Source organism: Jaculus jaculus, chromosome 1 (genome assembly GCF_020740685.1).
Source record: "Jaculus jaculus isolate mJacJac1 chromosome 1, mJacJac1.mat.Y.cur, whole genome shotgun sequence".
Lineage (NCBI taxonomy): Eukaryota > Metazoa > Chordata > Mammalia > Rodentia > Dipodidae > Jaculus > Jaculus jaculus.
The window spans coordinates 172,894,736-172,966,824 of record NC_059102.1 but is presented as its reverse complement, the minus strand read 5'-3'; the positions used below and the strand labels follow the sequence as shown (position 1 = coordinate 172,966,824).

Genomic DNA, 72,089 nt, shown 5'->3' with positions numbered 1-72,089 from the left:
AGAGGGAAAGGATGGTACCAATATGTACTGTTTACATATTACATATGTCCATATCTAATGAAAATACAGCAAAATAATAATCTCTGGTGATACAGAATCATAGCATAATAATAAATAACTATTTTTCTGAAATGTGTAAATATTAACTGTGCATCAATCAGGTCTCTGATAATTGTACCATGATCTATAAGGTATGTGAATAAATTCAAGGCACAGATGAATGAAATAAAAACTAAGGCATTTCTAATTGAACAAATAGTCAAATGAATTTACAAACAAACATCTTATAAGCTATGCTTTGTCAATTATATTTAAAAACATAATACCAATTTAATTGATCTTATAATCTGGATTCTTCATACCAATAGTACTAAGCAAATGAAACTCTGATGTGAATTTGAATTTAGAATGTTCATATCACCAGTTACACAAAGGCAGTCAACTTTTAGGGAACTGACAGCCCTACCTGAGACCTTACGCACCTCTTAGGTTTATGTGATTGCACTAAGTAGCACTACTTGGTTAAGCACTTAGAATATAATAGCAACCTCAAGCAGGTTTCCACCATCACAATGAATTAAAGCCACCAAAACCCCAGTGAATTTTCTATAGTGCTTTGTCAAAAACATTCATATATGTGATAGTGAACAAAACAGCTACTATCCTTGGATAGTTTTATAAGCATTTCCTAACTATTAACCAATGTAATACTCCTGGAAAATAAGTATGTCATATTATTTCCCCATCTTGAGCTAAAGTCCCAATAAAACACACTTTTTTTTTGCTTTTTTTTTCAAAATGCATTTGTACTAAATATTTGAACATGGATTAAGTGGTGTCAAAACCAGAAATGCCTTAAGAGAACATTCATTTGTTTGAGACAGGTTCTCACCACATTGGCCATGTTGACCTCAAAAATCAGTTGTCCTTTCCTCACAAGTGATAGGTTTATAGGTGTTTATCATCATATCCATAGGCAAACAGGAATCAAATGTATTGATTTTCCAAGATGTACTTGCATCCTCATAGAAAATATCAAAGTCTGCTAAAGTAGCAAGTACATTTTCAGATGACTGGGAAAGAATCATAAGAAAAGGTTTTACTTATTTCTTGGGTGTGTTTAATAAAACATTACACCATTATTTTCTTAATTTTAATATTTTTAATATCTCACAACCTTTATATACGGCTTTCTTCGATGCATCCTTCACCTCTTTGTTCCTTAGACTATAGATGAGGGGGTTCAACATGGGAATCACCACAGTGTAAAACACAGAAGCCATCTTGTCTGTGTCTAGGGAATGGTTTGATTTGGGTTGTAGATACATGAAGATCAGTGTGCCATAGAAAATAGTAACAGCCACCATATGGGACCCACAGGTGGAGATGGCCTTGCGTCGCCCCTGGGCAGAGCGGATCCTCAGGATGGCAGCAATAATAAAGAGGTAGGAGGTGAGGACAATGGAAGAGGAACAGATCATATCAAAGCCAGCAAAAGCAAAAATCAGAACTTCCTTTACGTGTGTGTCTGAACAGGACAGAGCAAGGAGGGGAAGGTCATCACAATAGAAATGGTTAATGACATTGGGGCCACAGTAAGTCAGGCGGAAAGTGATGATGGTATGGAAGAGGGCAACCAGAAAACTGTAGATATAAGGAACTGCCACTAATTGAATGCAGACTCTCTTTGACATCAGTGTTGAATAATGCAAGGGGATGCAGATGGCAACATAGCGATCATAGGCCATGGAGGCTAACAGGAAGCATTCAGTGATCATGAAGGTGAGAAAGCAACCCAGCTGCGTAGCACAAGCATGGAAGGGAATTGTGTTACACTCCAGCACAAAGTTCGCCATCATCTTTGGTGTAATTGCGGAGGAGTAACACAAGTCAACGAAGGCTAGGTGACTGAGGAAGAAGTACATAGGTGTGTGAAGTCGGGAATCAATCCTGATTAAAGCAATCAACCCAAGATTGCCCAGCACCGTTACTAGGTAGATAACCAAAAATATCACAAAGCAAGGGGCTTGGAGCTCTGGCCGGTCTGTAATACCCTTGAGGATGAATTCAGTGACATAGCTGACATTTACTTCAGCCATTTATTCTTGAAGATGTGGGTTGTCCTGCATTTGAAGTGTAAAACAGCATTTCTCATATCCTTTTTTATTCTAATAAAAGTTTCTCAGTGCCTTCTTGAACTGAGCATGTCACGTTGTTGGAAAAACACTCAGGTTAAATCTCTTTCAGGTAATGTTTTCCTTCTTCCTCTGGGGGAAAAGACTTTACTTACAGAATAATATTTCTAAATGTAGAAAATAAAGAGAATAATATTGATCAGAAATGATATAGTGTGAACTATATCAAACATTTTGAATCAATATTTTGATTATAGCTTCAAAATAATATGTCAAGATAATTATGTATGTTAACATGTATGAAATAATGTTGTATGTCTCGTAAAGATTTATTTTCCTGTACCTTCTCTACCATCTAGAGAGCATTTTATTCTTTAGAAAGTAAAAGAAAATTCCTCAAGAATTTATGAAAACATACAATTTTATTATGTACGTAGAAATTTGAAAGACATAATTTTATTATAATTCAAAATTCCCTGCTTTTTCAATTTTGCACCCAAAGGATGTACAGATTTCAAACAGGTCATTAAATAACTTATTGTCATAAACTACATATATCTAGTTTATAAATTTGTGCCAATATATTTCTGTGGCTTAAAATATCTAAAACATTTACTCTTAAGTAAGCTTTTAAACAATATGCTGAAGAAATATTCCATTATAAAATGTTTATGGAAACATATAGGTATTGGTGACCTTTTGATGCATATTACAAAATAATTGCAATAATGCTTATTTCCAAAAGACTGCAAATAATACACCAGTATCATTGAATCAGCCCAACCTTAACCTGTTTAAATTTTATATTTGTGTTGCAATTATCATTCAGAGTAAGTACAACCATGTAATGTTAACAGGAAAAGGGTTTTATTTTATTTTATTTATTTGAGAGAGTGAATGAGTCAGGGAGAAACAGAGAGAGAGAGAGAGAGAGAGAGAGAGAGAGACAGAGAGACAGAGAAAGAGACAGAGAGAGAATGGGAGTGCCAGGGCTTCCAGCCACTGTAAACAAATTACAGATGCATGTGCCACCTTGTGCATCTGGCTTACATGGGTCCTGGGGAATCAAACTGAGGTCCTTTGACTTTGTAGGTAAGCACCTTAACCACTAAGCCATCTCTTCAGCCCAGGGAAAGGGTTTTGAGAGATGATCTTATCTAAACTCTTCATGATTTAATTTTAATATGCTAATACTACTATTATTTTATCTATTGGGATTGTGTACTATTTTATCATAGACTCCACTTTGTACCTTACTTTAATTCACCTAAGATGGCCCCTTATTTTTACTGAGCTGAAGGATTCAATAAACTTAAAATCTAAAAAACAGGGCTAGAAAGATGGCACAGCAGTTAAGATGCTTGCATGCAAAACTTAATGACTCAAGTTTGATTCCTCAGCACCCATGTAAAGCCAGATGCACCTGGTGCATGCATTTGGAGTTCGTTTGCAGTGGCAAGAGGCCCTGATGTGCCCATTCTCTCTCTGTCCCTCTCTTCTTGAAATAAGTAAATAAAATATTTTTTTAAATAATCTAAAGACAAGGGGCTGGAGAGATTGCTTAGCAGTTAGTGCACTTGCCTGCAAAATCTAATGACTCAGGTTCAATTCCCTGGTACTCAAGTAAATCCAGATACATAAAGTAAAGCTCATTTGCAGTGGTTGGAGGCTGTTGCACACCCATTCTCATTCTCATTCTCTCTCTCCCTCTCTCTCTCTCTCTCTGTCTTTGTCCTTGCAGATAAATAAATAAAAATATTTTTAAAATGCAGAGACTAAAGTTCATATGAAAATCTGAAACTGCTCCTAAATACATTACTTATATTATACAAGTACCTTACCACTCTATTTAATCAATTCTTATGATTTTTATTTATTTTATTTCTAATTTTATTAGTTGGCATACAGAGATTCATTATGTATTTTATTATGTATTTTCAAGCACAATTTATTTTTGTTGATTCTTGTCACCCCTTTGGATTCCCAACCATCCTCTCTGCACTGAATCCTTCCTTCCCTAGTATATTCCCCCATTCCTGTGATTTTTAAAAAGTAATTCATCTCTAATTTTTAAGTTGAAACAATTACAATTTTTAATCTCTATTTCTTAAAACATTTCAACCTCTCTAACAATTTTACAAAACGTCACTGACTTATTTTGAGCAGAAATTTTGTTCATCATAACGGATTTGTCTTATCTCATTTCATCTTCCTAAAGCACTTTTGTTTTGCCCAAACTTTTCTGCATATTAGCGTCAACTATGGCCTTTCAAACATATCAGTACAATTTAACCACTATGCCTAGGTATATGTACATCCGTGTTTGAAAACTAGAAACCAGAAGTCTAAAAAATTAGACTTCTAATTCTAGACAAGTTTCAGAAAACTAATTACTTGCTGCTTCCTAATATACATACCTATTCCTTTATAAAAATGATTTGCCTGAGAAGATAGCTGTGTTCTGATTTTTGCTTCCATTTTAAAATCTACCCTTCTCTGTTTTTACAAAAAGTAAGTCCCATGTTGCATCCATCTTTAACCTATCTACAAACCTTGGCTTTTGTCTGTGTCTATAAAAATTATTTGAGAGAGAGGAAGAGATAATGAATGTGGCCACACCAGGACCTCTTGCTACTACAAAAGAACCCTAGACACATATACCACATTATACATTTGGCTTTATTGGATTACTGGGGATGGATTGATTGAGGCAGGCAGGCATTGCATTTCCCCAGATCTTATTTGTGTCTGATCTCAAACTGCCTGCCTCAGCCCAAGGAATACTAGAAATATTAGCATGTGCTACTACAATTCCTTCACCTAGTGTACACAATTGACTGATTGAACATTGATGCATTTGAAACATTCTTTTTATCAGCCTGCCTTAAATACGATATATTTATCATTAATATGAAAATTCAAGTACAAAGTAAGTTTATCTTTGTCTTTCCTAAAAGTGGACAATGAGATGATTTTAATCATTTTATATGAAGACATATTTGACAATACTTAGTCTCTTTTCTGAAATAATTATACATATATATATATGAATGAATGAAATATATACATATATATATTCATATATATGAATGAATATCTAAAACATGCAAAATAGATTTTGTACCTATTTAAAGTATTAGTAGAGAACATAAAAATTACTTACCTTTATAATTTGAGGAAACCATTTGCTCTTCTCAGTTTTTTACTATGAATAAAATTCCTCAATAATCAAAACTTTTAGTCCTTTCTTGTAGTAGACTAATTTTAACACTAAGGAGTTTCATTTATAGTTCTCTCTCTCTCTCTTTGCTGGTCTCTTTAGATTCTATCTTGCCCATTTAGTATCTAAAGTGCAGTTGCAGGATGAACTGAATCTCTGTCTTACACTGCTTGTTCAATGGCTCTGATTGTTAGGACCCAGGGTCATCCCAAAAGTGTCTCTCGTACTCTGGAATCCGACAGGACAGCAGTACTTTGCGGGCGCTGAAAACATTCTATACCATGAAACCTCCTCCTCCTGCCCATTGCTCAGGTAGTCATGCAATTCCTGATTTACTCACTGTTTAGAATTACAAGGCTGAACTGGAACATTATCAGCATCTTCAGAGATTTGCCAGTCTAAACATCTTTCATTTCAAAGCTGTAATAAGCTTCTTTTCCTTTCTTTTCTTTTTTTCTTTTCTTCCCTAGATGGTGCTGAACTTTTATTTGACATCAGGAACAGTGTCAGAGACTCTGTGAAATCATCATTCCCAGCTTGTTTTCTTCACCCAAACTTAGCAACTAGGCAGAACAATATGCACTGGGAACTAAAGATGTCCAGCCTCACTGACGTCTTCAGCCATCAGACGATTCTTGTATGTAAGCAAAACACTTCGAAACTGTAGAGCACAGCATGAAAACAAGTTGGAAAACCCTGAATTGAGACTGATTCTTTTGTAGTCTTGATTACAGTCAAACACTTCTGATAAGCAATATTATGGAAATGATATATCAACTATTTCATTTCAAGATTGGAAAATTATAACCTGAATTTAGGAAACTTTTTTTTTTTTTTTGGGTTTTCTGAGGCAGGGTCTCACTGTAGTCCAGACAGACCTAGAATTTACTATGTAATCTCAGTATAGCCTCTAACTCTGACTCTAACTCACTGAGCCTCCTACCACTGCCTCATGAGTGCTGGGATTAAAGGCATGCATCACCATGCCTGGTTTAAGAAACATTTTTAACTTGGTGTGGTGATATATATGTGGTAATTCTAGCATTCAGAGGCTAAAACTAAGGTCAGCATTGGGGCCTGCAAAACCACACGCAGTGCAAACTAAAAAATAGATAAAGAGAAAAAAGGAGTAATTTGCCATTTGTCCCAAATGTCTTAGAAACAAAATCCAGTTCCAGTGACTTTTGTTTTTATAAAGACTGACTGGCATTTAATTGAAAAGTCAGTAATAAGGAACAGCTTCATAATACAATTTTAGACAAGAAATCTCACCAGTACTCACATTTCTCCTCCAGCAGCCATTTAATAATAATTTTTATTCAGTAAAAATGTAAAAGGGAATACAAATTTAAGAGGTTAGCTCTACTTAAGTGTTTTAAGGAGAGTGTACCTTGAAGGGTGGAGAAAGAAAATAGGGAGAATAGAGAGAGGAAGAGAATAAGGACATGAGTGAAGAAGGGAGGGAGCGAACAGAAGCAGAAAACTTGTATTTTAATTAAATAGATCATCTTAAGAAAGTTCTGGAAGCCTCTGTACAAACAAATTATAGGCTGATTTTATTCAATCCCACAGCTCAAGAAAAAGGGTATCTTATGGAAGGCTAGAGTAAGGAGGGCTAGCACTTAGCTCTGCACACAGTCTCTACCTGACTAACCTTCTTCCTAATGAACTGGGCTCATGGTGAGCTCATTTTCAAGTTGTCTAGGTGATTTATTATTTCCAAAGTCCCTTTAGATTCAAAGTTTAATCTCTTGAGGCTAATAAAGCTATAATATTCCAATGCTTTCCTCAAGATAAGAGTAGCACAGACTACATTATGGATGTAAGCAAATCCTTTTGAATTATCTGTATTCCTGAAGGAAATGAACTTCAAATAGCTATTTTCTTGAAAGCAAGTGTGGGTCAAAAGCAACATAGTGAATGTACTTCCTTCATTTTGAAAGTAAACTTTGGTTTGTGAGATGATGGAAACAACACTTATGACTCAAAAGACAATATTTTGAGCACTGTTCAAACTTCCCCAATTTTAAAATTCATTAAAATTATAGTTTACCATAGTGTTTTTCAAAGTATTAAATAAGTTAAAATATGTAAAGGGTTTACTAAACTTTGATTAGTATTTATTGAAAGATATTTATTCAAAAACTAAGACAAAATAAGTTACTGCAAATGAAATCAATATTGTCATAAAACTAAAATTTTAAAAATTCTCCCATAGTTTCAAATTATGTCTTGGTTAATCAGGAAAAAGAAAAGATGGAATTCTATTCAGCAGTAAGGAAAAATGACACATTGAAATTTGCAGAAAAATAGTGAAACTTGGAACATAAGTGAACTCACACAATCACAGAAAGACAATCATCACATTATTTTATTCATCTGCAATTCCTAACCTGGATTAGCCCAAGTTGCCGACATAACTGAATAGCATCTTTAGGCTTGGACAATAGGTAGGGTTAGTGCTTGGGAGAGGATGAGACTAAACCTAACCTCACACTACTCCTCTTTCTCTTTCTTCTCTGGATTTTTCTTTTTCCTTTTCCATTGGTGCTGGCCTGTAATTCCCTATACCAGTATGTGGTCTACATCTACAAAGAGCTGTTGATTAGAGAGACCTACTAGATTTCCCAAACCAAACAAGATGGACTTCTGTCAGAGCACTTGATTACCTACCAGAGGTTAATGGTAAGACCCTAGTGCTGAAGACACCATACACTGTCAGCATGCACCATGGAGAGACCTCGTTGGAATCTGGAACAGAGCCAGATAATTAGCCCATCTAGTGTTGAAAGTTGATACATGAGCTACCAGGGGAAAGTGGCTAACATCTGTCCAAGCAACTCAACATCTAAGAGACTCAGAAGCAAACAACCAGACGTGATGCTCACCTAAGTGCAATAGTGGCACACAGCCATGGTGGGTAACCAACTACTCTTGGATTGGCTAACAGATCCTTTCAGTGGAAAGGAAATCATATCTTGAACTGGGAGACAAGTCAGAATCATAGCCAGATAATCAATCCGCTTTCCATTGTTAAGCTCCCACTAATCTTGAGCTATAAAATGGTCAACAGTCTTTAAATCTTCTCTAAATTAATAATGGTTATCCAAATTAACTGGCACTGACTTCACTGTCAGTTGGAGAATCTGCTTCTTTTTTCATATGGGAGTTCTACCTGAGGAGATAAACAACCCAGTGCACTCCACCCAAGCCCCAGCTAAAACCACAGAGGCATTGGGGAAATGAGCAAGAGTGCTGCTATCTTAGTGAATCTGATTTTAGCACAAGGGTGAAGGAGATAGACACTGAGGATACTCAAAACCTACCAAAGCAGAGATCAAGATGCTCCTAAGTGCCCATCATTGAAGTAGACTTAAAATGCACCCAACATGGCTCAGGGAATTTTGCAGAAGAGGAGGTGGAAACATTGTTAGAGCCATGAGTTGAAACATTTTGCACAGACATTGGCTCTCCCCCATAACTGACTGCTGGCCCCATAATGCATGACCCACATCCCCATGGGGGTGACCTGCCTCCCCAGTGAGGAAGTACTTTTCAGAAAAGGGGCAGGGAGGAGGGAAAGGATGGTACCAACATGTGATGTTTACATACAAAATATGTCCATATCTAATAATAAAAAGAAAGAAAAACAAACACAAATTGGATACCTGAAAAAATTAGTTCTTGAAAGTCTAATAAATTTAATTTGTAATTATGAAAAAATGTATTGGGTTTCTCTGGATTTTTTTTGCTCTGGGACATGTTGAAGAGTGAAAAGTGGGCATAGCAACAGAATGATATAATAGCATGTTGATGTGAGAATAATGTTTTAAAGTGAGAATATGAGATGCAAGAGAAAAAGCAAATGCTTAATTCTCATATATAGTACAATTTTAGAATATTACACAGAATCAATTGTTGAAATAGAATGAAGATTAAAATGGATAAACATGTCATGCCAAGAAAATGTATCAAATCTTCCTTGTGATTATCTTTGATGAATGATGATCTTCCAGAGCTACTCAGAATCCATTTGCTCATTAGTCTTTGTCTCAAATGCATGTATGTCCTGAATGTGTGATTTACCATTCCAAGATGTGTACAGATAGGTAGCACATGTTCTTAGTATTTCTCATTTTTGTCCTGAATTTATTATACTTCTAGATTAATATGCTTCTTAATGTCTTCTATATGTATCTGTTAATACAAAACAGTGAGGCTCATGTCTTTCATGCTACTACTTTAGAACATTGGAGCACACTAATTTTGTAAGATATTAAAACTACTATTTGGAGGGCTGGAAAGATGGCTTTAGTGGTTAAGACCATTGCCTGAAAATCCAAAAGGGTCAGGTTCAATTCTCCAGAACCCAAGTCAGCCAGATGCACAAGGTGACACATGCATCTGGAATTAGTTTGCAGTAGCTGAAGGCCCTAATGCATCCATTTGCTCTCTATCTGTCTCTTCCTCTATCTCTCAAGTAAATAAATAGATATATAAGACTGCTGTTTGGAGATGGGAAAATGGCTCAGAAGGTAAAGGTGTTTGCTTGCAGGCCTGCATACCTGGGCTTGATTCCCTAGTACTCATGTAAAGCTGGACAGAAAATGATGCATGCATCTGTAATTCTAAACTGCTTACAGCCATGGAAAGTGGAACCTAGAGAATCTACCAGCTCCTGTGCCCACTAAACAAGTAATATACACTGACTAAAACAACAAAGGGAGCTCCTGTTTCATGCAAAGTATAAGGAAAGGACAGAAACCCTGAGGTTGTCATATGTACTTCATCCACAGATATATTCACGTGTACACACATGTACACACAATTATGAAAATGCTCCTTTAATCAGTTTTGTGCTTATCTTTCAAAATAAAAATTAAAGGATAGAAATCTTTATTAATGGTGAAATTCAGTTTCTTCTTAAATTGCAATCTATGCTTATTGTGATATGTGAGTTAGCTGCCTATGTGTCTGAATGTTTGTGTGTTTTGCAAATGTATATTCAGTTACTCCTATTTAAAATATTTCTTCCTGAAGGGAAGGGTAGGCCCAGGAGATCAAGTTTGGGAAAGCTGAAACTTAAAAGATCCCATGGCTACTCTCCAATGTCATAAGAATAAAAAAATACTGTTAAATGGGTCTGGAGAGATGGCTTAGCACTTAAGGTGTTTACCTGCAATTCCTAAGGACCTGGGTTCAATTCTCTAGTATCCACATAAAGCCAGTGGCACATGTGTCTGGGATTTGATTGCAGAAGCTAGAGGTCCTGGTGCATATATATTCGCTCTTCCTCTGTGTCTGTCTCTCACCTCTCTTCTTTCTCTCTATCCTTGCAAATAAAATAAAATATTTTTTAATATATTTTGTTCATTTTTTATTTATTTATTTGAGAGCGACCGACAGAGATAAAGACAGATATAGGGAGAGAGAGAGAATGGGCGCGCCAGGGCTTCCAGCCACTGCGAACGAACTCCAGACGCATGCGCCCCCTTGTGCATCTGGCTAACGTGGGACCTGGGGAACCGAGCCTCGAATCGGGGTCCTTAGGCTTCACAGGCAAGTGCTTAACCGCTAAGCCATCTCTCCAGCCCTAAAATATTTTTTAAATACTTAGAGGCAGACTCTAACCAATGTTTTATAGCAATTTTCTCTGAATTGAAAGAGTCTCAGGTCAACAAGTTTGGGGAAAAATGTTGTAAGACTCCTCTCTAAGGTTATTTAAAGGATAAACAACTGCTTGGCAGAGAGATTCTCTGACCACCTAAGCTGCATGCAAGTTTCTGTGAATAGTCACCAATGCTGAGATGAGCTTTCTGGCAATGTATCGGCCTTTGTGTCATCTAGTGCTTCTGTAAGCAGCTCCCTAACCCTGCTATGTAAGGTAATACTAAAAAACTGATCTTGGTGCCCTTGTGCTTTGCTCTGTCATCTGTGCCTTTCTGAGGTGAATGAACATGGTTCACATTCCTCCAGAGAAAAATGTTTCCCACAATAGCAAAACACAACTTAAAATTCTTGCAAATATTCTTGAACCCAAACTATCTGGTGCCTTCCACTTCTCATGACCTCTTAACATGGTCCCCTTCAGCTTTCCACCCATCACTGAAGGCCAGACCATTTTAGGTTATCTGACACTACAATGATGAATGTAATAATTTCATTATTGTCCGAAACCTGAAAATACTGTATATTTTCTCACTCTTTACCTTTTGTGACACTATCATATTTTCTTTGTTTCTCTCCATCTTACTAATTTCTAGATGTGGGTTGAGCCTACTCTTTCCAGATAGTTGTTCCCCAAGTACCTCATTTTTTGTAGACATTTGACTTAAATGCCACAATTTGTATTTTCAATTATGATTGAGCTTGATACTTATTATCTTTTTTAAATTTTTTAATTTTTTTATTTATTTGAGAGAGAGAATGGGCACAGCAGGGCATCCAGTCACTGCAAATGAACTTGACACATATGCCACCTTGTGCATTATTTTATGTGGGTCCTGGGGAATTGAACCTCAGTCCTTTGGCTTTGCAGGCATGTGCCTTAACTACTAAGCCATCTCTCTAGCCCATTATCATTTTTAAGTCAAAGTCCTTATTTTATTTATGAGAGAGAGAGAGAGAGAGAGGGAGAGAATGAGAGTGCCTGGCCTCTAGCCTCTGCAAATGAACTCCAGACATCTGAACCACCTGATGTATCTGGCTTATCTGTGTCTGGGTATTAAACCTGGGTCGCTTGGCTTTGCAGTCAGGTGCCTTAAGTGCTAAACTATCCCTCTACCCCACTTTTTTTTTTTTTTTTAGCATGTCTTATGTAGACCAAACACACACTTCAAACTTGCCATACAGCCAAGGCTATCCATGAACTCCTGGCCTGTCTGCCTCCTCCTCTCCAGTGCTGTGATTATAGGCCTTTGGCACCATAATGCTACAATTAGTCTATAGTTCGTGTCTTTACTTTAGACATCTCCACTAACTGTCAGAGTTATATCAAACCCTTCATATGACTAGCCTATGCAAAGACAACTAAAATTCTCAGTACCTAAGCCTGATTTTCTAATATTCCAGTCCTAAATCTGATCCTTGTGTTGTGTGCTTTATCTGGCCGACTTCCAATAACCCTGTCCCATTGAAGAAGTCACATGTGAATATTCATCCCTGGCACCTGTGGCTTCCTCACTTCTAACAATTACATCTAATCCATGTCATGGGTTCTCATGTGGCCCTTCCTTTCAACTTCCATTGGCGTATTCTAACCCCAGGTATCATTGTATTCCAACCCCAGGTATCATTTCCTTCTATGACTGATGAAAATGCATCCCAATTAGTTTCTAGTATACTTTGCAGCACAAACTCCATTGAATACTGCATAAGTTTTAAAGCTTCAGTGACCTTAGAATCAAGGTAGGTTTTCATGCAGGTGTCTCCAGGGTCCTCTGTGTCTTACTTGTGCTTCTCCTGCTGCACTTGCTCTACCTACAGCATGCTTCCTTTCTAGACACTGTAACAATGTTTCATTTCTCTCTGTATCATGGGTTCTCTCAGCAGTGGCTACTCCTCTAGCATCCTGCTCCTTTCTCCTTCAATGCTGGCCCTGTTTCCCACCCTTTTGGCCAACAGTTTCTTGGGAAATTAACTGAAATGCAACTTAACAGACACATTGTTACTGAAATACATAGTGTGCTGGTTTCCCTGTATATTTTCTGAATGTTCTGCACTGATGTTTGGACAGGACCACCACAGCCAACGCCTGCATACCACAGAACAGTAAATAACTATGGACCACGTAGGTGAGTATTTTCTTTAACTTCAGCTTTTAGCAATAGCTTCTGAGCTCCATGAAGGCAAGGACCACCTCTACTTTGTTCAACAATGTCCTTGTCTCCAAGCACAGGTTACTAGGAAAACTATCACACAATATCATATCTTTAAATTAAATAATATATTTTAATTACATTATTTTACTCTGTACAAAATGCTTAAAGAACATATCAATGCAACTTATACCAGATGGAGCAAAGAATATATTTTTAATTCTTCATTTGAATTTCTCAGTGTCTCAAAATTCATTATTTGCATTGTCTTCTGCATATTTTTATAGTCACCTAGTTTACCATGGTCACGCCAACAGCCAGCAGTTCAATGGGAGAGAGAAAAATCACCAGGGAAGATACTCAACAGTGGACACTGCAACAGATGAGGAAATGAACACTTGAGGGTGTAGCAGCAAGCCCCAACTCCTGACTGCCCACAGCACCACCATAGTGACCAAACCTTTAATATCTGAGCAGTTAGGGGGAAAAACTACATGGACTTAAGTATAGTACAGTTTACTTCAAAGATAACGCTGGAGGAATAGCAGCAAAGAGCCTCAGTTGTTCTGATCTGATCATGAATTGAAGTTGGGCAATTACTATAGAATAGTCGTAATATCAATTCTTCTATTTTTATATTTTTGAAAACAATACATAATGACTATTTAAAAATACTTCTCACATAATGATTTATTAAATAATACATAAAATGGTAAAATTCCATTTTAATTATAGGGGTGATAATATTGGTACATTTCTATTAAAATTATGAGAAGATAGAAATATATGAAGCAAAAAATAAGACTTTTAAAGAAAAACGTAAAAACTTATTTCATAATATTTTTAGTCAATGAAATCTAAGGAAGCGAAGAAATGAGAATATTGAAAAGTCACCCTACCTAAGTATTCTATAGGCTTTAGATAATATTTCTTAAATAAAATGAGAAAAAATAATTACAACAGTGAGATCTAAGAACTAAGACTTATCTCAAATGAATGGTACAGGAGAGAGTTAGAAATTTGATGAAAGTGATAATATTCTTCTACCATTGATATATTTGTACCAAATTATTTTTTATTTATTTTTTTAAATTTATGAAACTTTCTTTTGTATTTTTTTCAAGGTAGGTTCAGGTAGCCAAGGCTGACCTTGAACTCACTTTGTAGTCCTAGCCTCAAACTCATTGTGATCTTCCTACCTCTGCTTCCAGAGTGCTGGGATTAAAGGCATTAGCCACCAAACCTGGCTTCATTTATGAAACTTTTATACAGGTATATAATGTATTTTGACCTTGCCCCCTCACAAATTACCTTCTTTTAGGTAACTCTCCATTCCACTAGCACACTTTCTGTCCCCATTAACTCCTATCTTACTTTCATGCATTTTTGACTCATTGAACCAAATTAGGGTTGCTTGCATGATCATAGGTAAGAAATTATTTATTGTGGAATGGGCAACTGACCTGTAGCTACACTAATGATGACTCCTCCTCTCCCATCAACTTTTAACTGTCATTAGCTACTCTTGGAAGTATGGGGTCTTATGAATTCCTCACCATCAATGGTAAAATTCTGGTAGACTCAATCTAGTGAGGAAACCACAGCTTCTGCGAATTTGTAAGTGTAATGGCTATGTCATATTCAGATGACAGCACTCCTCCCTGCTCTGCTGTTAATTATTTCTGCCCCCTCTTCTGCAATGTTCCCACAAAAGTGGAGGGAATGGTTTGGATGTCCTGTTTGGGGCTTAGCAGATCAATAGTTACTTATTCTCAGCAATTTTACCAGCTATGCATCTGTACATTAACCTCTACCCACTGCAGTAGAAACTTCTGTGATAGAGCTTCAAGCAGTACTAACCTATAACTACAAATATTGATATTTAGAAAGAAATTTGGCATGCTGTATTTTGCATAACCACAATATCAGATACCCACCTCATCTCCACACGAGGGCCTATGCACATAGCTATACTAGGCTTTTAGCAAGGTTTAGAGTGTCAGACATGAATTCTCTCCTCTGAAGTTGGTCTTAATCTAAATAGACAGTAGTTGATTTCTCCCAAAGCATCCATGCCACTAGTAGGCCAAGCGTGCCTGGCGTGTTGGTAGAAGACTACACAGGGTCCAAGCTAGTTCTAGCTGTTGATGTATTTACTCCCCCAACAGCTTGCTTAGCATATTTTGGTACAAAAAAAAAAAAAAACTAGCCAGCAGGAAGGGGGCTTCCAGTTCAATTTCAGCTTTGTTTCTATTAAGTTCTGCCATTGCGATTAGTGCTGTCTTCCACAATAGGAACTGTCCATCTATCTCTGGTAGGCAACTAACAGCAGTGGTCATAGTCTATATTGTTTTAGGATATAGCCTCCCTGACTAAAAACTCACTGGGCAATGATTCATCACTGGCACTAGAATTTATGATTAATAATTTATGACTTCTTGTCCCAGCTTTATTCACTCATGTAGGAGATCTCCATCCAAAATCTAAAATTTTCAGTGCCAGGGATTGGATAACGTCCAGTGAGTTGTTGGCCAGGGATGTCTCTGATGCCTCCAAACATTATAGGCCATTGCAAAGGCCCTTGGTTTCCCACCAGAAAGAGATGATAAGACCCTATTGCTGAAGACTCCATATACTTGGTCTGCAAGGTCACTGAGAAATCCTGCTGGAGCTGAGATGAAAACCTCCTCCATGGAGGCCAGCTAACAGAAAGCTGAAAAAAGCCAGAAGTTCAGTGGGAGAGAGAAAAATCACCAGTGAAGATACTTAACAGTGGACACTGCAAGCCTTATATTTGGCCAGCCAAGCCAAATGAGCCAACTGGTGCAATATTGGCATGTCTGTTTTAGGGGAAATGATCCACCTTATAATTTGAATAGAGGCCCACTCCATGGGAGGGAATACATCCCTGATACTGAAAATCTACAACAGCAGTAGTCATTAGCCCTAGGGGTATAATATCTGCTGCTATCTGCTTAAATACATATACTGTGCTCACCACACTGCCAAGTAAGCACCTCTCCTAACGTTCATACCCATATATTAATGCTACTCTCACTTTTGGTTAGACAATCTTCTCTTTTCAGATGGCAGTGATCTTGGGATGACTCAAAAGGTACCATAGTGCTGAGAAGATATGATAGAGGAGTACTTATCACTGAAATATCTCTCTCACACCTTCCAAGGCTCAAGGTCTATTGCAAAGGAGGTGGCAGAATGTAAGAGCCAAAGGAATGGTAGGACTCCTTACACTGTGCTCCTCCAGAAACAAAATAGCCTGGATTTCCATGTCCTCATGGTGTCTGACACTACCTACACAAGACCATTATAATAGGAGGAAAAGATCATGACATCAAAATAAAAGAGAAACTGATTGGGGTGTATGATGGACAGTGGAGTTTCAAAGGGGAAAATAGGGGAAAGAAGGGTATTGCCATGGGATATTGTTTGTAATCATGGAAGTTGTCAATAAAAAATAAATAAATAAAAATCTTTTTGTTATTAATTTATATTGGCTTATCAAGTAGGAGATTTCCATATGGTTTATTCGTATGCCTTTGGGTTGCTGGCACTATTTGGGAAGGTTATGTAATTTTTAAAATATAGAGCCTTGGTGGAGGAAGTGTGCCATGAAGGAAGGGCCTTGAGGGGTTATAGCCCAGCCTCATTTGCCTTCCTGCTTCTATTTCTTCCATGCTCATGTAAAAGTGTGGCACCAGCTTTCTGCTTTTGTCATGCCTCCCCTACCATGAGAAGCTTTCACAGAAACTCTAAGCTGAAATGTACCCTATCCTTCCATAAGCTGCTTCCAGTCAGGCATTTCTGTCTCAGCAATATGAAAGAAATTGATACATTCCCCAACCCCTTATCCAATGCTCAAATCTTCCACTGTAACTATTATCTTCATCTAATTTCCTATCATGCGTGTTTTATTTTCCCACATAATGCCTCTCTCCCAATCATGGTTCCTTTCTATCGTCCTGGCTTCTACAAACACTAATTCTGATTTATTCCCACTAGTGTAGAAATTCAAATTCTAGGATATATATGAGAGATGTAGGTGTTTGTGTTTCTGAACCTGTATCACCTAACTAAATATGATCTCTTCCCATTCCACCCATTTTCCTGAAAATTTCATAATTTTGTATTTTAAGATAGCTTTCAAATTAGTCTAAAAAGAACTGAGTTATGATTACATTCACGTAAGATACTACAGGTAAAGGGATGTTGTATCTGAGTGTACTTTCATATATGGATAGAATTATAACAATATAAAGCATATAACAAGCCACAGTGGGCAATTGGAGTTATATTGAGGAAGTAGTAACTATTTTTTACAGAACTGGAAATTGAATATATGCCTTTGCACCTTATAGGCAAGTGTTATACCACTGAGTTAGATAGATAGATAGATAGATAGAGAGAGAGAGAGAGAGAGAGAGAGAGAGAGAGAGAGAGAGGAAGAGAGAAAGAGAGAAGATATCAGGTGAAAGTAACGATAAGTGAATATGGTTAAATTATTCCAAGAAGTTAACTTAAAAGCTTTTACATGAATGAACAGGTGATAGCCTTTATAAAAGCATTTCTGGACAAGAGAGATTGCTCAGTGGTTAAGTCACTTGGTTTCAAAGCCTAGCAACCCAAATTTGATTCCCCAGTAGCCATATAAAGCCAGGTGCACAAGGGGGGCACATGAGTCTGGAGTTAGCGTGCAGTAGCTGGAGCCCTGTCATGCCCATTCCCTGACCCCCCTGCCCAGTGTGGTGGCAAATGTCTTTAATCACAGCACTCTCGAGGCAGAGGTAGGAGGATCATTGTGATTTTGAGGCCAGCCTGAGACTACATAGTGAATTTCAGGTCAGCTGGGGTAGAGTGAGACCCTACTTCAAAAGAGTCAATGCATTTCAGTTCTACAGTCAGGACAAAGACCAAAAGTAAAGGTACAGTCAATGAAATCTTATAGCATGCAAGGTGGGAAATAGAAGGTAGCATGACCACATTGTACCTTATGTGGCATACAAAATATGCTTTATGCTTACTAGTGATATGATCAGAAGCAGCATATATAACATTTTTTTTCAAAAACAAAGGAGGCTGGAGAGATGTTTCAGCAGTTAAAGTGCTTGCCTGTAAAGTCTAGGGACATAGATTCAATTCCCCAGTACCCGAGTTAAACCAGATGCACAATCTTATAGTGGCTATAAGACCTAATGAACTCATTCTCTCTGTCTTTCTCTATCTGCCTCTTTCTCTCTTTCTTACATTAGTAATGAACAAATATTTGGACTGGAGAGATAATTAAATTGTTAAGGCATTTGCCTGTGAAGTCTAAGGACCCAGGTTCAATTTCCTAGAACCCATGTAAGCTAGATGTGTACACACACACACACACACACACACACACACACACACACATATGGTGCTACAAGCATCTGAAGTTCATTTGCACTGGTTAGAGGCTTTGGTGTGTTCATTCTCTCTCTCTTTCTCTATCTCATAAGTAAATAGATAAATAAATAATATATTAAGAAAAATTAAGCCAGACATGGTGGCACATACCTTTAATTCAAAATAAATAAGTAAATAAAATAAAATATAAAATAAAAAGTCCAAAGGTTTAACGTAGTTGAGTGTTAAACAATGATTTGAAACCGCTATGTGGGAAAATTAACATCTGTCTAGCCTACTAAATCTTCGAGTGTGTCACCAGACTTATGGAGGACTGGAAATCTGCTTTGAGGGATAAGAGGTGTTTTGGGTTAAGATCTATTATGTAACTTGTGCATACATAAATATATGCTTTTGTTAAACAACAAAATTGCCCAACAATGATGGTAAAAATATTTCATGCAAGACCATTACAATGGCTACAGGGGCAAAGTGATGGCATGCTTCAGTAGGATAACAAACCCAGTCTCAACTTTGAACATAGCTTAGAAAAGTGGGACTTTTTAGATAAGAAGCAGAGTGGGTGTCAGTAGAAAGGAAATGTCTACAAGGAAGCATAAGGAGTAATAGGGATTCTAACTAAACCAATCTAGCAGCAATCTTGATGAAAATATCAAGGTTGATCAGACCTCCACTTGGTGTGTGAGGGATGAGGTAGCTGGAGACATGGTATTGAGGTAATCAGATATCAAGGGCCAAGCTGTTGTGGCAGGGTATGTTGTTAAAATTAAATTTTACAAACACACACACAGATGGGCCTAGAAAGAGCCCTGGGATCTCAAACAATGTTTGGCTAATCAAACAGTCTTCATCTGCCAATCTGTGTTCTACTTATTATCTACATGTGTATTTACCAATATAATCAATATCTAAATAGTACAATATTCATTCTATTACTACAGTTGGCATAAATATTGAGATTTTGTTATAGTTACTAAAGGGATGATATATAATGGATGTTTAAGGATCCTGAAAATTAAATACATTCATATATATATATATATATATATATATATATATATATATATATATATATTATTTCCACTATATATATGTATATAAGGTATGGATTAAGAATATAAGAATAATTATTTGAGTAATATTAATCTTTCTTAGCTTTCTAAAATTGATTCTATATCATTATAGTCTCAAGGATTAATGATATATAGGTAATTTTAGTACTTTGACAAGGATAAACATAATAAGGTTCTTAAATAAGTAATAGGTAAATCTAAACACTCATTATATAAATGGCCATTCTATTCATATTTCTTACAAAGTCAGTTACTTGCAGTTTACAATTAGTTTAGGATCCATTATTAGTTTATTCTTCAATATAGCTCTGTGCTATATGTCATGTTTTTTTAATTTTTAAATTAAAGCTTTCTGCAATTAGAAATGTAAATAGCAGAAGGCCTTAAGCTCAGATGGAGAGCAAGCTCCAAATCTTCCCACTGAGCTGCCTTATGTCCCAGGAGAAGCTGTATCAAGGTAGAGAGATGAATGGTCCCAGAAGAGCCATCATTATCACAGTATAGGAAAATTAAAGTGTATACTCATTACTCTTAATAAATAAGTTAAACTTTGTGATTGTTGTGATTGCTATCAGTTAATATGACTCTAAGAAAAAGTTAAGGAACTCATCATTTTAATAAGGCCCCTGGAAACTGATTAACCAGGAATTGTGGCTAATAAGATAGGGAATTCTCTTTGCAATAAAGAGTTTTATAACAAGACCCAGAGAGATAGTTTCATCATCAGCAGTCGAGAAAACTGGCTGCAGTTTATTTGCTTTTAAAGATCTCTAATTATTTACTATAAATGAGCAGATAAAGAATCAAGTTTAAAGAGAATAACACTTTTCTGGTTTTCTATATTCTCTGAATTTTTGAAGTCTAACTAGAAATAGAATCTCTCTTCTCATATTTTGTAATATTGGTGACAACAGGGGCTTAGAAATTCCTGAATTCTGTGTTGGGATATTCCTAATACCCTGAGGCCTATGATTTGGAAACATGACCATTATGTAAAACTTCAGATTCAGGGCCAAACTGCAACTTTTTTCGCAATGACATGCACTTTGACTGGAAGATTTAATTAGACCTAGAACTTTCCTGAGCAAAAGAATCTAGCAGGCACCCCAGTAGAGCTCTACTCAAAGACAGAAAGGAAATAAAACCAAGGTGGATATGCACATGTTAACAACATGCATGTCACATTCCAAGTCTGCACAGTTTGGATAGGCTAGTTGTCAGCAAGCTACAATCATTAAGTTAATGACTGGCTTCTGCCTATGAATAATAGGTGCACTGAGTTAAGAAAAAATGATTATGACTATGGCCTGCCAATTTTCTAAAACCACAAGAGGCCATGAAAATCTTACTGAAAGTAAAATCTTATGTGAAATGATATTAAAATAAATCACTGTAGTTAACAAATACTGAAATAAAGTTGCTTGAAGTTAAAATTAAAATTTCCAATTTGAATAATCAGAGAAATAATATCAAGCTTGTGCTTGTTCACAAGGGAAGGCATTGGGAAGCATGTCCATGCTTAGACAGTTATTCCCATGCAATTTTACAGGGCTTAACTTAGATATCCTATGAATTAGCAAAAAATCAAAAGGGAAGCCTCCATTGACTGAGTTTAGAATTAAAAGGAGGAAGTAAATTGAGTAAATAGAATTCAGCACAGGGTATGGCTAAGCATTTCATATGGTTGGTGTGTGCTTAGTGATGAGAGAACATTCAATTATGTTTCTAATTTAGTCAACCTGGGTGGTCTTTGACAGCCTACTTTTCACTCTATTAAGATTTAATATTATCATTTGCAGATATAAAATAGAAAAACAAATTAAATCTTACAAATACTGAAATTGAAATTATTATACTTCAGTAAAATTCTCAGCCTACACACACGTGCACACACAAACTCACACACATTCTCTCTCTCTCTCTCTCTCTCTCTCACACACACACACACACACACACACACACACACACAGTCGACAAGCTGCAATAACTGTGTGGCTTGTTCATTTTCTGGAATTACTTACATAAATATAGACATATATAAACAAATACACTTCTATTTTCAACAGTGCTCATTATCATCAGATGATAATTAAGAATCTTATCTGATAGAACAAGATGTAAAAATTTAAATTTATTGCTAAGTATATTGCTCAAATGCTAAAGTTCCTGGCATGGAAATTTTCCTTTCAGTTCCCTTCCCTCCCCTCCCCTTCCCTCCCTCTTCTTCCCTTCCCTTCCCCTCTCTTCTCTTCCCCTCTCTTCTCTTCTCTTCTCTTCTCTTCTCTTCTCTTCTCTTCTCTTCTCTTCTCTTCTCTTCTCTTCTCTTATTTCTCTCCTCTCTCTCCCTCTCTCATAAATATGTAAAGTATTTTTTAATATTTTATTTTATTTATTTATTTGAAAGAGAAAGGGAGAAGGAGAGAGAGAGAGAGAGAGAGAGAATGAATGGGTGTGTCAGGGCCTCCAGCCACTGCAAAAGAACTCCAGATGCCTGCACCCCTTTGTGCATCTGGCTAACATGGGTCCTGGGGAATTGAACGTGGGTCCTTTAACTTTGCAGGCAAATGCCTCAATCACTAGCCCATCCCTCTAGCCCTAAGTAAAGTATTTTTAAAGACACAATATCAGTTTGTTTGATATTACTCAGATGTAATTAGTATATTAATTAATTTAATTTCATTGTTGAATTCATTGTATGATTCAATAAATTTACAAGGTAAAAGAAAGACCCTGGTCTTTTAGTGATTTTTAAATATTTGATAAAATACCATCTATTTGTTAATTTAAATCTCCTAGAAAAAAAATAGTAAGAAGAAACAATAGCCTAACAATGAAGACTATATATCATGGGACACTGGTCATGATCATATGTAACAATGAAATAATATTTAAAATCTGAATTAAAATCAGGGAAGGATATTCCTACTGGTGTAATTTATGCCTTTTTCAACCCAAACTTCTAGTACAGGGATGAGAAGATGTGAAGAACAGAAGAAACATAGAACTTGAAGTAGGGGCTGTAGAGATAACTAAACACTTAAGGGATTTGCCTTTGAAGCCTAAGGACCCAGGTTTGATTCCCCCGTACCCTCATAAGTCAGATTCACTAGGGAGAGCATGCATCTGGCTACAGGCCCTGTCACACCCATTCCCTACCCTGCCCTGCCCTGTCCTCCCCTCCTCTCCCTCCCCTCCCCTCCCTTCCCCTCCCCTCCCCTCCCCTTCCCTTCCCTTCTCTTCTCTTCTCTTCTTTTTTTTCCTCTCTCTCAAATAAATAAAATATAATAAAAATCTTTAAAAGAGGAAGTCCTTTGTTTGAAATTCTTCACATTCTGAAGTAACACAACAAAGTAAGGATAACAAGAAAAAGAAAAAAAAAGGCTTAATTCCTATTGCTTCTGAACAATGATAGGAAAGTACAGAGAAAATTATTAAAGCTCATAACAAAATATTACTATGATCAATTATAAATGTGCACATATACATATATACACATATATTTAAAAATTTAATGATTAATCATTGAAGGGCCCCAAAATTTACTGGCTATAGAGAAAAGACAGTTTGCAGAGGCTGGAGGCCCTGTTGCACCCATTCTCCCTTTTTCTATCTCTCTTTCTCTCACTCAGATAAATAAAAATAAAAATATCATAAAATATCTCTTTCTGTAACTCTGATAAATAAAAATATAAAGTATCAACACTTGTAAAACTTCACTAAGAGATTGGAAATATTTTAACAATAAACAAGTGTGCTACAATTTATGGAGAATTATATCTAATATTAAAAAACATAACCCTCAAGCTAAATTGTAAATGCGATGTGATTATTAACACATGACTGAGGGGATTTATTCCTTTGTGCATTTGTGTGTGAGTGTTGTGTGAGTTCATGTGTGCATGTGTGCTTGTATTTGTGTGGGTGACATGTGTATGCATATGTGTGTGCAGATATCACAGCCAATGGCTGGTATCAGGTGTCTTTCTCAATCACTCTCCACTTTATTTGTCAAAACATGGTCTCTAATTTGAACCCAGGACTTGCCAATTAGGCTATCTTCATTAGCCAACTTATCTCCACTTCTCAAATGCTGCTGGGATTACAGGTGGGTCACTACCCCACCTAGCATTTACATGGGTGCTGGAGTTCTGAATTCCAATCTTCACAGTTGATTGGTAGGCACTTTTAGCCACTGAACCATATCCTAATTCTATGTGTTTTGATTTTAAATAAAAATTCTGAAATCATGTGTAAATATAAATACATATAGTATGTACATAGTTATACATGTATGTATATTCACAGTTACATGAGTAGTTTTTACTAGGATTGAAAGAACAGAATATTAATTGAAGAAGCATATAACCACATAGTAAGAGGATTAAAATCATTATTGATCTTAAAACCCTGTCTCAAAGTAGAAAATAGAGTTCTATTAATGGGTAATCATAGAAATCAAATAAGTGAAATAGATGTATATAAGAATTTGAAATCATTTTATCATTAGTCTTCCATGATTAAAAAAAAATCCCATGGTAATACCCTCCCTCCTCCCCATTTTCCCCTTTGAAATTCCATTCTCCATCCCATCCCCTCCCCATCTCAATCATTCTCTTTTATTTTGAGGTCATGATCTTTTCCTCCTCTCATGATGGTCTTGTGTAGTTAGTGTCAGACATGGTGAGGTCATGGATATCTAGGCCATTTTGTGTCTAGAGGAGCATGTTGTAAGGAGTCATACTCTTCCTTTGGCTCTTACATTCTTTTAAACACTAATATTTCAACAAAAGACTGTTGATATTCATTCTTTTGAAAAAAATTATTGATAGCTTCCATAAATATTGACAATATATCATGATCATTATCCCCTCCACCACCTCCATTTCCCCCTCCCAAATCCCCCCTTCATTGAATCCCTTCTTCATTTTATGTTTATAATAACAACAATTATTATTATTATATAACATATAATAATAATAATATGCATTATATAATCTACATTGCAGATTATATAGTACATAATAATATGTTGTATAATCTATATAATATTATTATATAATATATAACATAATAAATCTACAATATAGAGTATATAATATATAATATGTAACAATAGATTATTATATATTATTATATAACATAGATTATATAATATAGATTATATAATATGTAGTATATATAATAATATATAACCTATATTATATATTATATTATATATTATTATCATCAAGCTGTTTCACATGGATACAACATGTGTTTGTATCCTCTTTTCTTATCCAGGCCCTCATTCCGTTGGGAATGCTCCATGGTAGGGTTTCAGGTATTCCCAATGGGGTTGTGGGTTATGTTTTGTGGGAGCAGTAGTCATTTACTTTGGGAGGCAGGGACTGCCTCTGGGCGTGATGTATGAACCTGTGGCTCTTATAATCTTTCCACCCCCTATTCTGCAAAATTCCCTTAGCCATAGTGGTTAAGTGTTAAGTCTACTTCAGTGATAATCTCTTAAGAGTCTCTGGATCCCTATTTTGGTATGTGTTGAATATCCTCAGGGTCTGTCACCTGCACTCTGGTGCTGATTATGAGGAACTGCATGGAAGCAGCACTCTTTCTCATCACCTCATTCTTCTGTGGATTTGGCTGTGGCTTGGATGAATTGCAAGGGGTAGTTTATCTCATCCTGTCTTGCTATACCTCCCCTTTCCAGGGGTATCCAGGAATTGGGGACCTAGGGGCACTTTGACAGGAAACCTGTTGATGTTCATTTTATACCAAGGTGTTGTTATGTGTTCCCACAGAATCACAGAAGTTTTCTGCCTAATGGATTATACTTTGGGAAAATCTATTTCAGTACACCATTTATGACTTCCTTGTCCATAGCATTGTATCATAAGAATATGGGTCTCATTTGTATTTCTCACTTGTATTGTATTAATATATGAGACATTGTAGGTTTTCATATTTTGAATAAAGTAAACAAACTAGACCAATCTTTAAATGATTTCCTTATAATCAATCATTGTATGATAAAAAGATAAAGATTAAAATGATAACCTTTGATCTATTCTATATAGTAAAATAAATTGATTAAGATAACAATAAAGTATATTACAATATCCATGAAATGTCAGGTGCAAAATATGGTGGAATCTCAAAAAAGACCATTACTGGTAAAGGATAAAAGTACAATAACTGAGGTGTTTGGTGTCAGGGTTGATAAAAGACTGATGAATATAATACAAGCATTTAGGATTTCAGGAAGTTAACAGGGGGCAGGTCAGATTGGACTTGACAGGATTTTACTCCATATGAAATGAAGTGACCAACATATATATGTATGCTATAGATGGCATTAGCCAAGCTTATTTTTTAAAAAAAAAAATGGTCAGCATGGCTACTATGTTAAAAATCAAAAGGCATGGAAAATGGGACCTATGCAGAAATTTCTTGAGTTGGAAAGCATGATGCGCACAGTAGTAATATAGTTGATTACATGCTGGTGAGTGGTGGAGACATTGATGGTAGTATTAGCCAGAATGCCCAAAGAGTGGATACAAGAGGAATAAAGGTCCTCAGGAAGAATCAGTGTGATCTGGGTTCCATGAACTAAGAAGGTCAAAAGAAGTGATTTGAAGCAGAGTTTGGGATTTCAGGTTGGACCTTTAAACTTGAGAAGCTTAGTACACATTCAAGTAAGGATATTTTACAGTATGTTGAATATGAAAGATTTAAATCCAAAGGAGTACAGTAAAGTGAGCCTGTGGCTCTCCAGTATTTACATCTGAGGTGGCTATGTAGATATCTGGGTAAAGTGCTTATTTACAAGCATGAGGATTGAAGTTCAATCTCCAGTAACCATACAAAGAAAAGCCAAGAGTAGTAGTGCATGACTATAGTTCCAGTGTTGGGTACACAGAGAAAAGAGGATTCCTATAGCTCTCTGACAAAATAATTTAGATTATATGATGAGCTTTAATCCATTGAAGACAATGTCTCAAAAGTGATCAATGTTTCTGATAATAACACTAGAGAAGAGGAATGGATAATAGGGAGGAAATGGATAAATTCCTGGACACATACCATCTACCAACGATAAACTCAGAGCAGATTAATGTCCTAAACATACCTACACACTCATCAAGATTAAAAAGGTAATAAAAAACATGCCCAACAAGAAGAGTCCAGGACCAGATGGCTTCTCAGCTGAATTCCATCAAACATTCATGGAAGAACTCAAATCAATCTTTTTCAAACTGTGCCACCCAATTGGAGAACAGAGAAAGCTCCCCATCTCCTATGAATTTAGTGTTACCCTAATTCCAAAACCAGGCAGAGATACCACAAGAATAATAAAACTATTGGCCTGTTTCCCTGATGAACTTAGGTGCAAAGATCCTGAGCAAAATCTTCACAAACCAAACCCAACAACACATCAAAAACATTATCCACCTCGAACAAGAGAGATTCATCCCAGTAATGCAGGAGTAGTTCAACATATGGAAATCTGTCAATGTAATATACAATATAAAAAAGGTTAAACACAAAAACCACACGATCATTTTGATAGATGCAAAAAAGGCCTTTGACAAAATACAACATAACTTCATGATCAAAACATTGAAGAGAATTGGCATGGTTGGTTCATATCTTAACATAACAAAAGCAACATACAAAGCCCCTAAAACCCAAATACCACTTAAAGGAGAGAAATTGGAGGAATTCCCATTGAGAATAGGAACAAGACTGTGTGAATACTCTTACCTCTGCTCTTCAATATGGTGCTGGAAGTCCTAGCTCAAGCAATAAGACAGGAGAAAGAAAGAAAAGGTATACAATTTGGAAAGTATGAAATTAAGTTATCTCTATTCACTGATGACATGATCCTATACCTAACAGACCCAAGAGACTTCATCCCAAAACTCTTGCATGTGATTAACTCCTTTAGCAAAGTAGCAAGATACAAAATCAATGCACAAAATTCAGTATTCTTTCTATTTGCAAATGACAAAGATATAGAGAAAGAAATAAGGGACATGGTCCCATTTTCAATAGCAACAACAAAATAATAATAAAATACCTTGGAATAATGTTAACCAAGGGAGTGAAATATCTATACAAGGAAAACATAAAAACACTCAAAAAAGAAATTGAGAAGGATTGAGTAAAGGGAAAGACCTCACATGCTCCTGGATAGGCAGAATTAACATTGTGAAAATGGCAATCCTACCAAAGGCAATATACAGATTTAATACAATTTCAATTAAAATCCCAACATTTTTCTTTATAGAGATAGAGAAAATGATCTGAAAAAATTCATAGGGAAAGACAGAAGGCCTCATATATCCAAGAATATCCTCAGCAAAAAAAAAAAAGAAAAGAAAAGAAAAAATACTTCTGGTGGCATCACCATACCTGATCTAAAGCTATATTACAAAGCCATCGTAATATAAACAGCATGGCATTGGGATAAAAAGAAGAATATAGACCAATGGAACAGAATCAATGACCCAGACTTTGGGTCAAGCAACTACAGCTACTTGTTATTTAACAAAGGCCCTAACAATATAGGCTGGAAAAAAAGATAGCATGTTTAACAAATGGTGCTGGATAAAGTGGATAACCATATGCAGGAATGTGAAACTTGATCCACACATCTCACCATACACAACACTCAATCAAAATGGATCAAAGGCCTCAATATAAGACTGGAAACTGAGCTACTACTGGAAAAAAAAATACAGGAGGAACTTTCCATGATATAGGAATATAAAAAGACTGCCTGAACAAAATCCCAGTAGCACAGGACCTTAAACAAACACTCAACCAATGGGATCACATGAAGTTGAGCAGTTTGTTCACAGACAAACATACAATAAGCAAAGCCAATAGATTACCCACAGAATGGGTGAAAATATTTGCTGAATATCCAACTGACAGAGGCATAATCTGTAGAATCTACAAAGAACTCAAAAACCTAAGCAATAAAAAGTCAAACAACCCATTCACAAAATGAGAAAAAGAAATAGGCAGTTCACAGAGGAAAATGTTCATCATCCCTAATCATCAGGAAAATGCAAATTAAAGCAACTAAGAGATTTCACCTTACCCCAGTAGATAGCAAACATTGAAAAAAATCAAAGGAAATAAATGCTGGTGAGGATATGGAGAAACAGGAAACTTCATCCACTGTTGGTGGGAATGTAAGATGTTACAAACACTTTAGAAAGCAATATGGAGACTCTTAAAAATGCTGACTATAGTGTTGCCAACATATCTAGTTATTCCCTTACTGGGCATTTATCCTAAAACCTGAAAGCCTCAGTCCAGAGAGATCTGCTAAACCATGTTTATAGCTGGTCAATTCATAATAGCTAAGAGCTGGAATCAACCCAGATGTCCATCACTAGGTGAATGGATAACTAAGATGTCATATATCTACATGATGGAATTCTATACAACAGTAAGAAAAAATGACATGATGAAATTTGAAGAAAAATAGTCGAACGGGAAGCAGATTGTTTTCAGTGAACTCACCCAATCCACCCAATCACAGAAAGATAATCACCACATAGTATCATTCTTCTATAGCACCTAATCTGAATCTAACCAAGATGCCAGCATATGCAGCAAGCATCTCGAGGACCAGACAATAGGGTGGGTGGGGAGGAATGGGAGAGTAATGGAGGGGGTGGGAGACACAAATCTGGACCCAAACGACAATGGTACAATTAAATTCTACATCCTAATAGGCAGGCCAAATGGTTGTACTTTCACCAGGCCCTTACAGGGAACACCTGAGTCACAAGGCTCTGGAGAGGGTGCAGTGAAGATTGACCTTAATCTTCTACAGCTTCTCTCTTTGTGTGTTTCTCTCTCTCTCCTCTCGAACTCTTTTATATTGTTTATCTTTTTCTTCCTTCTTGTTGTGGGCACTGACTTGTAATTCCAAGTACCAGCAGGTGGCTATCATCCACAATGAGCTTTTGATCAGACATACCTACAAGGTTTCCTAAAAGACTTACAGATTTCTGTCAGAGTACTTGATGACCCACCAAAGGTTAGTGGTAAGACCCTACTTCTGAAGACACCATATGCTGTTGACATATAAGATGGAGTGACATGGTTGTAAGCTGGAAGAGAATCAGTTCCTAGACAGCATGTCTAATTCCAGAAGATGATACATGGGCGACTGGGGGAAAATGACCAATATCTGTCCAAGAAACTCATGGTCTAAGCTACTTAGCAGCAAATAACATGTCATGATGCTCACACAAGTGGAATATTGGCACACACCTATGGTGGAAAACCAACTGCTCTTGATTTGGCTAACTGATCTGCTCAGTGGAAGGGAACTCATAGCTGGAGCTGGGAAAAAAGTCAGAACCATATCCAAAAATAAGCCCACTCTCCATTATCAAGCTACCATCAATCATGGGCTACAAGAGGGCCTATACCTATTACATTTTCTAAAATAACATTAATGGTTATCCCATTTATCTGGTGCTAACTTTACTCTCCATTGAGAATCTACTTCCCTTTTTCAGATGGACACAGATCCTAAGGAGAGAACCACCCCACCATACCTCAAAAGGGCCCCAGGTGAAAATAAGTACAATTGGCTAAACAAGCAAGTGTGCTGTTTTCTTGGTGAACCTGGTAATAGCACAAGGAGATTGACACAAAGAACAATCAACTCTTACCAAATCAGATATCCAGAGACAAAGTGGCTTCCAAAACCTTATCACTGAAGCAGACCTAAAATGAACCCAACCTGGCTCAGAGAAATTTGTGGAAGGAGGGTGGAAAGAATGTCAGAGCCACATGTTGGGTCATGATACACAGAGACATTTCCTCCTACCCATAACTGAGGGCTAACTCCACAATGCATGGCTCATGTACTCCAACAAGGAGGGCCCAGTGCAAGGGGGGAGGACAGGGAGGAAAGCTAACAATGGCACCAACTTGACTGTATTCACTGACTACAAAACTAATTAATAAAATAAGTAAATAAAAAAATAACACTTGGGGCTGTCCTCTGACCTCCACAAACAACATGCATGTGCCCACCCACATAAAACCATGCACATATATACATGCACATGTGTGTGTATTCACACATAAGAACATGTACACATAAGAACATATACACACATAAGAACATGCACCCCATACATATGCAAAAAAGAACATTAAATGAATAACTGGCATTGCTTTATGTGAATCAGATTTTATTTGTGACAAAGAAATTGTGTTACTAGAGTAGTGGTGGGTCATGGAACAGATTTATCAGAATTGTTTCTGTAGAAATGAAAGGAGATACATTTGATCATTATACAAGATATACCATCTAAACTTCACATTGCATCATGAAATGTATACAGTTATTTTGTTACGCAATATAAGAACAAGAAAACCCACAGCTTTTCAGGGAGATTTATCATAAACAATAACTTAGCACTAATTACTATGTTTCATATCAGGCGTGTGTTCATATCCTATATCTTTTTTTTTTTTTTTTTGAGACAGAGTCTTACTGTGTATTCCTGACTAGCCCTGAACTTAGTCTTTCAGCTGCAGCCCAAGGGATTTTAAAATGGTTCTCCATACACACCTGTATTAAATGCCTCTGATTTTTAGTGTTTTCTTCTGTAGCATTCTAAATTAGCTATTAATGTAGTGGCATATGATACCATTATAATTTCAATTGAAAAATAACAAAGTATGGAATTTGATGTATAATATAGTTGTGATATATGTAGCAACATAATGATATTTTCTATGATTCTAATTTAATAAAGTACAAAAGTTTTAAGAACTTACTTTGAATATTTTACATAGTGCTAAAGTGCATTATCAGTTTGCTTAGTGTCCTATTGTATCATTTGTTATAATATCCATAACATTCATCAGTGTGCTACAGGTGATGACATTTTCATTCCTTTTAATATATATATATATATATATATATATATATATATATATATATATATATAATTTTTTATTCATTTATTTGAAAGCTAAGAAAGATACAAAAGAGAGAAATGAAGAGAGACAATTGGAACTCCAGGCCTCCAGCCACTGCAAATGAACTCCAGATTCATGTGCCACTTTGTACATCTAGCTTAACATGGATACTGGGGAATTGAGCACAGGTTGTTAGGTTTTGTAGGCAAGCATATTAACCTCTGACACATCTCTCCAGCCTGAATTTTATTCTTTTTTCATCATTTTATTTATTTTACTTTTTGGGGGGTTTTATGAGGTAGGGTCTTACTCAAGTCCAGGCTGACCTGAAATTCACTATGTAGTCTCAGGATGGCCTCAAACTAACAATGATCCCCCTACCTCTGCTTTGGTAGTGCTGGGATTAAGGGTGTGCACTATGATACCTGGATATTTAATTTTTTGACTAATAATATTACTCATTAAAATTAAGAGAATAATTGCTAATTGTGTCTTTACCTCAGTTTTAAAAATTAAGAAAAAATAATTTTCTCAGTTTAAGGAACAGTTACATTTAATGGATGATTCATACAAACTTGTGAACTTAAACATTTACAAAGGAGTAGACATATTCTTTGTTACAAATAAATTGTGTGTGTGTTTGTCTCTGGAGAGTATTGTGACATGCATGACATGTGTTTTTTGCACATGTGTGTACAATTGTGCATACCCCATGCCCATGCTTGTGGAGACCAGAGAAGAACACCGAGTATCTTCTCTGATCACTTATCTGCATATTCCTTTCCTTGAAATGGAGTCTTTCCCTCAATGTGGAGCTGTTGTCCATCAGCAAACCCAGGTGACTCTTGTGTCTCCATAGAGTAGTGTTATTAATGTGTTGTTCATGCCCAACATTTTGCATGAGTTATGGGTAGTCAAATTTGGTGATCTCTGAACTGAAAAACACACATGCTTAAGTCATGAATTCTTTTAACTGACATGCCATTTCATCAGCCCTTTAAAGAACTTTTTATTAATATATATGTATATATACATATGTGTGTGTGTGTCTGCATTTCTGTGTGTGTTCCATACATCTAAGATTTTAAAAATTTCAAGGTTTTACTATATATAGAAACTAGTTGGTTTCATTAAACTATTCATCATTAAAAGTAAATTTTTTGAGCTGTGAGTGGTGGTGCATGCCTTTAATCCCAGCACTTGGGAGGTAGAGGTAGGTGGATTGCTGTGAGTTTGAGGCCATCCTGAGACTACATAATGAATTCCAGGTCAGCCTGGGCTAGAGCAAGACCATACCTTGAAATAAATTGTTTAAATTCTTGTTAGTTGTAAATTAATAAGCAAGGTAATTTATTTAAATAATAGTAACAAGTGAACTGGTTAGATTTTTTCAACATTTCTTATTTATTTATGAGAAAGAGCAATCACCAGGGTCTCTTGTCACTGCAAACTAACTGCAGACACATGCACCCACCACTTTATGCATTTGGCTTTATGTAATTATTAGGGATTTGAACCCTGGCCAGAAGACTATACATGTAAATGCCATTAACTGCTGAGCCATCCATCCATTCCCTTGTTTAGCTACTTAAATATTTTACTAATTTGTTTGCAAGCAGAGCAAGATAGAGACAATACAGAAAGAGAGAGCATTCCAAGTCCTTCAGCTACTGCAAATGAACTGCAGTAGCTGAAGGACTTGTGCCACTGTGCACCTGGGTTTACTAGGATACTGGGGAATTGAAATCATATCATTAGGCTCTACAGGCAAGCAAGTGCCTCAACCATTGTGCCATCCCTCCAGCCCTTGCTTAGCTATTTTGACAAGGACTTGAATGTGTTCTTTTCCATGCTTGATAAAGAAAAATAAATGGGGTAAATGATATGTCTACCTAACAATTAATAATTTGTAGATATAAAGCAAAAATTCAGGAGATCAACAGACTAATGGTTACATCAAAATCCTTCTCACTATGATCCAAAGAATAAACAAGGAGAACTGAGATAGCATTGTGTCAGAAAAGGCTGAGACATATGTGTGGTTCATCATGTATTCCCCACTTAGCTTTTGGCTTATTGAACAAATTAGATTCCACACATTGAACCAAATCTTGGGGTTCTGTTGGGAATATGAGGGCTCTAATTAAAATATGACTTCATGTTACTTTTGTCTTTAGGAATTAGTCATATTCTGGTAAGAACTTACAATAGCAGATCCACAAAGGCCAATGGCCATGGGAAATTGTGCCTAGGGAATATTATTAACTGTGTACAAAAGTGTATCCTACATGCTGGCTTACCTCACTAAGAAGAAGTCAACAAAAGGAGATCCCCTATGCAAACACAGAGTAAAATTTCTTTCACAACCAGGTAAGTGGGAACATTCTGTTAGTTACTTCCACTATTTTTTCTACTCAAAAGCCCATGAGCTTGTGTAGCTCTGCCCCAACTAAATGAAATTATTTGTCCACATGCAGAAATTCAATAACTTTCTGAACCTTCCAAGGCAAATGCTCCCTCAACTACTCCAGGATTTTTTGGTGTCTGTGTAGAGGAAAAAACATGACATGCACTGATGAACTCAATCCCCATGCCACAAAAGCATGAATGAGTGAATGAGAATAACCTTTGTCTTAGGAGAAAATATATATATGTTTACAAAGAAAGGGTGTATCAAGTAGAGATTCTTAGATGTGAATATACACAAAAATGAAAGCTGGAATTAATAGGATATGTGTTGTATTACTTTACCTTTTACTTTTGATGTTTAAGGAAGGAAAACAAACCTGATTTCAGTGTGTTTAAGTAAGGTAACCCAATGTCAAAATACCAAAGCTCCCACTACTTAATTCTTAATATTCAAAGTGACTTTTAACATGGAAGGCTGAAAGAGGAGATAAAGTCTGTGTGAAGGTGGGAAAAATACTGGTCACCTCACCTCTTTTGTACTCTCCACTGTTAGTAGCCGTGTTAAAAGTACCACCAGGAAAACAAATGAGTTAATATTTCATTCTGCACCATTCTTTCAAGATGGCTTCTGTTGCCACCAATGTGAAAGTAAATAATTGAGTCGGAAAAAACCTTTTGTGACACATTTTATGTATGCACATATATATATATATATACATACACACACATATATATATATACATACATACATACACATAAAATGTGTATATATATATATATTTATAATGTATATATATATACATTATATAATGTATATATATATACATTTTGTGTGTGTGTTTGTGTATGTATGTATGTATGTATGTATGTATGTGTGTGTATGTATGTATGTGTGTGTATGTATGTGTGTGTGTATATATATATATATATATATATATATATATATATATATATATATATATATATATATATGTCTAATGTGTATGATCATGCACCTATGTGGAGATGTCTACTTCAGTTTTGGAAAATACATTAAACAATAAATACAGGATTACATTTGGGTCAATTAAGGATGCAGAGAATAAAAAATGACAAATTTTTGGGTCACTCACATTAAATTATTAGAAACATTTTACTCTGGGCAATATTCTTTAGAAATAAAGGCTAAGCCGGGCATGGTAGCACACTCCTTTAATCCCAGCATTTGCAAGGCAGAGGTTGGAGGATCACCATGAGTCTGAGGCAACCCTGAGACTACATAGTGAATTCCAGGTCAGTCTGGGCTAGAGCGAGACCCTACCTCAACCCCCCATCCCCACCACAAAATAAAAATAAGGAAAAAGAAACAAAGGCTACTGGTGTTTGTATTTTGAATTAAATATGGAAAAATATTTTCTTCCTAAAATTCATTAGTTTTCTTAGACACCGAGATGGAAAAGGGAGTACAACTTCTGAGGGCCCACCGTAGAAATTGTGATAGCTAAAACAGTTATGCACTGAGAAGTCAAATAAAGTAATCTTAAGTGTGGAGTTCAACAAACCAAGATTCTAAGAAGACCCTTTGAAGATAATGGCCGTTTGAGAATGAAATGCCTATGTAATTTTTTTTTTTTTTAGTACAGAGTCAAAATAAGTGAATTTTAGCTTCCTACAGAAAATGTCCAGTACTTTGGCTCTGTCTCCTTTCCCTGATTTCTCCTCCACATTACATTGAGATATACTCCAAGTCACAGATGCCAGGCGAGCTGGAATTTCTGAGCATGGAGCAGGGTTAGGGGTAACAGACTCTCATTTGTTAGATGCTGAAAATAATTATTTCTTCTATCCCCAAAGTGATAATCACATTTCATGGAAAAATATTCTTGAAAACATTAAATACCACAGTAAGTAAGTAGAATGATAGTTTTTGCTAATACAGACATCTATACTTTCAATATATGCATAAGCATATGAAAAAATTAATAACTGCATGTTTTTAGGAAGCTAGTATTTACAAATGATTTAGTTATATTCAAATTTAAAATTTGCCTCCTTTACAAGTAGAAACATTTAATGACACCCTTTTATCCTCCTTATTGAAAGAACAATGCACCTTTTAGTTAAACACAAGATACAGATCTCAAAATTAAAAATATATAGTTAAAGTGTAATGAATTATATTTTGGGGTTAGTCTACTAAAGTTTTGCTCCACCAAGCAAAACATAAGGCAGAGTAAAATAAAAAAATGCTTTTTTTTCATATCAAGTATAACTTAATCTTATCTAAATGTATAGCATCCAATATTTTAAATATAAAGATTATTTCAGTTAATTCCTTCCCTCATTTATTCATTCATTTATTTAGTTTTATGTGCAGAGTTTGAACCTTAGGCTTGCACAATAATATATATGAGACAAATAATCTACCACTGAGTTGCATCCTCAGCCCAGCTGATTTCTTTCTGATTGGACTGTGTATTTTGGTCTCAGAAAATTAGAAACAATTAGAACAGTGAGAAATGGACATATTTTATATGTTACTGTATCAGACAATATCTTCTCAGAATCAGGACACACAAAAGCTGTATCTGATTAACACTATATTCTCTTAATAATTTGTTTCATTTTTCTTTTTTTAAACACAGATGAGAAAGTTGACTAAATGTCTGAAAGAAATACCACCAGGGTAACAGAATTCATTCTGTTGGGGTTTTCCATCCCCAGAGAGATTGAAATTATTCTTTTTCTGCTCATTTTAACAGTATATACTCTGACTTTGGTAGGAAATGTTGGGATGATTTCATTAATCCGATTGGATCCTCAGCTTCATACACCCATGTACTTTTTCCTCAGTAATTTAGCCTTTGTAGACCTTTGTTATTCCTCATCAATAGCCCCCAAGTTCCTGGAGACTCTGCTGACCCAGCAAAGGTCTATATCTTTCTATGCATGCGCAGCCCAGCTGGGCTTCTTCTTGACCTTCTTGATTTCAGAAATGTTCCTTCTTGCAGTAATGGCTTATGACCGCTATGTGGCCATTTGCAATCCTCTTCTCTACATGGTGATCATGTGCCAAAAGGTCTGCACATGGCTGGTCCTGGGTCCCTACATTTACAGCTTTTCTGTTGCTTTGCTCCATACAATAGTAACTTTCCAACTGATCTATTGTGGCCCCAATATAATCAATCACTTCTATTGTGATGATGTTCCTTTGATGGCCCTTGCCTGCTCAGACACCAGCCTCAAAGAGATTCTGATATTCATCTTTGCTGGATTCAACATGATCAGCTCTTTAACCACTGTCCTTATTTCTTATTTGTACATTGTGGCTGCCATCCTGAGAATCCAGTCAACAGAAGGAAGGTACAAAGCCTTCTCCACTTGTGCTTCTCATCTGACAGCAGTCACTATATTCTATGGGACACTGATCTTTATGTATCTGCAACCAAAATCAAACCATTCCCTTGACACAGACAAGATGGCCTCTGTGTTCTATACAATTGTCATCCCTATGTTGAACCCCATGATCTACAGCTTAAGGAATCGCGAGGTGAAAAATGCCCTGCGGAAGGCCATTGAAAAATGTTATATCTTGCCTTTAATGCACTTCAAACAAGGAATTTCATAACTTGGAAAAGCCATTTGCAAGATATGAATTTTTACCAAATCTTTTAAATAAACTCATTTTCATCATCTGTCCTATGAGTAAAATCCTTCCATATGTGTATGTTATTTATGCAAAGTATGATAAAAAACACTCTTTTAAGGTTTTAACAAATTACTGCTGTCTGTGTATGTGGCCTGATGGCAGTTCCTTTACAACAGATAGTGTTACATAATTTCTGCCTTCTTTCTGGCAAGTTGTGCTGGTGCAGGACAGAGGAGGGAGCACAGTGGTAAACTTTGGGATATTCTCATGTTATTTGATGTAACCTCCTGCTCCCCAATGTACTTTATGTACCAACAACCATTTTTTCACTGTGCCTGCAGCAACCACAGTATTTGTGACCAGGTACTCTGTGAAATTTTGTGATGTAGTGATTAATTCCATGTATCAACCTAAGGAGGCTAAGGGATTCTCACTTAGCTTTTATCACATAATTATTTAATGTGTCTATGAAGGAGTTTTTGGAAGACTTCCTTTTCAGTCAGCTGGATACATAAAAAGCATTGTTCTAAATAATTCCAGTAGGAATGACCCAATGTGTTGAGGACAAAGAGGCAATAGAGCTGGAGAGAAAGGATGATTCTCTCCTGCATTTTGAGCTGAGACATTGTCTTTCCCCCCACCTTCAGGTATCAACACTTGGTTCTTAAGCCATCAGATTCTGGGACTTATATCAACTCGTCTGCAACTACCTCAATTCAAATATCTGAATGGAAAAAGAAAGCATGTATCTCACATAGTACATTTATTTGAAAGTTTAGAAAGTGTTTGGGAATTATGTTCCCTTAAAACCATACAATCAGAGTTCAATTCTTGGACTATGACAGCAACCATATTGACTCTTTGGTGTTAAGCCAAAATATGGACACCTTGGTATTAAACACCCATATTGATGCCTGGATGCATCATCTCTTCTGTAGTGTCCTTAGCCAAACTGTCAAGGAACATGTAGAAATCACTGCTTGGAATAGTTAATTTAGCCATCACGATGCACTTTTATTTGAGATAAGTTAAAAAAGGGAGTATGATCTCTGGAAATTAGTCCTTATTACTTGATTTGTGCAGTGAAAATTATAAATTGTTAAAGGACATGGTAGTGGGGTGTTTGCCAAGATTCTCTAGACAGAGGGAGATGATAACACATGATTTGGAAATAGAGATAGATGACTTATTATGATAGATATGACAGTTAAATAGATGACTGATATGGACAGATAGATAATAGATGAAGTTTATTGGGGTCCCCTAGTGAGATTTCAGAGACTAAGAGGACCCCAAATATTCCATCAAAACTGGTGAGTGTACAAATATCGGCCTCTGAGCTAGGAATGCTGATGCGAGTACTCCCAGCCTGAAGCTGAACACTTGCCATTCTCATTGATTAGTAAATATTAAAAGAATAACATAGGTGAGATTTAATATTTTCCAATCCTGAATTCTAACCCAATAGTGTATCAAACTATAAAGAAAAATGTAAAAGTATGCTAATTGTACATTCATTAACTTAAAGTTTTATACATACTTTATTTCATTGTTCCTATTATTAAATGCACATCGATACCATTTTCAACAAATCTTTTCTGAGTACTTTTTTATATAAAATGCTCTCTGGGAGTCATATTTAAATAACTATAGACCCCTATTTATAGCAATTAAAATATTGTCATCAAATGAGACTAACAATGTTTATGGTGACTGGCTAGAGTTCTAAGGTTAGTTCTTAAATATCATTTGTTTCTAATTCTGGCATATTTGGTAGTTTTTGTATTTTAAAGTTGATTATGGAGAGTTATCACTCTATGTTGAACAGAGAGAGCATTATTTTAACTCAACTCTTTCATTAAAAAAAAATTCCTCCAAGATTAAGATGAAAAGCACTTACCTAAATAACAAAGAGTATGTTTAATATAACCTCATGTTTACACTAATTCAGATTAAAATAAAACACCAAACTGATTACAGTAGCCATTAAGTTCAAGTGAAAAGGGGTGTGATTACTAATCCTGATTGAAAATTTGATTAGATTGAAATTATAAAGGACATGGCTGGATGTCCCTAGGTGTATTTTCATAAAGAACTAATGGAGGCCCAAAGATCACCTGTGAATGTAGACGTTGTCACCCCACAGGTTGGGCATTTGGATGGAACTAAAAGAAAAAGGGCAGCTAGTATAAGAATTCTCCCTACATGCTTCCTGGCTATAGTGATGTGAGTTCTTCCACTCTGCCATATCCACTTCACCATAACAGACTGAAAACTCTGAATTATTAACCAAAATAAATATTTCTTCCCTTACATTGTTTATAATCAGACATTTAGTCACAACCAACCAAAGCCTGGATAGATGAAGGGTGGCCCACTTACACACATTAATACATTTTGTGCATTCCCTATATATGGATTCTCTAGACTCTATCATGTAAGGAGGATAAGTTATTAGAAATTGTCCATTGTTGGGCTTTAGGGATTCAAATGAATAATGCAAGGAAATTGTGTGTTTGTATGTGTGTGTGTGTGTGAGAGAGAGAGAGAGAGAGGGAGGGGGGGCTATAACTATAACTATAAATAAATACTTTCTAAAACTGGGATACAATGCTGAAGAAATGGTTTATTCCTTAAGCATAGTTGCTTGTAAATCCTGAAGGCTTGGGTTTGATTCCCCAGTACCTATGTAAAGCCAGATGCACAAATGAGTGTATGCATTTGGAATTCATTTGCAGCAGAACTAGACCCTGATATGTCCATTCTCATTCACTGTCTCCTTACAAATAAATAAATAAATAAATAAATAAATAAATAAATAAATAAATTTTATTAGGATATATTCATAGAATTATAATGAAGATTGAAATTAAGGGAAAGACTGATTCTTCCTTGGAAATCCGGTGGTATTCTAGATAGTATCTTTGATATATTAGACACTTTTGGCAAATATGCATATGAGTAATTTAGAACAGAAATGAACTTACCAGAGTCCTAAAGCCTGGGAAGTGGAAAGGCTAAGGTCAAGGTTTTGGCTTCTGGAGAAAGCTACTTTGTAGTGAAGTCATACCATAGAAGGCAGAAATAGGAAAAACCCACTCTAGGTATCCCTTTGCATATTAAGTGATTTATTATACTCAAAAGCACTGAGCCCTCCTGACCTCACAGCTACTATTAGGCCTTTACTTTCCAACACTCTTGGATTAGCTATTGAGTTTCTAACACATGTGTTTTAAAAAGGACAAAATAGGGCTGGAGAGATGGCTTAGCTGTTAAGCGCTTGCCTGCGAAGCCTGAGGACCTGGTTCGATTCCAGGCTCAATTCTCCAGGACCCACCTTAGCCAGATGCACAAGGGGGCGCATGCATGTGGAGTTAGGTTTGCAGTGGCTGGAGGCCCTGGCGCTCCCGTTCTCTCTATATATCTGCCTCTTTCTCTCTCTCTCTCTGTCGCTCTCAAATAAGTAAAAATAAACAAACAAACAAAAAGGACAAAACATTAAGATAATAATATTTTGTCCCTTAATTCTAAAATCCACTTCCTTCTTTCATATAAATTTCTCTTCTCATGGGGCATGACAATCTTAATTTTTTTTCTTTTTTTTTTATTGTCAGCAAACAGTTTAATCTACTTCTAAAGTCTCACTCAATTCCCCACTGGCTGAGACTCCAGGCATGTTTCATCCTGAGACAAATTTCTCCTCAGTTTCAATGCTGTGTTATATCACATGTATAACATGCTCCCTAAATCTAATCATGGGTAACCATAAGGCAAACATTTTCATTCCCAAAAGGAGAAATAAGATAAAGCTATTAGGTTGCAATGCATTTTCAAAATCTTGAAGGGTAAATAATATATATTAAGTCTAAAGAACAATCACTTACTCTGGACACATAGAAAAGGGGTTGTCCCTTAAGGACTCTGAAGTGCCTCCCGGATGTCCTTGTTGGGAGCAGGCCTCCCCACTCACAAAGTTGGAGACAGAGGTTTGTGGCTTTCCCAGACTGGTGTCACTTCAGGTTCTGGGATCCTGGAGGCAGTACTACACTCAGGAGTCCACTGCACATATCGCAACTGGACACTTCTGTTCCCGGGAGAGGTCTCTGCAGCATCATTGCAATTAAAGGCTTGAGGGAATGCTCAATGGATAAAGTACTTAACATGTAAACATATTTGAGCTCAGATCCCCAGATCCCACATAAAAATCCAGAAGCCGTGGAGATGTGGCAGGCTTCTATAATCCCAGCACAACTAAAGTGAGATGGGAGGCAACAACAGGAGAATTATCCAGAAAGTAATGAACACTTAGCCTGGAAAACAGCAGTGAGTGGTGTGGGGCCCTGTCTTAAAGGAAGTGGAAAGGAAAGACTGACCCAATCATTCTCTAGCCTCCACAAGTATGCCACATTCACACACATGAAAACACACACACACACTAAAAAATAGAGAGAGAGAGAGAAAGAATTTAAAAAAAAAGAAACAGGTACAAATTGCTGAGTTCCAAAAAGAAGTTGGAATTATCTGATCTGCAGTTATGTGTAAACAGTTCAGTTGGTCAAGTGTTTACCATGAAATCATGAAGACCTGAGTTCAGATCCCCAGTATCCATATAAATGCTGGGCCAGACATCATTTGCCTCCAATTCCAAAGCTCAGAAGGTGCAGTCACATGGATACCCAGGGCATACTGATAATCTTGAATAGTTGAATCAATAAACTCTGCATTTAGTGAGAGACTGTGCCCAGTAAACAGGGTGGAGGGCATTTAAAAGACACCCATCATGGATGGACCTCTCGTTTTCACACACACACACACACACACACACACACACACACACACACACACACAAACAAACAAACACACATACACACACATACTTGTGTCTACACACATACGGGAAATCATACCTACAACACATGTGTACCACACACCCACATATAAGCAGCATCAATAGAAGATGATTAGGGCACTTTTAGTGTTATTACTATACACATCCAAATACAATGAGCCTTAAGACAGGATTGCAGTATTTCCTTATACAACAGTGAGAGATATGGGTTGGGTAGCCTCTATACACATAGTTGTCAGAATTCTGATTTAGGTAACTACATCAGTAGTACCATGTTGAAAGGAAAAGGGAAAGCCTGTCTAACAGCCCAAGTATTCACAAAACTTTAGTACCAAAAAAAAGAACATGGGAACTGTGTGCTACAGATGAGTTACCAGTCTTTCATTTCTAATACAAAAGGTTCTGTGTTAAAGACAGAAGGACATACTTGCCATAGGCAACACTGCCTTGGGCTGTCAGGAATGAGCCTGTGAAGCTCTGAGTAAGTAGACTTTGCAAGAGAAGCCCTAGATTTTTGCTTTGCCCTAAAGCCTGGGAAGCAAGTTTGGGTAGTTTGAAAACATGAAAATGTTGAAATAGTTGAGTTGTTAAAAGTTCTTGCCTCACAAGCATGAGGACACAAGCATGTGTTCTGTTTCTGGCAGCCATGTGAACACTCAGATATGTTAGTACCCGTCAATAATCCCAGCATGGGAATGCACAGGCTGGAGGATTCCTGGGTATAACTAAGAGCAAGAATGCCATAATTGGTGAAGTGAAGCCTCACGAGAAGCCCTTTCTCAAAGAAGATCACAGTGGGGCTGGAGAGATGGCTTAGTTTGAGGCTTGATTCCCCAGGTCCCACGTTAGCCAGATGCACAAGGGGGCACATGCGTCTGGAGTTCGTTTGCAGAGGCTGGAAGCCCTGGCACGCCCATTCTCTCTCTCTCCCTCTATCTGTCTTTCTCTCTGTGTCTGTCACTCTCAAATAAATAAATTTAAAAAAAAGAAGAAGATCACAGTGTATCTGAGGGTGACATGAAAGGTTGTCCACTGAACTCCACACACACACATGCACACATATGAGTGTATACCCAGCACACATGTTCCTGTACCCATGAACACACATATGAGTATGTGCACACAAACATGTGTAATTTTGAAGTATGCTGTAAATACAGTTCTAGTAAAAACAGATGGCAGTTTTCTCTTTTTTAAAAATTAGTTTTGTAATCAGTGAATGCACTCAAGTTGGTACCATCGTTGGCCTCCTCCCTGTCCTCCCCCTTCTGCAGGGACCCTCCTAGCTCAGGAATATGGGTTGTGCATATTGGAGTTAGCAATCAGTTATGGGTAGGAGGCAATGCCTCTGTGTATCATGACCCAACATATGGTTCTGACATTCTTTCTGCCCCCTCTTCCACAAATTTCCCTGAGCTATGTTGGGTTCACTTTAGGTCTGCTTCAGTGATAAGGTCTTGGGAGCCTCCATGTCTCTGGATATCTGGTTTGGTAGGAGTTGATTGTTCTCTGTGTCTATTTCCTTCACTCTTGTCCTGGTACAGATGGTACTTTTCAATCATTCCCTCAGTATCAAAAATTATTAGTGTGGTCACCAATACTTTACAATTTTAGACACATTCTAAGTTGCTAGAAAGCATCACTTGGTAAATGAGCAGAAATGACATTGTTATACTCACTTTTTAAAAACTCTTTTTTATATTAGATTAGCACATGCCTGAAAATAAGCTCAATTCTTGGGAATCACTTTTGGACATTTGCCTTGATGTTGGTATGGCAGTAAGAGTCACCAAGTGCAGACAAATGTACATTTGAAATTTAACAGGAATAGACTGAAAAATAAGTAAGTTGTAGATGGAGCAGTGTAGATAATTACAGAACTTTTCAGAATTTTACATCAAACCCCAATAAGCTATGATTTTGAGTTTTTGTCATCACAGCTAAATGTGTGCCCTGTATGGTAGTATTTTATATGGACATTAGTAACCAAAGGCAAATAAAGCTAAAATTAGTTAGATAACTCAGAGTATAAGAATTTAATGTAAGATTAGTGAGAGGATATAAGCCAACAACAATATCAAATCATATTCTCAATCACAGGGGAACGTGCTAGTCTTTTTTAGCCCAAACTCAAAATTAAAACATACAAAATTCATACTTGAGTATCTTTTATTGTTGACAAAGGTAGGAAAGCAATTTGTTTTCAAATTAGTTTAACCTCATAGCAGAATTTCCACCACAATCAAAAGTAGAATTTAAAGTGGAAAATGCAGTTACTGACACACAAGCAATGTTGGGAAATAAAAACTGTGGACAAGCCTGATGATAATAGAAACACACTACATGCAGATTCTCAAGACATCTTCCTTGCTAGAAAGCCTTTAACTTTGGAACATTTAAAATGCATTATATTTACATAATCATATGATAAGAAATATATGAATGTTCAAACTTCTATTCCTAATAAAATGATTTATATCACAGGATGAGGAAAGATGTACAGAGAAAAATGTTCAAAGAAGTAATGCCCAAGTCTCTTAAGACTTCCTTATTAACATTAATTGGTCTAAGCTTTTGTGAAAATTCTTCCAAAGGTTACATTAATACAATTTCATTTGCAATGTGGAAGGCATGGTATTGTTGATACAAAGAATCAGCCATGCTTAATAATTAGAGTACATTCATAAAGTAAAGAAACACTGTTCCGATGGACCTATTAGTCTATTAAAGAATTGCTATTAGACAGATTTTTAAGTATGGGGTTTTCTGTTCGTCAAATACATATAGACCAAGAAGCCACTGAAATGTCTGCTGAATTTCAGTGCTTTAAGTTTGCCTTGGCTATTGCTTTATTGACTGCCTCCTTAACATCCTTGTTCCTGAGACTGTAAATCATGGGATTCAACATGGGGATAACAGTGGTGTAAAACACAGTGACCATCTTCCCCTGCTCCACAGAATCCTCAGTGGGCCTCCTAAGATACATGAAGATGAGTGTCCCATAAAACATAGAAACAGCTGTCAGGTGGGACCCACAGGTAGAGAAGGCTTTCCTCCTGCCATCAGCAGAGTGCATTCGCAACACAGCCACTATGATGAGGGTGTAGGAGATGAGGACCACAGATAGGGAATATGTGAAGTTAATCCCAGCAATAATAATCATTGTGTATTCTTTCATGTGCACTCCTCCACAGGCAATCTTGATGAGAGGAGGATCTGCACAATAGAAGTGGTTGATTTCCAAGTTTCCACAGAAATATAAGCCATATGTCCATAACGTGCACATCAGACTCACAGAGAACCCATAGACATAAGGCACGGAGATGAGCCTGACACAAACACTCCTGGACATCTTACTTCCATAGAGCAAAGGGTTGCAGATGGCCATGTAGCGATCAAAGGCCATCACAGCCAAGATGTAGACTTCCACATGGACCAGGGCAATGAAAAAGTAGCACTGTATCATGCACGCCACATAGGAAATGGTTTTTATCTCAGATAGCAAATTTTCCAGCATTTTAGGGGTAACATTGGAGGAGAACCACACATCCACAAAGGACAAATGACTGAGAAAAAAGTACATAGGACTCTGAAGCTGGGGGCTGATACTGATCAGAATGATCATGCTGATGTTTCCCAGCAGAGTGACCATGTAAACTATCAGGAACACCACAAAAAAGAGAACCCGAAGTTCCTGATGTCTGGTCAGTCCCACCAGAAAAAATTCTGTTACATCTGTAAAATTTGGCATTGCCTCAGCAAACACAGAGTCTATGTTGCCTATGGAGAAAAATAATTTATGTGAATTTATTTAATTCATACTTAAAACTTTCAAGGTATACATTTTTTTCTATTACTTTTTATTTATTTATTTTTTGGTTTGTTTGTTTGAGGTAGGGTTTCATTCTAGCTCAGGCTCTCCTGGAATGAACTTTGTAGTCTCAGGGTGGCCTGGAACTCATGGTGATTCTCCTACCTCTGCCTCCCAAGTGCTGGAAATAAAGTCATGAGCCAACATACCCAGCTTATGTTGTTTTGTTTTGTTTTAAACTGAATACTTCAGTCATTTACAAAAACCACAAAATAAGCATTACCTTAGCATCACTCAAAATTTAAGCCAAACTCACAGTGCACTTGACCCTCCAATTTAAATAAGACTTCAAAATCTTCCTTTTCATGCTCTCTTTGTATACTGTCCATGCAGTACTATCAGAAATGGGAAGGTACAGTCAATGTATATATAAAACAGTCACACCTAATGGAGACCATTATAATGTCAGAAACCTCAAAGTAAATTTTACAAACAGAATTTTTTTTTGTGATTGTTAGGTAAATAAGAACTGTAAAGTTTGTTTCTATGATACAAGCATAGTCAAAGCTTTCCCTGCATAACAAATCTTGACCTAAACTAAATTGACCATGAATTCTAATTTTCATAATTTGAAGTAGAACTACTTGCTAATGAAATCTCAATTTCATATTGAATAAAAATGCATGTGATGGAGCATTCAAAAGTATAGGAAACATAAGCTAAAGGTGACTGATTTTAGGCACTCTCTTATGTGTATATCTTGCATATACAATTACAGCCATGTAGTTGCAAATATTGTGCCACTAATCTCAAAATTACTTCAACTTTCCTAAGTTAGGTGCTGCATATAATATATCTAGTCACATACATAATTGAAAAAGTATTCTGGCCCCTTCACTATAATCATATTCAATACAAACACACTTTGTACTGTACACTTTTTCAGGTTTTAAAAATTCTCTGATAATGATTTTCTTAATAACAAACAAAAGTTTGAAGATTAAGTGTTTGATTTTCAATCAATTCACTTTTTCCATGAAAGGAACTATGGAAGGCTTTTGGTTTTGGGTCCACTTTACACATAAAGAAACTGCAGCAGATTATGTATATATAATCTGGATCAGCAATCTATCAATTGTCAGGGTTGTGTTGCATACTGAATAATTTGACTTCATTTTTGCACTTTGGTAGCCAGTTTGGTATCTATTTGGTACCTTATCCTATTAACATATTCCTTTTCATTTAAATTTCAATACTGATTATCCTCCAAGACAGAAGAAAATAATCTTTTCTATACTTCATTAATGAATTAATATCAACTTTTGGGGACCTAAGTAAGGGCTGGACCATAGAGATAGAGGATCAGTGAATCTTTATTTCTCTATTAAGTTTAGATGATCACACTGGCCCAAAGTCAGATGGGAAGTGACTTCTATGAGAAAATCAATATTTTATATAGCTGTATATCAACTATCAAAATGAGGATGATGGCTGAATATGTAATTTATATAAATGAACTCAAATTAATTTTATTAGTATTTTACTATTTTATGAAGGCAAATACAAAATTTATAAATTGACGGGTTAATTATTTTTACTGACTCTCTGTCTCCATGACTAGTCACATATAAATTTATAACAATACTATAAAAATCAGTGGTACAATGAAATGCTTGAGTAGAAAGTCTAGAAAATGGTATTCTTAGTTTTCCTTCCAAAATAGGATTATAAAATTTACTGTACCTATTTACAACTCAAAGAGTCTAAAGCATGCACACCTACCTTCCCAGCAGAGAACAGCAAATCATAACTTCTCGCTATTTATAACAGTGTCTTGAATATTGCAAGGAGTGAAAATAAGTCTCTAAGGTATTACGGAGACAATTATGAAAGAAATAATGAAAAACACTCTAGAAACATCCCTGGGGTAAATTTAAAGGAAGATCATTAAGAGTCATAATAACATTTTGAAATAAAAAATTCATGGCATGATGATATCATTTGGCTTCCATTGTGACCTGCTTCAGTCCACTTTCACTAGTACGCTGGTAATCATTCCTCCCATCGCATTGGTATATACCACGTGAAAAGTCGTCTGGTTATGCTCCTTATATATTCAACAGTTCCAAAAAGCAGCAAGTGTGAGGCTAGATGGTGTCAGCATTGTGTGCCCTCTGCACCCTGTGTCTTTGTTTAGATGTTGGGTTCTTCACAGTATAGTGCACATGCTAGAATATGAAGAGAACGGGAACTATACTGGGAATCAGGAGATGAAGTTTGAACTAAACCATAACTAGAAGGAAAACCTTAGGTCTAACAATTTATGTGATTTTGAAAAATACTATCTGCAAAATACTTAAACTGACGTTAAGATGTTATCAGGTAATATGGAATAGAAATTTTGCCCAATACATATGAATACATTTGCATATGAAACATTCAAAGAACCAGATACTAGCACAAAGGGGAAGGAGACCAACACAGAGAAAAATCATCTCCTACCAAATCAGAGAGCCAGAGCCTCAGAGGCCCCCAACACCTCACACTGAAGCAGACCAAAAATGAACCCAACATGGCTCAGGGAAATTTTGCGGAAGAGAGGGCGGAAAGAATGTCAGAGCCACATGTTGGGTCATGATATGCAGAGACATTTATTGTACCAATAACTGTGGGCTAACTCCACAATGCACAACCCATTTACATCAACAAGGAGGGTCCATTGGGAGGGGGTAGATCATGAATGAGCCTAAACAATGGTACCAAACTGCCTGTATTTGCTGAAAAGAAAACTAATAAATTAAATTTAAAATAAATAAATAAATAAAACGAACCAAAAATAAATAAATAAATAAAGGCGTGTGTCACCAAAAAAAAAGAAAGAAAAAAATGGATTTTACAGTTTCATTTTCACAGGCTTTTTGAACATTACCTACCTACCTGTATGTCATTGTGACTATAATCTGTTTCTCTCTGAAGAATAAACATGTAAAAACAAACTACAGAAGTGAATTTTTAAACCTGGTTTAGATAACTAATACATTGAAAAAATTCATGCTACTTTATCAACTCTGAACTATATCTCATTCTGGTCTTATGGACAGATTTGTAGTCAGGGAAAATTTTACATATCTTTCAGTGCATAGGAACCCAGAAATATTAAGTTCTTATCACCTCTTATGAAGAAAGCCCATTAAGTAAATTCATTTGCACCAAGAAATTGTTTAATAAGTAATTTATCAAAAGAGTGCATTTGAAAAAGAATCATGTTATGGGTGTGTATTGCATTAACTCAGCTTATATTTTCTGTACCCAAACAAAGTTATTTCCTTGATTGTAAGAGAATATTTAATACAGTAAATTGTTTCTGCATCTTTGAAATTTATGAATATGAGATATCAAGGCTTATTAATATTACCTGGACAGGATTTTAACTACAGAGATAATCCTAAATTTTTTTTCATTTCATGTGCAAATTAAAAAAAAAAACTTAGCAGTAGGGTCTTACCACTAACCTTTGGTGGGTCATCAAGTACTCTGACAGGAATCTGTCTGTCTTTTAGGAAACCTTGTAGGTCTCTCTCATCAAAAGCTCATTGTGGATGATAGCCCCATGCTAGTACTGGGAGTTACAGGTCAGTGCCCACTAAGAAAATGCAGAAAAAGATAACTAATATACAAGAGTTAGAGAGAAGAGAGAGAGAGAGGGAGGGAGAAGGAGAGAGAGGGAGGGAAGATGTAGAAGATTAAGGTTATCCTTGATCCTACTCGTATGCATTTGACACATAAAATGGAATGGCATGGCTGGAAGCTAGAAGAGAGTCAGTCCCCAGACAGTCAGCACGTCTAGTGCCAGAAGGTGCTACATGGGCAACTGGGGGAAAATGACCAATATCTGTCCAAGCAACTCATGGTCTAACCTACTTAGCAGCAAATAAACTGCTGTGATGCCCAGACAAGTGCAATAGTGGCACACAGCCATGGTGAGGAATCAGCTGCTCTCCATTGGCCTAATTGATGCCCTCAGTGGTATAGAATGCACAGCTGGAGCTGGAAAACAGGTCAGAACCATATCCAAACATACGACCACTCTCCAATATCAAGCTACCATCAATCATGGGCTACAAGAAGGCCTACACCTATTAAATTCTCTATAAAAAAAAAATGTAAGGGTTATCTCATTTGTTCTGATGCTAACTTATTCTCCATTGGAGAATCTGCTTCTCTTTTTCAGATAGATGTAGATCCTAAGGAGAGAGTCACCCCATCATATCAGGCTAAAACTAAGAAAAATTGGCAAAACTAGTAAGGGTGCTGTTTTCCTGATGAACCGGATACCAGCACAAGGGGGAAGGAGACCAACACAGAGAAAAATCAACTCCTACCAAATCAGAGAGCCAGAGCCTCAGAAGCCCCCAAAACCTCATCACTGAAGCAGATCAAAACTGAACCCAACATGGTTCATGGAAATTTTGTGGAAGAGGGGGCAGAAAGAATGTCAGAGCCACATGTTGGGTCATGATATGCAGAGACTTTTATCTTACCCATAACTGTGGGTTAACTCCACAATGCACAACCCATATACCTCAACAAGGAGGGGCCAATGGGGAGGGGGTAGGTCATGAATAAGCCTAATAATGGTACCAAACTGACTGTATTTTCTGAATACAAAACTAATTAAATAAAAAACTATTCAAATTCAAAAAAGTTAGTACTATATCTTAGAAAAAGACATACATAATGTGTTATGTGAATTCAATTTAGTTTATTATCACCTCTTATACAGACTGAATTCAATTTATGAATAGACTCCAGGTAAGCACTGTTTAAAAGTCACTCCTCCTACACCTCTCAGTTATCTGAATTTTATAAAAAAAAATATTGGCAATAACTTCTTTATGTCTGTTCCTATAGCTCTACTGAAAGAATATATTAGATCAGGCCAACTATGACAGAGTTTATGTGACAAGGGACAATAATGATCAAAACATTAGATAATTAATCAACAATGTTGCCTTCAGAGAAAATGTAAAAGAAACAATGGTTTTGATAGAGGAGTCAAACTAATCAGAATCTAAATGGAGTCATGCTAGTCATGGTGGCAGATACCTATAATTCTATAAATTAGGAGGATTAAACAGGAAGCTCATGAATTCATAGTCAATATGAGCTGCAAAGAAGGACCCTTTCTCAGAGCCAACAAAAATGTGAGGTACTGGTGCCAGCCCTTCCAAAAGTAACTGAGCTATGAGGTGCAGAGGAAAGAGTCCTTATGCATGGTCATCTGGCACTAAACTGCTTGAACTAGAATTCATTCTCAGTAAGTCCACATGGATGTGGTATGTAAGAGAAAAGATAACTCCCACAGAATGTATTTCACTGGGACTTTGGTTCTTTCTTGTATCCTGCTTTGGAATGGCTCTTTTTATTATTTTCATTTCTCATGTTTCTTCCATGACAGCTTGTCCCCTTCTCATGTACTAATTTATCATTGGGTCAGAACATAATACAAACCCAAAATAGTCACTATGCTAATTCCCTCAGGATTAATGAGTGTTGAAGTACTTGATGAGAACTGAAACAAGCACATCAGAACTCCTTTAGCTAAAACCATGGACTCCTCCTTGCACTGTGTGTGTGTGTGTATGTGTGTTCAGTTAAGTTCTTAATAATGGAAAGTCAGATCTGATTATAAGTAAAACTTATCCAACGCAGAAAGGAAGAGAGGGGCAGGGGAATATTTTTCCTTGTGATCCCAGTGAAAATCACCTATGCATTAATCTTTCTTTATTGTATCACTCTATCAAGCTAAATTATGTAATGTGATCTTTTTCTCTAGCAGGAATAAAGCAATACTAAATATTACTGTTACTACTGACAGATCTTGGATGAATGACTTGGAAATGTTTCAGTTTTGTGTTGTTTTGCTTTTGATTTCTCTTGTGCTCAATAGTCACAGTTGTTATATCTTTTCAATCACTCAATATGAATTCATAATAATAATAAGCATATATAATTTATTGTGTCTTCATGAACACAAGAAGATACAGAACCTATTACCAAGTAATTTTTAATCAAAGAATAATTATTAAATGTACTCCATTAATATTACATTAGAATCAAATCTAATTCTAACAAAAACTCTGTCACTTTATTTGCTTTCTTTTCACAGAAAAAATAATGGGACCATTAAAGTCTTTCTATAAAAACTAAAGTAAAATGTAAGGCACAAGCCTTATTCTTTCAGTCCATTTTGTCACCCTGCTAATGAAGGTAAATATTTCCAACAATCACACAGAAATGAAAACTAAGACCTCTGTAGCCAAATGTAAAACATAGTAAACATCTCAAACCTAGTAGAATTTGTAGATTTTCAGAAGAATCCTCCCTTAAATGTGCATCTCAAAAAACAAGAAACAATTTAATCAGTTCCCCAAGTAATGGTCCTGGGGAAGTATATCTCTTGAGGGAGACTTAACTAATTATTTCCTCAAAAGGGTTTGTACTTTTATTTATACCCAGTTTCCAGTTTGGTTGAGGGGTCTTGAGTTCATTTCCATTACTGTAAGCAGATACGAGGCGGAGTAATTTGTAGAGAACAAGGGTTGCTCAGTTCACAGGTCTGAAGACTGAGGACCAAGGTCTAGGAGCTGCGTAAGCTGAGGCTGTTGCTCCTGGGACTCCGCGGTCTGCAGTTCGCTCAGGATATCACATGTGGAGAGGAGCACAGGCAGCAGCACACAGCGGGGTTCCTACAAGAGCCTCCAGATAGCCCGATTACCAGCTAACCTGTGCGGGGTTCATCCATTCATGACCAGAGAACTACATGCACCAAACTGCGCTTAGAGGTTCGTCTTTGTCCCACCTCTTAAGTCCTCAAAACTCAGACTAAAATTCAATAGGAGTTCATTGGTAGCCTTCAAAGCTTCACAATTGGTTATTGGAATCAAGAAAATTATGCTCTGAATCTGAATCATATCAAATTTATTTCATGCTATTATTCAACCTGTATACAACACCCCTGTGCCATATAATTTATGGTCTACGCCAGTTGTCTTTATTACCCAAACCATACTTTGCTCAATTACATTCTCTTTTACTATTATTTTACTTACATTTTTAATTTATTTATTCTCTCAAACTCAATCACTCTGACACTGAGCTACAGCCATAGTCCTAAATCCTCAGTAAGACATTATTGTAAATTAACTAATCCAGGCCTAGAGGAAAAAAACCTACATGTCTCCCTGAGACATGGACCCTAACTTCAATTATTTTTAGATTTGTGTACTTAAGTTGGAGTTAGTGTTTGTAGAAACCAGAAAGTAAGAAAGGGCCCATAGGAGAAATGGGGATGTTTGAGGTCTATTAAATACATGCAATATGAGAGTAGAGAGGAAAAAAATTCAGGGATGGAAATGTTTAGTGGGGATAAGGACAGACATTTGGGCAAGGAGAGACAAAAGGAAATGTTAAATAAAACTAGGATGAATGAAAAGGACATACGGAAAACTAATTTTTCTATGTTAATTAAAAATATAGAAGTAGGGCTGGAGAGATGGCTTAGCAGTTAAGCGCTTGCTTGTGAAGCCTAAGGACTCGGGTTCGAGGCTTGATTCCACAGGACCCACGGTAGCCAGATGCACAAGGGGGCGCATGCGTCTGGAGTTCGTTTGCACTGGCTGGAGGCCCTGGCGCCCATTCTCTCTCTCCCTCCCTCTCTCCCTCTCTCTCTCTCTCTCTCTCTCTCTCTCCCTTCCTCCCTCCCCCTCTTTCTCTGTCTGTCACTCTCAAGTAAATAAACAAAAAATTTAAAAATATATATATAGAAGCAGAGCCAGACACAGAGCAGAGAGCGAACAGGGGATCTGACAAGACGGCCAGGCTCCCCGGTACGATCATCACGAAGTCCAGCGTTTGCTAGCAGAACCTTTTCGTGGCATTTAAGCAGAACCAGATGAGAGCAATGCCCATTTTTTTCACCTGGTATTTGCTGGCCCCCAGGATTATCCCTTTGAGGGAGGAACATTTGAACTTGAACTATTCCTTCCAGAAGAATACCCAACGGCAGCACCTAAAGTAGGTTTCATGACCAAAATTTATCATCCTAAAGTAGACAAGTTGGGAATAATATGTTTAGATATTTTGAAAGATATGTGGTCCCTAGCACTGCAGATCCATATAGTTCTGCTATTAATCCAGGTTTTGTTAAGTACTCCTAATCCAGATGATCCTTTAGCAAAGGCTGTAGTGGAGCAGTAGAAGACCAACGAAGACCAAGCCATAGAAACAACAAGAGATGAACTTGGTTATATGCCCTGAAAAATATTTAAGTCGAGCTGGTCATCAAGTATGCATCACGCCTCCTGTTCTGCCAAGACTTCCTCCTTTTCTGTTTGCATTTAATGGACACAGACTTAGAAACATTACAGAATAAAGCTGAGACACCTTCAGTCCTTTGGTGATTAAATGCATATTAGCAAATCTATATCTTGATCTGATTCACTGTTGAGAAGAGGCTATAAGGATCATCTGGATTGCTGTGAAACATGTAAAAGCAGTGGTTCCCTGCTTTCATTTATTTCTCCGATCATGGTTTAAGTATAAAGCACTGTGAATGAAGGTAGTTATCTGGGTTAGCTGAAGGGATATGGGTGCTAGTATTTTTTTTCAGGGGGAAAGTAGTTTAATTTTATGGGCTCCTTCCCTTCCCCCACTTTTTTCTAATTAGTATGCATTTTATTTATACTATCCATTAACAATATTTTTGTTTTACATTATCTTTTTGCTTTTTTATTTTTTTTTTATTTTTGTTCTCAGTGAATACAGTCAAGTTGGTACCATTGTTAGCCCCCTCCTTGTCCCCCCCCTCCACAGGGACCCTGCTTGTTGGGGTATATGGTCATACATTGTGGGGTTAGTCTTTAGTTTTGTATAGGAGAAAATGTCTCTGTGTGTCATAACTCAACATGTGGCTCTGGCATTCTTTCTGCCCCCTCTTCTGCAAATTTCCCTAAGCCATGTTGGGTTCACATTAGGTCTGTGTTGAGATCTTGGGAGTCTCTGTGTCTCTGGATATCTGGTTTGATAGGGGTTGATTGTTCTCTGTGTCTATCTCCATCACCGTTGTGGTGGTTTCCAGTTTGCCAAGAAAACAGCATTCTTGCATGTTTCCACAATTATTCTTAGTTTTGCTGGGGACCTTTTGAGGTATGATGGGGTGGTTCTGTCCCTAGGATCTGCATCTATCTAAAAAAGAGAAGCAGATTCTCCAGCAGAGAGTAACAGCACCAAGTAAATGTGAAAACCGTTGTTCTTTTGGAATTTAGTGGAGAGTGGGTTCATTTTTGGATATGGTTCTGACTTGTTTCCCAGCTGCAGCTATGGGTTCCACCCCACTGAGCAGATGAGTTAGCCAAATCAAGAGCAGCTGGTTTCCCACATGGGCATGCACCACTATTGCACTTGTATGAGCATCATGTCAGGTTGTTTGCTGCTAAGTAGGTTAGACCATGAGTTGCTTGGGCAGATATTGGTCATTATCCCACAGTGACTCATGTAGCTCCTTCTAGCACTAGACACCCTGTCTGGGGATTGATTCTCTTCCAGCCATGTTGCTCCATGATACACACCAACACTGTATGATGTATTCAGCAGTAGGGTCTTACCACTAACGTATGGTGGGTCCTCAAGCTCTCTGACAAAAATCTGTCTTCTTTTGGGAGACCTTGTAGCTCTCTGTGATCAAAAGCTTATTGTGCCCGATAACCACCTGCTTGTACCAGGAGTTATAGATTAGTGCCCAAGAAAAGAAGGAAGAACAGGGTAAGTGATATAAAAGAGATAGAGAGATGAGAGAGAAGAGGGAGAGAGAGAGAGAGAGAGAGAGAGAGAGAGAGAGAGAGAGAGAGAGAGAGAGAGGGAGAGAGGGAGGGAGGGAGGGAGGGAGGGAGGGAGGGAGGATGAGAGAGAAGCAGAAATAGGAGGAGATAATGAAGAGTTTTTTTCATAACCTCTCCAGGGATATTAAAAAAATATGAGGGTTCAATTTACTGGTCTTGTGTGTGACAGAGATACAGAGGGAAGCAGACAGGCAGGTGCATTAATACTAGCACATATTAACAAGAAAGAAACTTCGTACAGAAAGAAAAGAAAGGAACATGTTGATTACCATGTAATAGTGGTCTTAGCAAAGCATTCATATGTTTTGTTTTAAATAAAATAGTTTGCATTTCAATCACCAGGATAGTTCTTGAATTGGGCCTCATAGCCATAAAAAACAAAAAAATCACCAAAGACATCCATTGTCACACTGAAATTTTTCCAATCCTACTTCATAAAAAATTTAAACAGACTCTTTTTCTCTCTGTCTGTCACTCTCAAATAAATAAATAATTTTTTAAAAAAGTGAACAAAAACCATATTATCTCCATATGCGATCTGACCTGTGCATGAAGTAAAACCTTCTCAAAAACACTAATTCTGTCATCATTAAAGGATATGTCACAAATATTTATAAAGACTTATTTTCCCTCTTTGGGACTTCCTTGCTAGGGAATTCAGAAAGAAGCCAGATGATATCATTAAAATGCTGCATTTGCATAATAGAAAAATGAATTCTGAGGGAAAAATTACTCTCAGTAGAATTAAAACTTGAGGATAGATGTTACAGACGCTTCAGATTATGTTTTCTTCCTGTTTGAAAATAGATTTACTTGAATCCTACAACTGTTGCAGTTGTTCTAAGGGCAGTTGTTTATCATGTTATTAATATCAACATAGCATCAGCTTATAATAAATGTTTTAAATAAATTGTAAAATTTTAAATAATAATTTAAGTAAATCTAAATAAAGTGTTTATTAGACAAAAATTAGCTTATTTCTTTTCATTTGTGAAGACAATACTTTTTCATTAGAAAAACTAGGTTTGACAAAGTAAAGTAAAATACTTTTCCTGCACAATGCTAGTGATGAACCTCTTCTGACACTCACAGAATTAATATACTTCTCTAAAACCCAACTTAATTCCCAAATACATGCTGTGGATGGAGGGGGGAATGGATCTCAAAGCTCAAAGTACCTCATAAAAACCAGGGGTATCCATCCCTACTCTATTCTGCATGAGTCACATGTATTCTGACTTTATAGCTATCATGTTTAATATCACTGGTAACCAATTAGTCCACAAGAAGTCAAACAACAAAGTGATCAAATGAGAATTGTAATATATTCATTCCCAGAAGGAGCATGTTTACATTCTAACCTGAAGACATAGAAGGTTCCTGTGTACAGAAGGCAAAGAACTTAAAAGTGCTAATCTATAAGTGAAAACTACCAGCATACTAACTTTGGTCATCAAATTTTATTTTAGGTGTTTGAATTTTATAAAAGAATTAGATTTGAATGCATTGTTATTCAGTGTTTTATTATATTTCTTTATTCCCACTCAATGGTCCTTCATGTTACTTAAAAATAATGTCTAGAAAAACTGCTTCTGAAATCAAAAGAAACATGATTATTTTTTCATGAAGATGCTTTTTTTCTCAACAGTTCTTTGGCTATTGCTTCTTTCACAACCTTATTTCTAAAACATAAATCATGCACTTCAGCATCAGAATAACTGAGGTATAAAATACAGCTGCCATTTTTCCTTGTTCCACAAATGACTTAGATGGGTCTGAGATACATTAAAAAAGAGAGTTACACAGAATATGATAACGGCTGTCAGAAGGAAGACACATGTGGATAAATCTTTATACTTGCCTTCCATGGAGCTGATTCTTAGGATGAAAGGAAAAATATAAAGGTAATGATGAGCAAAGAAAATGAGAGGTTGGATCCAGCTAAATTAGCATTTAGTTTTCTTTGTTGAGGCTGTCAGAACAAGCCAGCTGAATTAATGGTGGATCAGCACAGTAGAAATGGTTAATTTCATTGTGTCCACAGAAAGTCACATTGTAGGTCCACATTGTCTCCATCAGGCCAGTGTCCCATACACGTAAGGCAATGATGATACGTGAGGTGCACACACTCCTGGGCATCTTGCTGCCATTGAGCAGAGGGTAGCAGATGGCCATATACCAATCAAAGACTATTAGAGCCAGAACATAAATCTCAACATAAACTAAAGCAATGAAAAAGTAATACTATAACAAAGAAGCAGAGTAAGAAATGCTCTTGCTCTCTGAGAGAAAAAATCTCCAGCATCTTTGGAGTCATGTTGGAAGAGAAGCATAGGTCCACAAAGGAAGTGTGACTCAGGAAGAAGTACATAGGCGTGTGGAGCTGGGCATTGAGCTGGATGAGGACAATGATGCCCAGATTCCCACATAAGTAGTCAGAAACAACACAAAGAAGAGAATCTATAATTCCTGATCACTGCTCAGTCCCAGCAGAATGAACTCAATCACCAAGGTGAAGTTTCTCTGCATGATTGTCTTCCATAAGCAATGAGGACATTATTATAGATGTGCTTTTAAAGGGCACCCATTTTCATATTTTCTTAGAACATGATTGTTTTCTTCTATGCATTTTCTTTCCTTATGACCTTATTTTCTCAGGAGACTCCAGCATTAATGGTGTAAATAAAACCATATCTAATTAAACCTTAGTAAATATACTCACTGCTACTGAATGCCAATCCCTTTGAGATTTAAATCTTCTTAAATTTCTGGGTGACCTCTTATTTTCTCTTTGTCTATCTTGGTCTATAACTATGGTTCCTACTCATCTCCATTTCTGTTTTGTCTGCTTTCTAAAGACATTTTTGATGTACAGCATAGTCTATGGTAAAATTCAGTTTTATTTGGTGGGAGAAGCCATCAGGTTGCAAAACAAAATGATGTTATATATTATTGCATCTGATGAAAATAGTTGAGATGTGTTGCAGTCAGGTTCACATTGCTGGAAGAAATCACCCAACTAAGAGCAGCTTGTGAGGAAAAAGAGGTTTATTTTGGCTTGCAGACTCAAGGGGAAGCTTCCCAATGGCAGGAAAAACGATGGCATGAGTAGGAGAAGGCCAACATCAGGTGGACGCCTAGCATTCAGAGCACCTAAGTTAATGTGAGACACCTGAATCAAACCACCACATTCCATCCCTGGCTTCCATAAACTTATAACCATACACACCAATCCACTTTGATGCAAAGAAACCCTAAATATATTCTCAGGACATGGGCATAATAGCAAGCCTCTCACACAAACTGTTTTTATACCAGTCTAAACAAAGCATCTTTTCACCCTCATAAGCCAAACCTCACAGTCTATAGTTCTTACTGCATTCAGGTATTGAAACTCTGACCAGAATAAACCATCAAGCTGTACTTACAGCCTTACAAGATGTCTCTTAGGTCATGGTTTCAAATTCATCCACATTCCTTTTGAAAATCACCTCCAAAAGGCCAAAGCCAGTCAGGTGTCTAGCAGCAAATAATCCCACTCCTGGTACCAAAATTACTGTTGCAGTCAGGTTTGCATTGCTGGCAGAAATTACCCAACCAAGAGCAGCTTGTGGGGAAAAAGAGGTTTATTTTGGCTTACAGAGTTGAGTGGAAGCTCCATGATGGCAGGGGAAAACAATGGCATGAGCAGAGAGTGGCCCTCAGCCCCTGGCCACATCAGGTGGACATTACCAACAGGACGGTGTACCAAATACTGGCAAGGTGACACTGGCTATAATACCCTAAGCCCATCCCCCAAAATACACTGCCTCTGGGAGGCATTGATTCCAAAATCTCTACCTGCTGGGAACCTAGCATTCAGAACACCTAAATTTATGGGGCACACCTGAATCAAATCACCACAGGATATTGCTGTTACATGGAAAATACATATAGGAAATGACACCCAGATACATGAGAAGCACTTTAAACTTCATGATATTGCTGTGGGAAGGGAGACACGGATATGACTAGAACATGACAGAAGGGGCAGAACTTCCTGTCAACAGAAATGTGACCTATTCTACTGCTCTAATGACCTGGCCATGAGAAATAACTTTTCAAATAAAAATTAGTCAGAAATTGTAGGATTGGAAGATCATCAAGGAGATAGTCATAGAATATGATCTACAGACATATACATACGTTTTCCACCAAAAAGAGAATATGCATTAATACAAGTAAATCTAAAAAGACAAGCTGCAACAGAAAAATAAAGTCCTTCTTTCAGATATGATTTATTCTGAACATTTCCAGATGACTTCTTCTGTTTAAGGACATATAAGCAGACATTACACATGATTAATATGTATGTATTAAGATTCCATCACTATTTTTATATCTTTACATATTTCAGAAACACTCCATAAACTTACAAAATTAATGTTATCACTATTTTTTAAAAATCTATCCTGAGTATCTATCTACCTCTCTGCCATGTAATATTTTTAGGGAGTAGAATCTATGCATCAGATTAAGCAACAGGAGATAATTATTTTTAAACATTTTTTGACCTTTTGGCATATACAATGTCATAGTAAACATAGGCATCAGTTATATCAAAAAAATAAGTCTGTAAAAGAAATATGTAGATTGAAATAAGATTGGTGAAAGAAATCTCTAGCTAATAACTAAAAATAAGCTTTTTGAGTAAATATATGTATCAGACTGTCATAATTACATTATGTATTATTACATATATTCTGCTACACAATTTATCAATGAGAAAGTACTGTATAGTTAATATCTTGATCGTTTTTAAAAACAATTGTGTTTATTTTTATTTATTTGAGACAACAGACAGAGAAAGAAAGAGGCAGAGAGAGAGAGATAAAATGGGCACTTCAGGGCCTCCAGCCACTGCAAACGAACTCCAGATGCATGCTTCACCTTGTGCATCTCACTTATGTGGGTTCTGGGGAATCTAGCCTCAAACCAGGGTTCTTAGGCTTCACAGGTAAGGACTTAACCACTAAGCCATCTCTCCAGCCCTTAATATCTTGATCTTTAAAAAACTTCTGTAGAGAGAGACTGATTTGTCTAGAAAGTTTCACTTTAGATATCATGTGTTAATACTAATTTACATAATAAAAAGCAAAGTCAGGAACTAACCACAAATCTCACTTAATCAAGTTGAATTTGCCTACATGTTATAAAATGGGACATTTTCCTATTTCATGTAACATCATAAAAAGCCTGTCCAATGGGCTTTCAAAGTTGGGTATGACTGGGTAACATGCCATAGCCTTTTCCTTAAAGGAGCTTTATTAAGAAGATGTATATGCTAATGGAGGTGGGGCCCAATCAGTGTCAGAGCCACACCCATGAGAACCTCCTCCTGATGTATGTGACTTCAGATTGATGATGACTCTCTACGGCTTTATTGCTTAGTATCACAATGCTAACTAAACTCACAGTACTGAAGTGCAGAGCAAGTGCAATGCCACATTGAAGCAGTGTCTGAACTGTGACAAAAAGTTTGGTCTTTATCTGCTTCATGTGTACATGTGTGAGTGTCCAAATTTTCTTCATATCCTACTAGTCCAATATCTGATATGTGAATGGAAATGTTATGGTCATAAATTTACAATTCCATGCATAGATTTTGATGTTTTCCTTGAAAAAAGACTACTAATTAAGAGAATGGACTTTCAGTAACATGGGGAGAAAGACATAATTTTTTCCTTAGGAATTTGTGGTAAATATCTTTATTTTCTTATAGATTCTTCCATGATCATATGTCCAGTTTGTTTAATAAGTAAAGAAGCCAGCAGAATTAATTTTGAAAAACAAAGCTACATGAACATAAATTACCTTTTTGAAATCTTTCAACATAGATTTTAATAAACCATTACTAAATGAATAATTTAATAATTTTAGAAAAAATTTAGGGTATATTGAAATTGTTCAGTAAAAAATTCATAGTATATATGCATTCAATGTCCAACATGGTAAAATATACTAATAAACAAATTACCTTGAGCTGATGCTATTGTTTTTGTCATAGTAATTTCATGAAAGTACATGTGTATAATTTGTCATTTTTCTTAAACATTTTTGTATTTGGGTTTCATATTTAGAGTCAATCATAAGTGCCAGGAGCATATGATCACTCATATTTGCTCTGAGAATCGTTATTGTTTTATTACTGATAATATGTTACCTCAGAATCATTTATTGTTCCATTCAGACTCACATTTCTTCACTTTGAAAATGGACGTGTGTTTACTTGTTATTCCACATTTATTACTGAACATTTATTGACCAATTTATTTATAAATATATTTGCAATATAAGCACTGAGATGAGTAAAATGGTATAATGAATGAGGAGATTTTACAAAATTCTTTGTGTGTTTCAAAGTAATAGAAGCCAACAAACTGTTTAACTGTGAGCAAAACTGTTCTTTGTTTAAATGTGTTTCTGAAGAAGTTGAGCAATCTGAATTGCAATCTGAATTTTCAAATTAGGGTATTGAAATTACAACACTGAACAAAAATAGTTGCACAGGGCAATGTTGAGTGAGTGCATCTGAAAACTTCACACTAGATTAAGCATTAATCAGGAATAAATGCTTAGGTAGCAAGAAAGCTTTGAAATGAAATGAAGACTATGGGTATCACAGGGAGTGAGTAGACATTGCTTCTTTTTCACTGTGCCACATCTGAATATGTGGTGAAAAATTGTTTTGCTCAGCACTGTCTGGTCTGGCATAACAAATTTGTGTCATAAGCATGTGGAAATATTCAATTTGTTCAAACAATGAGTATTTTTTCCATTGCTAACATACTTTCAGATTCTTTTACTATAGCACATGACATGTAGAGGTGTTCTTAATTTCTCCTTATAGCTTCACAATGCTCCTTGACAATCATTATACTCTGGGAGCAATGTGCCCCTTCTGGTGATGCTCAGTAACTGTGTCAGCTTCATATACTATGGAAATGTGAAGTCACTAGAAACTCATCATTTTAAAAAGCAGCTTGTCATTTCATGCATTTACCACTGGAAAGTTGTAAGAAAGTGAACATTTCACTAAAATATTAGATGTTTAATAACTGACTGCAAGAAAATAACAGTGTATACAATTTGATTTGAACTGTGCTACAAATATCAAATATGTGGTCCATTCTGCAAAATATATGAGTAAAGGACAGATAAAAGAAAACATGAAAGAATTCTGGCCTCAGAAGTGTAGAATTCTATTGGTTAACTCACAGAAGTCACAAATATTTGAGAATAACCATGGACTTTTGCAAGAGCCCCTCTTTATATGTTTCAAGAATTACCACCTAAAAAAAATAAATAAGAACTGTTTGGAAGCCCTTGTGTTATGTTATGGCAGGAGGAAGGTTACATATTGAACATTATCCTAACAAGTGGGAAGAAAATAACATGGTGTCCGTGTAGATGTCATGATGTTGATGTTGCTCTAAATTTCCTTTCCTACAGGTGACAGTAAGTCTAGTCAATAGACATGGCTATTGTCATTTAAAATAGTAGATTGAAGTCCCTGAATCGTAACTGGTACAGAATTGCAAGCCACAAAAAAAAAAAAAAAAAAATTGATGACAGTCAACTTGTGTCTTACCCATTTTTTCTGTGTGTACACACAAAATTACAGGTTTGATTGTACAGAACTAAACTTTTTTTCTATAAATTAAAAAAATGGTAACCCTGGGAAGTCAGAATTACAGATTACAATGAGAAAGAATAAACAATTTATTCTTTTACTTTATACTTTTTTATAGAGCCTGGACAGTTTACTATAAAAAATATAATTTTAACAATGTAAAGACAGAATTTGCTATTATAAATACACAAGAAAGTAATTAGTCCCCATATATGCACTTACATGAATTATATAAACTACCTTTTGCACTTCTGTATTATAAATTTTATCTTAAGATTATAGCTTTTCATCATAGATTTAAAATTAACTGCTATAAATTCTATTAAAAATGGATGTTCTTCTCATAAATAAACTTTTATTTGACTTGTAAAAAATGTCTGTGGTTTTACTTTAAAAGCTTATTTTTTTCTGATTAGTTTCCAAAAAGCCTGTTTCACATCTTTGTTCCTCAGACTGTAAATGATGGGATTTAACATGGGACTAACAAAAGTGTAGAAAACAGCAATGACTTTAGACTGTTCCACTGACTTGTCCGTGGGTGGTCTAACATACATACAAAACAAGGTCCCATAAAACACAGTCACTGCCACTAGGTGGGACCCACAGGTGGAGAAAGCTTTGCGCCTGCCTTCAGCTGAGCGCATCCTCAGGATAGCAATGAGAATGAGCATGTAGGAGATAAGGATTATGAGGAGGGAGTTGGTGAGGTTAAATCCTGCTACCACAAACATAGATGTTTCCTTAATGTAAGTATCTGAGCAAGAGAGTCTGATGAGGGGAGGGTCAGCACAGTAAAAGTGGTTAATGACATTGGAGCCACAGAAGGTCAAACGATATGTCCACATGGTTTCCATCAATCCACTCAGAAACCCATAGACATAAGGACCAGCAATCAGACGGATGCAGACTCCTTTGGACATCTTACTGGTGTAAATCAAAGGGTTACAGATGGCCATGTACCTATCATATGCCATGACAGCTAGCATATAATATTCCGTAATCACCATGGCAATGAAAAAATAACACTGGACCAAACAAGCAGCATAGGAAATGGTTTTCTTTTCTGATAAAAAGTTCACTAACATCTTGGGAGTTACATTAGTGGAATAGCATAAATCCAAGCTAGATAAACTGGCCAGAAAGTAGTACATAGGGGTATGCAGGTGAAAATCTACCCTGATCAACACTATCATCCCAAGATTCCCCACAACAGTGATCAGATAGATCACAAAGAACAGAACAAACAGGATGGGCTGAAGCTCTTGACACTCAGTTAATCCCAAGAGAATAAATTCAGTCACCAGGGTGGAATTTTCTCTGATCATGTTCTGAGTTACAGGCATACTCACTTAGGTAAATGAAAATGAATTAAAGAAGAGTGAATGAAATTCTCTTTAGATATATTTTCTCTTATTCTCCCACCGTCTCTCATTCACTCTCACATTGCTATTATTATTCTGAGGATGATGCGACCAGTAGTTTTCTGAAGGTCAGATCCAGCCTTAGCATAGTGTACAAGATGCAAGTCTCTCCTACAGACAGCAGAACTCCAGCCGCCAGCTTACTTTAGAATGTGGGTATTACTGAACATTAATCTAAAACTAGCTTGAACTTACAACTTTCCCTTAAAGTTTATTGTAAAATAATGGACTTCTAAAATTTGTGTTTTCAAAAGATTTTTGTAGGAACTAAGTGTGTGCATTTTGGAAGCTTCACTTTGGAGAATTTAATTGCCTGTGTGCTGCTGTATTGGAGAGTGCAAAGTTGGAGGCAGAAGTTAAGTTCTCTGTAATCTACTTTAGAGCAATCATAATATTCTAGAACATATAATTTATATGGAACTACACAAAGATGTAATTTTCCATGTGAGTTTTAAATAAATGATTTCCAGTTACAACAATTTTATGAGTAAGGGAGTAGATATCACAAAACTTTAAATCACAGCTTCATTTATCTTCTTTTTACATCTTTTCTTCATTTGTCTCTGAAAGCATTTTTGCTTCAAAACATATGGCAAAAAATCGCAAATTTGTGCTGATATTAGAACAGAAATCTGACTATAACCACGTTGAAGTAGTTGTTCAGCTCTTTTTATTATAGTATTTTGATGTCTAGAATTACAAAGGAAAAGCAAATGAAGACAGTCATTCTTAGTATTCTTAGTATTCAGATAAATCATAACCTTCATAAATATTGAACAGATACTTTCATACTATAAAGGCAGCCAATATCAACCTTGTAGACAAAGAAAATTGAAAATTATATGCTTTGTTTGGTGTTCTAAAATATATTTTATAGAAGTCTTGTGATACCCTTTGATATCTAATAGGTAGAAATAGAAATAGAAAAGGGGATCAAAATTTACTTAACAATTGAAGCTACTTACATAACCAGAATGTGTGAAATAGCTGGTGAAAGAGTCAACTGAAGTGCCTCAGTAAACATGTAAGCAGACACTTTCTCACTGTGGAAAAGAATTTTTTTACATAAGGTAATATGGGCTGCCTTTCTGAGATCTTTAGAGTCTTTTTGAAGTATCAGGTCCCATTGTATATGTGAAAATTTACTAAAGTAGTGTTGACAATTAGCTTTATGTTTAATCCCACTTTTAACTGAGATTCATAAGTCTTCAGGTTTGATCTATGACCCAAATAATTTCATCTAATGCCAATGGCATCAACTAGATAGCTGTCTTGTGTGAGCTCTCTATTGGACTTGAATCATGTAATAGCACAAGTTAGTAGCTGTGACTCTGCTAGGCTCTTGAATGTCTCATACTTTCATCATTAAATAAAAACAATCTTGTACATAAATGGCATTGAGTAACATGCATACAAATTCTTTTATTTTACTAGGAAATTTAGGAAAAATGTAATAGTTCTTCCCTTAAGAAAATGATTGCTACCTTATGGTAAGAATGATGAAAGTTATACTTAAGATTCAATAAGAAATATGTGAAGAAAGTTGCTAGAAGGATTAAGGAAACAGATGGTAACAATGCACAATAGCCTTCACCTAAGAGTAGAATAGATCAGAATTTGTAAAAGAACAATACTAGAATAAATTTCAGGTAATGTGAGCACTGCATGCCTCAGGAGGCTTTCAATAGAGAGGGAAAATAATGGAGACATCAGGGATGAACACAGGAATATATTTTCTAATGTGATAAAAAGAAGCAATTAGCAGCCAAATGAGTTTGAAGTCCCCATCAGTTTTTATTGTGCTAGGTATTTCCTGTGGTAGAAGAAAGACTTATGCATTTAATATTTATACAAGTACTAACAAAATTTATCATGCATAACTTTTACCATTTTGTAACTCTTATTTTGATATAGAATACTAAATAATTAAAACTCAGGTACTAGAGAAATGACTGAGTCCATTTTAATGAATATAAATATCTTGTTCTTGATATGAGAAATATCATGCAGAAAAATATGAAACAAGTAAGTAGATAGTGATACCTTTTAAATAAAAGATTTCTCATGACATTGGTGTCCAATCTGGAATTGCTGGCTAGTTATGAGTCAATGTTCATAGTAATGAAATAACTCTCTCCATATATATATGTGTGTGTGTGTGTGTGTGTGTGTATGTGTATATATATATATATATATATATATATATATGTATGTATACATAAATATATTTTTGCAAAATGTTTCATTGACTATAATATAAAGCTACTTCCTCTGGAATTGAATGATAAAAAGTAAATCATGATATAAAGCCAATATAAATTTGTTTACTTTAGTATCTTTAAAATATTTTTATTTATTTATTTGCAAGCAGAGAGAGATAGAGAAAAGAGAGATACAGAGAGAGATACAGAAAGAGAATGTGTGCACCAGGGCCTCTAGGTACTACAAAAGGAATTCCAGATGCATGCATCACTTGTGCATCTGGGTTTTTATGGGTACTAGGGAATCAAACCCTGGTCATTAGGTGTTGCAAGCAAGTGCCTCAACAGCTGAAGCATCTCTCCATCCCTCATTTTAGTATCTTTAATTCACAATGTTACTGTATCAAACGTTTATTTTTATTATGTGTAAATGCAAAAAAGATATTACTGTTACTTATCATTTATATAGTTTCTATCACTAAGCAGAAAAATAGAGATGTAATCCATGGTATATTAGTAAACATGGTGGATATTTAGGTGAACATTAGAGTGACTAGAATTTCCTATCTTACCAACTAATTCAAAAACAAAGTTCAGTAATCAAAAACACATTCAATAAAATCTATAACTCCAAGTGTCAGTATTTGAAATAGTACAAGTTGAAATGCACAATTTATTTTCTTCCTTCCAGTTAACATGCAAATGACTGAGGTAGCAGAGAGCATGGAGCCTCGACACCTACTGCCACTTGCAAAACTCATATGCACACAGGATATTGAATGCCTTGTAAATTGGACTGAGTGAGAGGATAAAGGAGCCAAGCGGGAGGGGAGACAAGACAAGGGAAAGGACCAAGAAAATAGAATTTAGAGTTTCTGAAGGTTAATTTTAACCATTCATCCCCGACTTACCTCCAGTGAACATTATGATACAAAATGAAAAACGTGGATGAGATAGTGATATTTTAAGGTAGAAAATATAAATAATGGTGAATAAGTCATGTTTGGTGGCACCATGAACTTTCTGTGAGTAAATCCCCAAGTAGGTGCACTATTCTTGTGTGTTTTACTGTAATGGACTCTAACACTTTCCTCCTCCTGTTATTTTTCTTCTTTTTTACATTGCTGTATCTCACAAATATAAGATTTGAGTGCATTATTTCATTAAAATGTATAACATAAGCATAAGTTTTAAGTCTCACTTGGCATTTCATTGTCTCTATTTTCGAGAAAAACTCTTGAAATTTCATTTATATAACAATCTGTTTGGGCTGGAGAGATGGCTTAGTGGTTAAGTGTTTGCCTATGAAGCCTAAGGACCCCAGTTCGACCCACGTTAGCCAGATGCACAAGGGGGCACACATGTCTGGTGTTCATTTGCAGTGGTTGGAGGCCCTGGCATGCCCATTCTCTCTCTTTCTTTCTCTCTCTCTCTCTCTCTCTCTCTCTCTCTCTCTCTCTCTCTCTCTCTTTATCTGCCTATTTCTCTGTCTGTCACTGACACTACCTTCACAAGACCATCATAAGAGGAGGAAAAGATCAATTTAAAAGAGAGACTGATTGAGATGGGGAGGAGATATGATGGAGAATGGAGTTTCAAAGGAGAAAGTGGGGGGAGGGAGGGTATTACCATGGGGTATTTTTTTTTAATTTTTATTTATTTATTTATTTATTTGAGAGTGACAGACACAGAGAGAAAGACAGATAGAGGGAGAGAGAGCGAATGGGCGCGCCAGGGCTTCCAGCCTCTGCAAATGAACTCCAGACGCGTGCACACCCTTGTGCATCTGGCTAACGTGGGACCTGGGGAACCAAGCCTCGAACCAGGGTCCTTAGGCTTCACAGGCAAGCGCTTAACCACTAAGCCATCTCTCCAGCCCACCATGGGGTATTTTTTATAATCATGGAAGTTGTTAATAAAAATTTGGAAAAAAAATAAATTTAAAATAAATTTAAAAAATGAAAATGATAAGAGGGATCTGTTTCTAGGACTTGTTCTGAGGATTCAAGTTTGCATGTACGAACACACATATGTGTAGAGGGGACAGATCACGTATGTAAATGACCTATATGTAGTGCTCAGCATATAGATTCTGTATTTATGGTTTCAGCCAACTGTAGATCAAACATATTTAGAAAACATTCAGTCTGAAAAAACATCTCTTTCTTTGGCCCATTTAATTTCCTTCCATGTTTCGAGTTTTCCTCACTCATCCTATAGGCCTGTTGATGGAGTTTCTGGTTAGTATTACATTTGTATATTTAGTTTCTATTTTTAATATCTTAATGACAACAATTTTAAAGTTCTCCAATTTTGTTTTTGAAATGTTTGGTAAGATTTTTTGTCTGCCTGTGAGAATCATTCTTCCAACAGATATTACTCTATTAGTAAGATGATTAATTCAGTGAATTTCTCCAGTGTGGTCATTTAATAAGATTTTAATATTAAATTAATAATATACATGCCATTTGTAAAATAAAATGATTATTGTAATGATATAACTCCAATAAAATTTTAATAAGCTCTAGTGATTATTTTAAATAAGAAATAGACACTTTTTTAACTAGGGTTGGCGAGCTGGCTTAGTGGTTAATGCATTATCCTACAAAGCCACAGGACCCCAGATTGATTCCCCAGGACCCATGTAAGCTGGATGCACAATGAGGAGCATGGGTCTAGAGTTCATTTGCAATGGCTGGAGGCCCTGGTACATCCATTCTTTCTCTCTCAAATAAATAAATCAAATATATTTTAAAAATTTCTAGATCAACATTCAAACATGTTTTGTTGAGCTGTAACTCCTTACAATAAAAATCCAAATTAACACCAGAAGAAAAGGGCAAGCATAGAGGGCATATTCTCATTCCTACCTGACCTCAAGAAAGATTCTCTCAGATTCAAGCATTAGGATGATTAAGATGATTTATAACTAGTTTGTAATTTTGAGCTTTTATCCCCAAAGTATTTTTCAATACATCCTGATTAATAATTAGAATGCAGCTACAAGAGGCATCTCCAAGGAAAACAGAATAATTAGTGAAGAGCTTGACTCACTGGAATCTTGGGATTTGAGTAATGTAATTGTATTAGTGTGTCATCATTTTGAGATTACAGTTTGGGGTGATCAGGACTTCATTCTTAGGAGGTTTATGCATTAGGAGGAACCACTTATCTCAATCAAATGAATGAAGCAGTTGCTAATGGTAAAACCTTATGGCATAACTTGCAGATTTTGATGTTTCTGTGATTGTGCCCCAACCTGTAGGGTGGGATATACAAACACCTACAAAAAGGGCTGTAATATACTAAATTACAAAACTTAGTGAGAAAAATAATTTTTACAATACCACATAGTGAGTTATAGAGTAATTTCAAAATATTAGAAAGTTATGCTTTATGGAAAACATACTGAGCATGTAACTTTGCAACATATTATTTATTGGCCAATGCATGACAGTAAACAATATATATGAAAATATGCAGCCTACCTTTTCTGCCTTCTGGCCAAGTATTGAATTCCGACTCATACAAATGATAAATACAAGACATGGGGAGTGTGGGTAAATGGTTGTCTCATTGTGAAGACAAAATGAAATGACAGGTGCTTCACAGAGGTACATTCTCCAAATGACTCTCATATCATATCTTTCCACGTTCATATCCATCCTCATTCTGTGTTGCTTTCTCTCTAGTTCCCTGGTTTTGTTCCAATCTCAACACAAACATATCCTCCAACGCCCTTATCCACTTCATGGGCTTCTATTTCTTCCAAACCTCCACTAGTTAGTGATTAATTATCTTTTTTTAACTACTGTTGATTTCATATGTATATATTTTGTTTTATTAATCACTTTATTTACTTGAGAGAAAAAGAGAGAGAGAGAATAGGCACACCAGGACCTTCAGCCACTGCAAACAAACTCCAAACACATTTGTACCACCTAGTGCATCTGGCTTATGTGCATCCTAGACAATCGAACCTGGATCCTTTGGCTTAGTAAACAAGCACCTTAACCACTAAAACATCTCTCTAGGCCATATATATATTTTTATCACATTCACCCCTATTACCTTCTCTTATGCTCCTCTTCCTCCTACTGAACTCCTTTCTTCTCAACTAGTCTCCCTATTTAATACTTACTTCTTTTTTTGGAAACCCATTGATTTTAGTTAGAGTTGTTTGCATTAGCGTGTGAAGAGGAAACAGTTGTTTACTGAAGCATGAACAACTCACTACTGGCTACATCACTAAAGCAAGTGACTTTCTCTTCCTACTTGGTGCCAATTGGTCCTTAGAGAGGGATGGGGCTTCATAAGTGCCTACCCCATCCATGGCAAAAAGTTTACAGCCCAATCTTGTCCAAGTTTGCACAGGTAACTGCACTGTCTGGAGTTCATGAGAACAAAGGCCAATGTTCCTATTACATGTTGGCTTAAATATCTAGTCTTAGGAAGGACTACTACTGTGTGAGGTGAAAGTTGCATCACACAATTGTACTTGTTCCATCATATTCTTGTTTTATTTCTTTATAATTTTCATCACCATATTAAGTCTAAATGCAGTTCATTTTTTGGTAATATTGA

The 72,089-nt window shown here is 36.3% G+C and overlaps 4 protein-coding genes, 1 non-coding gene and 1 pseudogene across 5 annotated transcripts; 2 read left to right on the top strand and 4 right to left on the bottom strand.

The window, feature by feature from the left end:
• Positions 1-1,139: 1,139 nt before the first annotated feature.
• LOC101606133 (olfactory receptor 1038) lies at positions 1,140-2,099 on the bottom strand. The gene has a single exon (XM_004667745.2). It carries the CDS (start codon positions 2,097-2,099, stop codon positions 1,140-1,142), a length of 960 nt encoding a protein of 319 aa, XP_004667802.1.
• A 3,728-nt stretch (positions 2,100-5,827) lies between these two features.
• Positions 5,828-5,889, bottom strand: LOC123457806. Its single transcript, XR_006635170.1, has one exon. It is a non-coding gene; the product is annotated as a small nucleolar RNA SNORD52 (small nucleolar RNA).
• A 30,776-nt stretch (positions 5,890-36,665) lies between these two features.
• LOC101605841 (olfactory receptor 1038-like) lies at positions 36,666-37,631 on the top strand. Its single transcript, XM_004667744.1, has one exon. It carries the CDS (start codon positions 36,666-36,668, stop codon positions 37,629-37,631), a length of 966 nt encoding a protein of 321 aa, XP_004667801.1.
• A 7,688-nt stretch (positions 37,632-45,319) lies between these two features.
• On the bottom strand, positions 45,320-46,252 carry LOC101609036 (olfactory receptor 5M9). The gene has a single exon (XM_004667619.2). It carries the CDS (start codon positions 46,250-46,252, stop codon positions 45,320-45,322), a length of 933 nt encoding a protein of 310 aa, XP_004667676.2.
• Positions 46,253-50,289: 4,037 nt separating this feature from the next.
• LOC123457617 lies at positions 50,290-54,642 on the top strand (annotated as a pseudogene).
• Positions 54,643-64,281: 9,639 nt separating this feature from the next.
• LOC101605269 (olfactory receptor 1030) lies at positions 64,282-65,208 on the bottom strand. Its single transcript, XM_004667743.2, has one exon. The coding sequence runs from the start codon at positions 65,206-65,208 to the stop codon at positions 64,282-64,284; it is 927 nt and encodes a 308-aa protein (XP_004667800.2).
• Between the last annotated feature and the right edge of the window lie 6,881 nt (positions 65,209-72,089).

Bases quoted from the DNA above. Each gene is read 5' to 3' on its own strand.
- LOC101606133 (XM_004667745.2), bottom strand. From the start codon at position 2,099: ATGGCTGAAGTAAATGTCAGCTATGTCACTGAATTCATCCTCAAGGGT.
- LOC101605841 (XM_004667744.1), top strand. From the start codon at position 36,666: ATGTCTGAAAGAAATACCACCAGGGTAACAGAATTCATTCTGTTGGGG.
- LOC101609036 (XM_004667619.2), bottom strand. From the start codon at position 46,252: ATGCCAAATTTTACAGATGTAACAGAATTTTTTCTGGTGGGACTGACC.
- LOC101605269 (XM_004667743.2), bottom strand. From the start codon at position 65,208: ATGATCAGAGAAAATTCCACCCTGGTGACTGAATTTATTCTCTTGGGA.